The sequence below is a fragment of the Phocoena phocoena genome, chromosome 1, assembly GCF_963924675.1.
Source record: "Phocoena phocoena chromosome 1, mPhoPho1.1, whole genome shotgun sequence".
NCBI lineage: Eukaryota > Metazoa > Chordata > Mammalia > Artiodactyla > Phocoenidae > Phocoena > Phocoena phocoena.
The window spans coordinates 60,974,425-61,046,513 of record NC_089219.1 but is presented as its reverse complement, the minus strand read 5'-3'; the positions used below and the strand labels follow the sequence as shown (position 1 = coordinate 61,046,513).

At 37.8% G+C, this 72,089-nt stretch overlaps 1 protein-coding gene across 1 annotated transcript; it reads right to left on the bottom strand.

Annotated features, from left to right (window-relative positions):
* Positions 1-48,506: 48,506 nt before the first annotated feature.
* Positions 48,507-71,634, bottom strand: CTH (cystathionine gamma-lyase). Its single transcript, XM_065877987.1, has 12 exons — positions 71,298-71,634; positions 67,777-67,858; positions 66,096-66,191; positions 63,486-63,595; positions 61,281-61,412; positions 58,083-58,140; positions 57,564-57,641; positions 55,842-55,994; positions 54,421-54,542; positions 52,553-52,605; positions 49,400-49,538; positions 48,507-49,080 (listed from the first exon to the last, which is right to left on the bottom strand). The coding sequence occupies exons 1-12, from the start codon at positions 71,463-71,465 to the stop codon at positions 49,054-49,056; spliced, it is 1,218 nt and encodes a 405-aa protein (XP_065734059.1). The 5' UTR covers positions 71,466-71,634; the 3' UTR covers positions 48,507-49,053.
* Positions 71,635-72,089: the final 455 nt, after the last annotated feature.

Sequence of the window (72,089 nt, the reverse complement as noted above, 5' to 3'; positions counted from 1 at the left end):
CTTTGTCTCTGCTAATACTCAAAAGCAAAACTAAATCTAGACAGTCCTTTTATAAATTATGATATATTTCTGGAAACATGGGAAAATCTTCAGTTATACTGCAATTGGTGTCCAACTATATAGAGTGAGAAAATTACTGTATTTTTGTTAACTTTCTGGTAACTGCAAGAATTAAGTCAAGTCTTTATGGAAATTGTCCCGCCAAAAAAATGTAATTATAAAATTACTAATTGTAAATTCTAATTTTTTCTAGTATTCTATGAATTAAAAAAAATTTAATGCTATGTTGCTGGGCATCAAAAGAGGCATTTTGTAGTGCTTGATTAACTACCTGATACACAGTAGACATTCAATAAATGTATTTTTTTTAATGAAAGTTAAAGAAGATACTCCTGACTTTTCTTTATTATCTACCTCCATGTAAAACAAAGTTGTGTTTTCCCCTGTTACCATAATATAATACCTGAATTTTAAAATATTCTATCTGATTTTAACCATTAACCTCACCTTAAAATAATCTGAATCTTTAAATTTAAATCAGTACAATTTAAATGACTACAATTTACCCAGATCCACTATATTTTTATTGAACACCGAACATGCAGAAAATACCGCAGGTCTGTAACAGTCAGCCACTGGCCTCGGAGAGCTTATAAAGTAAAAGGGACAGCACGTACATTAATAGTTATAAGACAAGGGAAAACATAAGCATCATAAGCATCGGAAGACAGGAGAATATACAATTGTGAACCAGGGTGTCAAGGAAGAGGTAACGTTTGAGATAAACTGTGGAAAAAAAGTAACAAGTCTTTGACAGATGACATTAGAGAAATAGGGTATCCCAAGCAAAGTAAACACGGTGTACTTTTTTAGGTCTTTCAGGGAGCTACCACTAATCCAGTTTTACTGGAGCAACGGGTCAATGTAAAAATAAAGTATAAGAGCAGCCTGAAAGTTTATGCTCAGCGTAGAGTGGAGGCGCTATACTTATTTTAATAGGTAATGGAAAGGCATTTAATGTTTGTACCTGTCAGTATCTGAAGCAAACAGCACATTCAAATAGGATCAGTGGGTGGATAAAGACACGATTTACAAAAGGTGTGAGCTGTGTAAGGGACACCAATAAGAGATGGTGGACCACATCCAGCCAGCAACAGTGGGAAGGGTTGCCACTACCAGTCCTAAAAGTGGAAGTAGAAGGAGATTTTATTGGAACCTGCAGAGAGAAGCAACAAATTGTAAGAGTGCATCTCTTGACACGAGGCAAGACCTTTTGAGGAGGAGGACAGGCAACCTACAGCTGAGCAAGGAGAACCAGGGGAATAAGTACCCAAACTAACTCTCTGCTTGCTCCTCCCAGCCTCCTGCAAGCTCCCCCTGTTGGCTAAACTCAGTGGGAAGCCGGAAGGCAAGGGAGACCATTGATACAGTCCATATAGACCTTCTTCCCAGGGCACAGAACAGGACAGAGAAAGGAATGGAATAGATTTGGAGGGGCAAAAGGAAAATATAAAACACAAGGCTTTTGAGCAAAAGAGAGATACCCCCTAGAAAAGTTGATCCAACAGGTATAGAGAGAATCAAAAGACGTATAGATGAAGAAACTAAGAATACAGTAGAGAAGACTGTAAAGGTCAGAAATAGGGCCGTGGCAGTGGAAAAAGAAGTAAAAATTTGCCGTGAGAGCTTTTGAGGGTACAAGTCGGCTCTTGGAATAGTGCCAGGCATGAATGCAATGTGGCTTTTGATGGCTTCTGGTGGACAGTTGTGTAACAAAGGGATGAGAACTGCTGCTGGGGTCCTAAAGCACAAACTTAACACTGTATCCATGGGCAAGCAGGCGCTAAGAAGAATTAGCTGGAAGTTGAAGAGATCCCAGGTATACGTTTTTATCCATGGATGGCTTGCTTGAGGTACAAATTCTGGAGACTTTTTAAATAAAGTTGTGAAGAGAGGTGTTGGCTACAAGGCAATGAACAAGGAGTTTTAAGCAAAGATTTCAAGGGCATTTATGACAGCAGTCATGCATCTTAACAGTTGACAGACAGCTGGATGGATCCTCATGGGATAGAAGACCAAACAACTTTCAATTTTATTAAATATTTATAAACCAAAAAAAATTTTTTTTGCCTGTGAGAAACATGACAGTGATAAATCGTGGGGCTTCTAACAGATTAGAAGGAGGGGAAAAGGAAAATTAGAAGTCCAAATTTTGAACCTTGGTTCCTGGGAGAACAAGGCCATTATTAGAAACATAAAAATCAAGCGCTGGATTTTACAGTAAAATGCATAAAGTTCCTAATTGCTGCTCACAGGAATGGGGAGGCCTGGAGAATGTGAGCTATGAGGGGTGTCCTAGAGGTCAGCACAATCCAGAACAGGGTTCTACCCTAGGTCACAGCAAGAAGCACAGCAAGAGAAAGAGTCCAGATCAATTTGGGGTCCCAAACTGATCTGGACTTTATTTAATGCACCCTATACCCTTCCTGAAAAATCTGCTTTAAAAAATAATACTGCTGAACCATCTCCCCACAAAGTATCATCCAAAATAACATGCAAATGGGTAAGTCATAGGGGAGGACAGATGGGAAGTGTTGAGCATAGACTGCAAACCGAACAACTGTAGTAACTGTGGTTCCAAAACAGACTGCAGAGTCGTAATTCTTGAAAGAAAGGCTGCATGAAGTAAAAATAGTCATTTGGCAATAAAACATATAAAAATCCAACCAAAGCATGGGGTAGGAGAAGGAAGTGGGAAGAAGTGTCAGTGTCAGCAATTGAAACAGTGTGGTAGCGTGGTAGGACTAAAGGACAGATGAAGAGAAAAGAATGATGCACCTGGACCAGATACAGGTACATATAGGAATTAATACGCGATACACATGTATTTAAAACTAGAGGAGAAGTAAAATTAGGAATTAGCATGTGATACACACATATTTAAAATTAAAGGGAGATAAATATGTATTTTAAATTCCCAATTTAATTTGCTTGGGGACAATTAATCGTTTGGAAAATATTAACATGATTTGGTATCATTTAGGAATGACTTCATCTGCAAATAGCAGAAGCCCCAACTTACAGCTGCTTAAATAAATTCTGGCTTGCCAAAAAGAACTCTGGGGATAGAAGTTCAGGACTGGCGACAGCTCAGTGGTGTCATTAAAGACCCAGGTTGTTTCTCTTTTCATGCCACCATCATTACTCAGCAGTCTATTGTCCTCATCTTTATCACCTCAGGATAAAGATGCCTGGGCACCCCATGACCTCGGGCCTGTGTTCTAGGCATGAAGAAAGGAAAAAGGCAGAGGGCATAATGGGCAAACCAGTCACACATTCACCAAACTATAACAGTGGTGGCATCTGTAACCAGATTATTTTTGTCTCTAGCTTTTTGTGTGATCTGAATTTTTCCAAAGATTGTATATTGAATTTTGTCAGAAATAATATTATGAACCTATTTCCATTTTGCAGGAAGACTAGTCAAGGAAATCATAAGTCTCTTTCAAAATCAGTAAGCTTCCATTTCTCTGTGATTCTCAGTATCATCTTAAGTTTTATTTTTAGCACAGACCACTTACTAGATTTCTTCTTCTGGAAAATGAGCTGTTCAGAAAACTAACATTTATGTTCCAAACCCCTGGGAACACAAAAATTATGGGCTATCTTAGTAATAATGCTGAGTCTCTAAGAACTTTATTTAATGCATTTAGGTAAGCTGTGTATTTTCAAGCATCTAATTACAACTACTAAAGATAATTCCCAGCATGATCTTCACAGAAGGAGAATACGGGGGGGACAGAAGAGAAAAATCAACCTACAATAAAAAAAAAATCAACCTACTATTTTCAGATTTTGCTTAAATATTCTGTTCTACCCTAGAATATTTTCATTTTTTACCATACAGATGAATATAATTTTTAAGAATTCAGTACAATTATAGAGTACCAAAAAGGTTACAGGATTCTGGGAAAAAAGAAATGTCTGTGCTTGAGTTAGAAATAAATCTTCACTCTCCCCTAAACTTTAAACTAGTTCTTATGATTAAATTATACGATATACTGAAGATATTAAGCAAGTTAATTATTTCATAATGTGTAGGCTAGACATACTAACGTTGCTGGTAGAAAAGCACTTAAAGTGCAAAACAAGAAAATGTTATTTAATTTTGGGTGACAGATTTTTTTTTTATTCCTGGTTTTCAAAGAACCCAGAAAAGCAATTTTCCAAAGAGGTAATACATAGTCCTTTAATAACCATTCTGGACATCCTCTCAGTTCCTAGGAATGATGAAGAGAACAGGCATCCAACCAGGACAACCTCCAGCCCCTAGTGTGCAACTCAAAATCATTCCTTGTAATAGAAAGGGATTGAAAACTGCCATTTTGTTTTCCCTTCATTCTTTTCTCCACTGTGGGATTGTGTCTGATTCATGAAAAAGTGCAGTTTGCTACATTAACCAAAGCCAGTTCTGTTATCACTCTAATAATAGTTTGAATCCTAGCCCTCTACTCAAGAGGTCTGTGATATTTAACAAATTATTTAGCATCCTTGGCCCTCAGTTTCCTCACCAGTAAAATAGGTGCTGTTGTGAAAATTAAGAAAAATCATGTTTCATTAGCTCTCTGCACATAATAACCAGTTAATATATTATAGCTGTAATGTATATTATATAATATGTTATATAATTAAAATCCTATCCATTTTTCAAGATTCCTACATTCTTGTTCAGCTTTCACAATGAAATCCTCACCCCCATAATGTAGTCTAAGCAATCTGTCCTTGCTATAAGACATTACCTGTATTATTTGAGAATTTAATTTGAGAATTTAATTAGATCCTGTTTTACAAGTCACTCCCTAGGTTTCCCATGTTCTCTTAGGAGGAGACCTTGTCCTACAGGGTCTGATGGCTTGCCCTGATCCTGACCAAAGTAGAATAAGTAAATGCTGCAATCCAACACCCCCTGTGGTCTGGAGTCATTCTGTGCTCTATACTTTGTATAAATGGATGAGCTGCATCCACACAGCTTGCTTCTCCACTAAGCAGGTTTCCTTCTGGTTTAGGCCTCAGTTTCTTTGCATGTAAACCCAAGTGTCCAGATATCAGCATCTTTCCCTGAACCCAGCCTCCTTGGTTTGCATCTCTCATGATCTCCTGCCAGTACTGTCCACCAAAAGGGATGAAGTTATTCCTGCTTCCTATCACCACCCCTCTGTCAGAGGTAAGGATTATGTCAAAAATGTACTGATCGGGCTTCCCTGGTGGTGCAGTGGTTGAGAGTCCGCCTGCCGATGCAGGGGACACGGGTTCGTGCCCCGGTCCGGGAAGATCCCACATGCTGCGGAGCGGCTAGGCCCGTGAGCTATGGCCATTGAACCTGTGCGTCCGGAGCCTGTGCTCCGCAACGGGAGAGGCCACAACAGTGAGAGGTCCGCGTACTGCAAAAAAAAAAAAATGTACTGATCACTTACGATCGCAATATATATCCAGCAATACCTATTCAAACTTTCCTTGGTTTCTAAATTCTCTTTGTCATATTCCATCCACCAAATTGGACCTCCCTTGCTATAGATGCCCTGCGATTTCATCATCATAAGCTTTGGGTACTACCTATTTAACTTGCCCGCAAGCACACATGAGGCCAAGCCCCCAGCCTGACAAGAGATTGTGACCAAAAGTTTTGAGGTTATACAGACCCTTAAGGTAGAAGTAACACAGTTTATACTTTATCATAATAAGAAGGCTTTGAGAGTTTTAAAAAGGGAAGTAATGTGATAAGATTTACCTTTTAGGAAGATCGCTCTGAGTGCAGTGTGAAGACATCTGGATGATATCTTTTTATTATAAACATCAAACCAGTTATGAAAGGAAGGAAAAACCTTAAGGGCAGGAAATGTTAGAGGTAGAATCAACAGAATTTGATTATTGGAATATGTTATAGGGTAAGAAAAACAGAAAAAGTTAAATAAGTTGCTAAGGTCAAACATCACAGGCATGTTTCTTGCCTCATCAACTTGATTGTATATTTTTTGATGGAAGGAACTAGTTCAAATGTTTTTATGCACATTTTGGTGCCTAGTAAATATGTGTTCAATTAACCAGCAAAGGATCAATAAATCTGAATGTTATCTGTCATAAGCCTTGTCTATAAGGAATTCTCTTATCAAAATCTAGAACCTAGGGGCTTCGCTTGTGGTGTAGTGGTTAAGAATCCGCCTGCCAACGCAGGGGACGCGGGTTCAAGCCCTGGTCTCGGAAGATCACACATGCCGCAGAGCAACTAATCCCATGAACCACAACTACTGAGCCTGCTCTCTAGAGCCCGTGAGCCACAACTACTGAGCCCGTGTGCTACAGCTACTGAAACCCGCGTGCCTACAGCCCGTGCTCCACAACAAGAGAAGCCACCGCAATGAGAAGCCTGCGCACCACAATGAAAGAGTAGCCCCGCTCGCCACAACTAGAACACAGCAACAAAGACTCAAAGCAGCCAAAAATAAATAAATAAATTTATTTAAAAAAATCTAGAACCTAAGCTATTTTAGCCAGTTTTTCCAAGTTTACATGTAAAGAAACACTGACAAGAATTGCACAGATGCCTAGAAACTAGAATACCAATTCACTCATAGTTTGGAAGGTAAGATGCTGACTTGATCCTTCTCTATGTTATTAATAATCATTGGAGTTAGTTTGGATAGGTACTAATTAAGCTTACCTAATTTAAAGCAAACAAATTATCTAAGACATCGCAGTCCTCAAAATTTAGTGAGTATCCAAATCACCTGGAAGATTTTTTTAAAATAAGATTGCTAGGCTCAGAGTTTCTGATTCAGTTGGTTAGAGTGGAATCCAAGAAATCACTTTGAGAAACACTGCCTTACAATATTTCCAAAACTTTGATTATAAAAATCACCTACAGTACTTACTAAAAATAAAGATTCCCAAGCCCCACCTCCAATCACCTCTGAATCAGAGGGTTCAGGGAAGGTGTGCAGGGATCTATATTTTTTTTTAAAGTGCTTCATGTGATTCTTATAATCAGCCAAGTTTGGGAAACGCTGCCTGAGAGCATCCTATGAGGTAGGTACTATTATTATTCTTATTTTACAGAGGGAACAACAGGATTAGCAAGATTTAGTACTAATAAATGGCAAAGCTATTAACCCTTTCACTAGAATACTTAAACCATCGTTCATGCTGAAATATAAAACATTGCTTAAATGGGGGTACTATGAGTATCTTGGTGACAGGGACTTTAATCTTATTTATCTCAGTATCTAAAACCTGGCAAGAAGCACACTGAATGGATGGTGAGAAACAAACCCTGTAAAAGAATTCTATGCCTACATAAAATTTAAAAAACAGAGCAGCTAACAACAAACAGGCAAAAACCCAATCAGTCAAATAACCAATGAAATGAAGGAAGGAAGAATCATATGACCATTTAAATGAATTGACTGGTTGGACGGAGAAAGACAAATACCATATGATAACACTTATATGTGGAATCTAAAATATGATACAAATGAACTTATTTACAAAACAGAAACAGACTCACAGACACAGAAAACAAACTTATGTTTACCAAAGAGAGAAGGGGTAGAGCAGGGATAAATTAGGAGTTTGGGATTAGCAGATACAAATTATATAAAATAGATAAACAACAAGGTCCTACTGTATAGCACAGGGAACTATATTCAATATCCTATAATAAACCATACTGGAAAAGAATATTAAAAAGAATATATATATATTCATATATATTCATATGTATATTCATATATATATTCACATATATTCATATATATATATATATCACTGAACCACTTTGCTGGTCACCAGAAACTAACACAACATTGTAAATCAACTATACTTCAATTTTAAAAATTGTAAAAATAAAATAAATAAACCAACTAGAAGATTAAATCAAAGTTCTCAACCCAGTAACTCTTGGTAGCAGGAAAAAGAAAAAAAGATATTGACTTTGATGCCAGAAAAGATATTTTACTAAATATTCTATAACTCGTTTGATATTTACAATAAAAAATATTATCCCAATGTTAAAAGCTTAAAAGTGTCTTATAAATTGTTTTACTAGATTATTCCAGGATTTTCAGAAAATGAAATATCATTGTTTGCAGAAGAGTTATTACACATGCAAACTGTTCTTAAAAATGTTTTCTCCGAAATGTTCCACAATTAGATTGAATGACTTTTTAAGTATACAGTATTTAAAATTATTTGATTGTAAACATATGTATATAATAATAGCTAACACTTACAAGTGCTCTGTACCTTTTAACACATTTGATCCTCACAACAAACGTTTGAGTTAGGTACTATTATTTTCATCATTTACAGATAAGGAATTTAGGCCCAGCGTTCACTTAGCCAGCAGGTGGAGGAGCTAGGCAATCAACCCAGGTGAATAAAAAAGAGACATCCTCATTTCACTTACTTATTTGAATCAGCATCTGCAGTTGTTATTATTTGCAATAACAGAAACAAATTCTAGATGGAATGGGGACAATAAGGAAGAAATAATAAATTGAAGAATGATCTCCCAAAGGAAGAGGTGCTTAATTGGGGCCATGCCTAAGCAGACAAAGAAGGTATAGGTAGTCATTACAGTTACAGGGGAGAGAAAAACGGCTGCTCATTACTTTTCAAAGAGCAATTCTACAGGAACAAACAAATTCTGCCAAACCATTTTGAAAATTTTCTTAATACAAAGCTTGCTACACTGCTTTCCTTGAGGATCTACTCCGAGGATCATATTACAGGTAGCCCGATGGATTCTGTTTTGTGGTATTCTGTCCCACATTCACCCTTTGGGTTACAGAATTGCAATGTATCAATAAGTTGAAATCACTGCCTCTCAGAATTGGAGTGGAAATTCGAATGATTCAGATGAATCTGAGAAACTTAAATCTCCAAAACCACTATGCTTCTCTTGCCCGTGAAAGCAGACCTTCCTCCCACCTCCCTTCTCCTGCTTGAAGATCCTGAAATGACCCCATTCAGAGGATGTCAGTTCTCCTCAGTTTCTGATTTCCTGACTGAAAACACATGACATAGGTAGAATAACACTTTAATAATTACAACAGTAGTAATAAATTCTGTTAGTTTTACAAGGCTAGGTACACAACACACTCATAATCAATATTTGTTGGATGAAGAATTAGAAGAAGTCTTAGATGAGCCCACTTTGTATCAATCTCCAGATTCTGGTGATGCTTATCATAGCGAGAATCTAATAGGCTCCAAGATTAACTTCCTAAACTTATTTTTCCAAGTCTAATCTGATTAAAGAGAAGACAGTTAAACTAAATTTGTAAATGTAAAATGTCCTTCTTTCTAAACAAAAGTATTCTCCACTTCCTATTAATAAAAATAAGAAAGAAAGACAGATTTTCCTAACACAAGAAAAGCCCTAAAGTAAAATTTATTAATTCTACCCCCAAGAGCTTTTTATTTTTTCAAAATTTTTTTAATTTTTGTCTAAGTAATACATAAATATAATTCAAAAATAAAATGGGATGAAAAGACTCATAAAGAAAAGCAATAATCTTCTGTCTTATCTCTCCTCACATATCCATCTCATTCTCTAAGGGGAAACACTTGCCAAGTCCTTGCACTATTTGTTTTGGTGGTTCACATCAAATCTGGAAATAATATCTGCAGGCTGCTATTATTTAATTAGCTATTTTTAATTTTATTTATTCACTACTATAATGTATGGGTATTTAACTCTCTTGCCATCTCTTCTTCATCTTTCCATCTTTTCTTCACCTTTCTTCCAACACAGTTGTATAAAGTCTCATTTAAATCGTTAACATCTGTTTACACGTTTAGGAATTTGCGAAGCCAAGAAGTTTACAGTGATTATATTTCCCTTCCTGTACAGATTTCCTGAGTTTTTCTTTCCTTCATAAAATTTATTTTTAATAATAATTTTCCTTTTTGTAAGATTCAATAGAGCAGATCCTCTATGAAATTTTTCCAGAGACCTCCTATTGGAGTCTTCTATTTTCCTAGTGCAAACCAGGCTGTTTCTCAGACTTATTTCATGATTATCATCCTAAGGATTTTCTCAGACTGCACTTCTGGATCCCATTCTTCCTCCTATTAGTTTATTTCTTCATTTTACTAGAGTATATCAAATTTCATTGAGAAATAAACATTTTGTGGGCAAATAACACTTTTGCATACATAAAAGTGCTTTTGATCCACACCTCCGCTCTCCGCTTGAATTACAGGATGACTGACCATAGAATGCTTAGTTGAAAGTCATCTTTTTCTCAAACCTCTGAAGATTATATCACTGCTATGTCCCTAGCATCTCTTAGAACAATTCCTGGCATCTACTTGGCATTCAATAGATATTTGTTGAAAACACGAATGGATGAATGTAATACTTTTTCAAAACTTTTTAATTCTCTTCTGTTTCCCGCCATATTTCTGTCTTTACTTTTCTCTTTCATTGCTGAAGTCCCCCCACCCCAAATATATAACAATCCTCTTTTGCTTATTCACATGTAAGAAAGAGGCTCTGAAAAGCTGATTGAGGTACTATCCACATGAGTAGTTCTCAAAATATGGTTCTCAGCATCATCTGGGAACCTGTTAAAAAGGCAAGTTACCTGGCTTCATCCCAAACTTAGTGAATCAGAAATTCAAAACATGAGACCTCTGTGTTTTAAGAAAACCTCCAAGTGATCCTACAAGTTTGAGAATCACATAGGTAGGGCCAAGGCTGGCAGCCACTGCTTTTGAGTTACTTGGAGGGGAGCGAGCATTTACGTAGGGAGATCATTTCTATGGGACTGTTTAATTTCTTCAGGGAAGAAATCTTGGGTCTCCTGCCCAGAGGATAAATATCTAACAGCTAGTGTTCTGCTGGATAGTTGAGAGTGGGACAAAATGACCAAAACTTCTCATATGATAAGATGAATAAAGTGATTCTTAGATCACTAGAACTGCTGTAATTTTTGAACAAAGAGCCCTGGTTCCAATTCTCAAAGAGATCTGGCTGTTTTGACCACTAATTAAGTTTTCTGTATCTCCTTTCTTAGACATGTGTACTTACCATAAACTCTCATCACCTGAGGTCACCTGAGTGTGTCTCTGCTCTAGCCAATCTGCAAGAAGCGGACAAACACAGTTTGAAATTACCAGTACTTTGCATGATAGGCACTCTTTGAATTACTTGCAACTCAAAAAACCAAGCAAGTGTGGTGCAAAAGCTTGGAAAACAGCAAAATTATTCCAGCTCTTCACTTTATAAAGTACATTTCCTATATTTCCCTCCAAGACCACTAGGTGGCACTTTCTGCTCTGTTTATAATAACTATTGACGCCTTTCCTTTGGGACACCATTAATGGAGTTCCTTTTGGCATCTCCTCAAGATCTTGCCAGAGAAAGGTTGAACTTTGGTGATTCAGTTAGCCTTTGGGGCACTTAGTTTTGCTGTATTAGTAAAGAGTTGAATAACGCCTTGTAATTGTCCACCACTCAAGTTGCATTTATTTTGACTTTGCCCAGAGGGAAATCTGAATACTAAATTCCAAATTCAACAAAATACAACACAATTTTCTAATCTAGAGTTACAGTAAAATATTACTAACCCGATCACTCTGAGGATATTTTCCCCCTTGCAGTAGGGTCCAATAAAATGAAGTTTAAAAGTTACAGATGGTTCGTGCAAATAAATACTTCAAGACCCCTACAGAGAGCAGTAACAATGATCCTCTGGGTTTTATAGAAATTTTATTCTTACAAGTTTAAATAATATGCACATCAATACCTCATTGATCATCAGACGATTTCTTATTTGAGAGGATCTCCTAAAGATTTGTCTTCAAAATTTTCCTATGTGTCAAAATTTTACTCATTCTTTAAGAACATCTCCTGGTTCATTGCCTCTGATAAACCTTTACCACAACCTCTCTCTATCCTAAGCTGAATCAGGAGCCCCTCCTCAGTGCTCTGCATTCCACTCACATGGCACTTACCACACTGTCTTAGAATTATCTTTTTGTGAGTTATATCCTCCTTAAAGAGTGAAGCTGTGTCATAATCATTTCTATATCCTATTTTTATGGAGCACATTTCCATAGTGCACAATGGAGGTCTAGTTAGATTTTCATTTGGAAAACAAAACGGGTTCTTAATTATTTAATCAGAATCTTTTAACGTTCATTCTTTTTCTTAAGAAGTCAGCAATCCAATTAATTTATGAAGTATATTACAAAGTAACACTAGCTAATATAGGGTGGGACTGGGCAAGAAAAGACAAACTTCCTGGAATGGTGGCGATGGCCAGAAACTGACTTGGATTTGCATAAGTGGTGTTTATTTGGTTGCTTCCTGTTCTCTAAGATGTCATGGGGTCTCTTAAAATATATGAGTTTGGTCACTTGGGCTTTTTCCTTAAAACCTCACCTTATGTCACTAATTCGTATTTCACTTAAGTGACATGTATTTTCATAAGATGAAGCAGGGCAAAACTGTCATGCAGTTGCTACAGTTTTCCAAAAAATTCAACAACAGTTGAAATGTCAGGTGTACAAATTATAGTCACCGGCATACAAATTATCACACAATGGCAGCTTCACAAAGTAAATATTAATGTGCTTCCTTTGAATTTCAGCAGGTTGTCTATGATTGGATTTGAGTATTTTCGGTATTTTTATGGAAATGTATAGAGACATTCTAAGCAGAGGTAATAAAACCTGATCTCAATAGAAAAGAGGAATTTTACAATGAATGATTTTTTTAACATCTCAGAGAATGAACTGTAAACAAAACTGACCAGGTGGTCAAATATGAAGAGAAAATATGATTAATGACCCTATCTATGTCTTGTCAGATGAAAAATGCTGGGCCTTTCTGAAGAGATACTAAAGGAACACAAGATAGTAAACAGCGTTCTTGCTCGGCCAGAAAAATCCCAGCTTTCAGTGTATAAAAATGTGTGAAAGTGACCCAGAAAAGATTCTCTCGCTGGAAAGTAGCCCAGCTTTCTGCTTCTTGCGCCAGCTTCCAGGCGGTCTGACAGCAAGACTAGACAAGAACCAGAACCGAATTGGGGAGAAAAGAGAATGAAGAATGTGAGTGATCAGGACTTTACTTCTGTTTATATGAAACTCCCCTTCATCAAGTGCTTCTCAATAGTTTGTCTAGTATGAACCCAGAAAAAGTAAAACTGCATAAAATAAACTCCTTATTTGGTTTCAATCATATCTTCACTAAGAGGCATAAACAGGCAGATTTAAATGTCATTTTATTTCATTTCCCTGCCTTGTGTTGTTTGGAGGGGATGCAATGGACAATATAATCCACATTCTGAGATGGATCTCGGTCTCCTAAATGACAGAGACCTCTGTGTCTTTCCATTGTAAGAGTCAGAAAGCCCATAAGCCATGGGTTCAAGTTCAGGTGCTGACATGATTTTGAGACTTGGGCAAGTCATTCTATGAGCTTTGATATCTCCTAAAATAGTAATAATGGGGAAAACTATTCACAGGACTGCCGCATGAGTCAGAAAAAGTAATACTAATAACAGCCAAAATTTGTAATCCCAGAATAAATATCCAAAGAGTCATTGTTCACTGAGAGTTGGAATTACAGGCTGCACCAACTGCCTTAGTCAAAGAAACTCTTTGACAACAACTTTTCAGAGAACTGGAAAAAATAGGAGGAAAGAAATAAGTTTAATTGGATTCAGTTCTAAGTCTAATTAATGTGCCCAAGAAAAGATAGGCATATTCTGGCAACAAAAGTCACAAAGATCCAGGGTTTTGTTCGGGGGGGAATAAGATAAACTGAAGATCTGGACTTTATATTCAAATTGTATGCCATCAGGTGTGCATTCCTAAAACCTGGCTCATAAATTTTCTTCAAAATGCCTTAAGCCTCTCCCTCTAGTCACATCCATCTCTCAGGGTGAAAAAAAATTTGTCTTTTGCTTTGGATGTGTCAAAAATAGAACATGTATACCTATTCCTTCAAATGGCAGTGCACTAATACATGTATTGTAATCATGTGGAAAGGCATTTAAAATGTTTTGCTGTTTGTAACATTTTATTTAGGAAACGTATGTATGTAGACTTTCTCACATATACCGTTTTGACAATGACAGGAAACATCCCTGCCAGGTCCTCTGTTTTGGAACTAAGGAAACATCCCTGCCAGGTCCTCTGTTTTGGAACTAAGCCAATGAAGCAGACAGGAGTAAATCTATCTTCTCCCTCAATATCATCTCACATTTTAATATAAACAAGTCTGACACTTCAACAGCCAATACAATAAATTCAGACAGTGTGTGTTATTGGTGTGAAAATTCGAGAACTAAAGGGTTAAGCTCTGAAAACTGTCTCTTACCTATTCAGTTTATTTAACCTCTTGCAATGTGCAGAAATAATTCAGTTATTCCTAGTGTCATCTGTCTAAGGATTAATTCAGAGTAGAGCTAAGGACCTTTGCGACTTGAGCAATTTCTCTCCTCAGTATGTCCTGAAGATACCTCTTTTCCACCATAAGAAATTGCAATGCAAGCCACATGAAATATACTAATAACTCCCATCATTTTCAAATGTCCCAAATTTATACCAGCATTCAAAGAGCAATTTTATTTTATTTTATTTATTTTAAAAAATATATTTATTTATTTATTTATTTATTTAGGCTGCGCCAGGTCTTAGTTGCAACATGCAGACTCTTAGTTGTGGCATGTATGTGGGATCTAGTTCCCTGACCAGGGATTGAACCAGGGCCCCCTGCATTGAGAGCACAGAGTCTTACCCACTGGACCACCAGGGACGTCCTGAAAGAGCAATTTTAAATAACAGTTATCCCTTTGCAAAAGGCTATCCTCAAGCACTAGTTCAATTTACTATTGATAGATTTTGTGGAAATAGAAATGGCACAAGAAACCTCCTTTCTAACATTAATTTTCATTATTGATGAAAAGTGAGGCATCAAGTACACAATGTTCATTAAAAAGAAGCTTGAGTCACACAGAACAGTGCATCACATATTCAGTAAAAATATATTCTTTAATAGATTCCATTAGATGCAATGATCCGAGTTACGTACTGCAATTCTGATAAAGTTATTTGACATTTCAGAATAGAGAATTTCTACAGTAGCATGGTACTATATAAATATATAGAAATATATTTGGTCTTTGTCCCTGGTTCTTGTCACACAGCCCCTAAAACCCTTGGAACTTTCTAAGTGAAAAGAGTGATAGGTATGGCTCTTGTTCTAATGAAGTGACTCTTGGCCCCTAAATAGCTGATTGCCAGAAAGACCAAGCCTTGATTAGAAGCTGAGAACTTTCAGCCTTACCTCCCAACTTCCTGGAAAAGGGGAGGGACTGGAAATTGAGTTATCAATCTCCAGTGATTTAATCGTGCCTGTGTAATGAAGTCTCCACAAAAATCCCGGGACAACAGGGTTCAGAGAGCATCCAGGTTGATGAACACATGGAGGTGCTGAGAGAGTGGCCTGTCCAGAGCGGGCAGCCATCCGCCCTCTCCACACCCTGCCCTGTGCATCTCTTCCATTTGACTGTTCTGTGTTGTATCCTTTTATAATAAACTCGTAATAGTATGTGCCTTCCTGAGTTCTATGAGCAGTTCTAGAAAATTATCAAATCTGAGGAGAGGGTCATGGGAACCCACAATTGAGAGCTGGTAAAGTCAGAAGTACAGGTAGCTCAGGACTTGTAAATGGTGTCTAAAGTGGGAACAGTCTTGTGAGATTGAGCCCTTACCTTGTGGGATCTGATATTAACTCCAGTTAGATAGTGTCAGAATTGAATTGTTGGACACCCAGCTGGTGTCCAGAGACTTGGAGAATGGATTGATGTGAGAAGAAATACCCCCACACATTTGGTGTCAGAAATGTTATGAGTAAAAATAACAAGTGGTTAAAAAAAAAAAGTTTAAGGGAAAATAAATTTTTAATATTTTATAACTTAAAAATAAAGTTAGAAATGAAAATTTATGTTCACATGAAACCTATACCCAAATGTTCATAAGAACTTTATTTGTAGTAACAAAATACTAGAAACCCCAATATCCTTCAAAGGATAAATGGTTGAGTAGACTTTGGTACATCCATACCATGGAATACTACTCAACAATAAAAAAGAATGAACTACATACAGATACATGTGACAACCTAGAAAGTCCTCAAGGGTACTGTGCTGGAAAAAAAAAATATTCAACTTCAAAAGTTGTATTCTGGGACTTCCATGGTGGTCCAGTGGCTAAGACTCCATGCACCCAATGCCAGGGGCCCGGGTTGGATCCCTGGTCAGGGAACTAGATCCCACACGCTGTGTGGCATGGCCAAAAAAAAAAAGAGGTTGTATTCTGTATGACATCATTTATCTACATTCTCAAAATAACAAAACTACAGCAATGGAGAGCAGATTAGCAGTTTCTCCGGGGCAGGCATGTGGATAGGGGTTGCAAATCCAAAGAGGTAGCATGATTGAGTTCTTCTGTGGTGATGGAACAGTTCTGTATCTTAACTGTGGGGTGGTTTCATGAATCTATACTTGGGATTAAGTTGCACAGAACTGCACACACAAACAAGAATGCAGGTTAAAAATTGGTGATAGCTAAATAAAGTCTGTACTCTGGTTAACAGAAATGTACCAGTGTCCTGTTTTTGATATTGTACCATAGCAATATATGATGACATCACTGGGGCAAGCTAAGGGGAGGGTACATGAGACTCTGTACCATTTTGTAACGTCCCATGAGTCTACAATCATATCAAAATACAAAGTTGAAAAAAGTTTTTAAAATAGTTAAAGTATTAATATTATTCACATCAACAGAGATTTAAATTTTTATCTTCAGTTTCTTGATAACATTCTCTTTTAATTTTATTATTATTATTTTTTTTTTTTTTTTTTTTTTTTTTGCGGGCCTCTCACTATTGTGGCCTCTCCTGTTGTGGAGCACAGGCTCCAGACACGCAGGCTCAGTGGCCATGGCTCACGGGCCCAGTCGCTCCGCGGCATGTGGGATCCTCCCGGACCGGGGCACGAACCCGTGTCCCCTGCATCAGCAGGCAGACTCTCAACCACTGCGCCACCAGGGAAGCCCCTAATTTTATTATTTTTTAAGAAAAGAGGGTATTTTTTCCCATGTTACCCCAAGATAGCATAGGTAGTTATCTTTCCATGAACTATCTCCAATTTCACTTCATTCTGACATGAAAATAGGATTCAGCATTTCAATGACTCCCCCATTTTAAAAATATAGTCCGTTTCACAAGGCATTGGTGAGCCATACAGATTTTACTAAAATTTTCATATGTGAAACATTGCATAATACACAGCAGTTTTACTAATACACATACACATACACACACATCTCCTCTCAAATCAGTGTTCTCTGCTGTCCTTACTTGCTTACAGCCTCTTTTGTACCATGTGTCTCTTACCACTCTTGCACCCATGGCTGTGGCCTAGGCTTGGTTCAGTATTAAGTCAATACATACAGATAATTTTTTGGGTTTTTTTTCCACAAGAAGTCCAACCATGTGAAATTTATAATTTTGCTAATGCTTAAAAGTTTGTTCAATTTTATTAAAAATTGAACTGCTGGAAGGATAATTTTACATGTTACACAATTTTTAGCCAAATCACTAGTTCTGCTACTTACATTTTTCTGCCTTCCAAAAGCCAGGATTCCCAACACGTGCCCTTGCTTGTAATTTGTGATAACCTGAGAAATGTAAGCCAATCATCTCTCTTGACCAAGTTCTACTTACTTCTCTTTTGCGGAACAGCTCTGCCATATTATGTGCTACCTCAGCCACTTCTGGAATTAAGGTAACCACATTTCCTCTGTCTTATTTCACACATAAAGCAGTTATAACTTGTTGATTTATCCATTTACTTTGACAGGAAATATCAAAGTCATAATCATCACACTTAGCATTATATATCTTGCTGAATGTGTGTGTTCAGAAAGCTAAAATGATAGAATGCTATTTGTTATGTTACTACCTTAACTTTAAAAGGTGAGTAAAAAGAAATCATGTATTGGAGAAAATAACAACAGTATTTGCTGTACAACGTGGGCTGTGTTAGACACATTGATTTGTTTGTCAAAAATCTCCTACTTTCTTGAGAAATGTTCTCTCACTTAGGCGGTTACTATAGGAACAGTCATTTTCGAGCTACTTGATGTTATCTTGTGAGAGCTGATTGTTAGCATCTCTTCCAAATGCACATTCTGTGCTATCACATTGGGAAAATGGCCATGGTGAGAGTATTTATACCTCAGAGATGGCAATCACTACAGATTGGTCCCTCCAGCCCCCCAAAATCCTCCTTTCGCACCCCTCTGCCCACCTCCCTCGCCCCTGCCCTGCTCCAAATCAACACACCACTACATTTGGTACACTGTGGCTCTGGTTTGGGCTTTAGTTTGTACAGAGGCGGATACCTGATTCCAGCTGAAATCAATCAGTTCTTTTCCTATAACTTGTGAAACTGGAATTGAAAATAAAAGCCAATTTCTTTTCAGTGGCTGAAATAGTAATAAGCAAATCAGGAGATATTGGAGAGAAAGGAAGAATGCTTATTACTATTTAGATCAGAAAACCAAAGACAAAGGGCCTACAAAGAGAGAGAGAATTATAAAATAGATGTACAGAGGTGAGCAGAAATGAGAGATGGTGAGATGATTTAGGGATATATAAGCCCTTCTTCTACTTATTCCTTGAAAACATCTGCATTTCTATCCATGGGTTCCATTAAATACTTCATTTTCATTATAACAAATTATTCTTTGTGCTAATTTAATTTAGATAAGATTTCTGACCTTGGCAATCTAGAAGAGTCCTAATATGTGGAAACTCAAATATTTGCTGATTTAATCTGAAGACTTCTCAAATCCTCTCATTATTATGTATATATTTCAAAAGCATAATTTTCACAATAAGAGTTAAACCTCAAAGTACCTTTTGAAATTAACTTAAAACATACACACACACATAACTTGAGAGGAAGAGAACAAATGAATTAAATGCTCAGCAGAATTAAATTTGTGTGCCTGCCTTATACCAGGTGATCAATAAATATGAGAAATTCTTCAATTAAGTCCACGTGTAGTGTTAAATGGTGTCATATGGACCAAGCTCTTCACTTAAAAACCAAGGAACAGGGCTTCCCTGGTGCCGCAGTGGTTGAGGGTCCGCCTGCCGATGCAGGGAACACTAGTTCGTGCCCCGGTCTGGGAAGATCCCACATGCCGCGGAGCGGCTAGGCCCGTGAGCCATGGCCACTGAGCCTGCGCGTCCGGAGCCTGTGCTCCGCAACGGGAGAGGTCACAGCAGTGAGAGGCCCGCGTACCACAAAAAAACAAAACAAAACAAAACAAAAAACCAAGGAACAAAAATGTTAGAAAACAAAATAAGAATTTGGGTAGCTGGCTTGGTCATTACAACTTGCACAAATATTCTACTAGCCCATTGAAAATGAATCTGATTAAAGAAACTCAGTAAACAAAAGTTCATGTTTTGTCCCAGGATCGCCATTCTTGTTTGGATCCTGAAGAGCAAGGGGATGAGCCAGGAGCTCTGAGAGCTGAGTTCTGGTCCCAGCCCTCCCATTTGTCAATTGTATAATCATGAAAAATTGCCTCACCTTTCTAAGCTTCCACTTCCTCATCTGTAAAATGAAGATAATAACAGCATTTATCCACTGGGCTATAAGGAAACGTCAGACAGTTCATGGAAAGCTCTTGGCACAGAGTGTAAACAGGCAATAACTGCAATCTATCATAATAATGATATCATTACATTATTGTTTCTATTATTATTATTATCATAATGGAGGTTATTATTATTATAATAATAAGGTTTCTTGTAAGAACCTTTAACTAGTCTCCTTGAATGCAGCCTCACCCACTTCAACTACCCAAACCCTCTTAAACACCATTTCCAAGTTAATATTCTCACAATTTTCCTTCAGCCTTTCCTTCACTGTCCAATACTGAAATCTGTAATGAGTCAAAATTATTCATTGAATAAACTATAATCCCCTAGCCTGGCATCCAACGTCTTCAACGTGTAGCCTTTAACTGCCATTCGGAATTGTTACTATCAGTCTGTGTACCTTATGTATAGTCCTTCTCCATTTGCCCTTATTGTCTGTCTGCCTCCATATTTTGCTCATTCTCACCTTTTCATCAGACATGCAACCATCCTCACAACCCCGATTTACCTGTTGAAATGTTGCCTGTATTAGTTTTCTATTGCTGCCGAAACAAACTATCACAAATGTCGTGGCTTAAACACAAATTTATTATCTTATAGTTCTGTAGGTTAGAAGTCTGATACAGTCTCAACTGGGCTAAAATCACAGTGTCAACACAACTGTGTTCTCTTTTGGAGGCTCTAAAAGAAAATCCATTTTCTTACCTATCCCATTGTCTAGAAACCTGCATTCCTTGGCTTGTGGTCCACTTTTTCTGTCTTCAAAGGCAGCAATGTTGTATCTCTCTGACTACTTCTATCTCCCATTGTCACATCACTTTCTGACTACACACAGCCTCTTCCCATCTCAAGGTCCCTTAACATTAATCACAACGTCAAATTCCCTTTTGCCAGGTAAGGTAACATATTCACAAGTTCAGGGCATTAAGAAATGGACATCTTTTAGGTGTGTGAAAGTGGGCGCAGCTGGGTGGAGGGGAGAAGAATTATTCTGCCTACCATACTTCCCATTCATTTTTAACCTTGGCATTCTAACATACAGGTAGTGGAATGGTAATTGGCAATTAGGTTTAGAGGGTAATTTCAAACATATTAAATTTATGCATTTTCTTTGATTCCATGTAACTCCACATCTATGAAATCTATGCCACAGAAATACTTACACATTTATTGATTCAAAAATCCTTATCAGAAGTATATGATACCCCAGGTATTTTTCTAGTTTCTAGGAATAAAGAGAAAGCACTTGGTCTCAAGCCACTAGTGGAAGAAAGCAAAAAAATAAATAAATATGCATTATGCTAAATGGTGACAGATGCTGGTTTTGGTTGATCAGACCAAAATCTTTAGAGTTTTTCTTAATTCCTCTCTTTTCCATACATACATATCTAATTCATCAGCAAATCTTACTGACTCTATCTTCAAACTATGTAAGAATTCAACCACTTTATTGTGCACAAATATGCATCTACAAAAATGTTTCCCAAGGTAAATCAGGACATTATTACTAGATGAAGAGAGATCAAGTAATGAGTAGGAAACAACAAATATCTACTCTGATATCTTATATATCTAACATGTATATAACACAAACTCTAGCCAAGTAATCAGCAGTTATAACAACACACTGACATATCATGAAGTCTTCACAGCTATCTACCAAATTTTTATTATTGCATAAATATTTTTAAACCCTACCTGAAGATACATTCTACTATGGTGATATCTATTGGATAGAACATTAAGTGGGTAATAAAAAGCAGTATATGGCCATGTACAAACCAATATAAGCAAAAGCTAGAATGATAATGTAGCATTAAGATGGCACCAAAGTAAAATCTCAGATTTCCTGGAACATAGTTGGTGGGCCAGGGGCTATTGTATGCAGATCCATGTCATAACCTCTTCTGTTCAAACAACATAATATTGAAAGTCATAAGAGTGCATAGTCCAGTAAATATGAATTAAATGCAAGTTAATCATATCAAGTGTGCCGTTAAACATTTCTGTGTTTGGACTTCCTTGGTGGCGCAGTGGTTAAGAATCCGCCTGCCAATGCAGGGGACACGGGTTCGAGCCCTGGTCTAGGAAGATCCCACATGCTGCGGAGCAACTAAGCCCGTGTGCCACAACTACTGAGCCTGTGCTCTAGAGCCCGAGAGCCACAACTACTCCAGCCCGCGTGCCTAGAGCCCGTGCTCCGCAACAACAGAAGCCACCGCAATGAGAAGCCCGTGCACTGCAACGAAGAGTAGCCCCAGCTCGCCACAACTAGAGAAAGCACAGCAACGAAGACCCAACACAGCCAAAAATAAATAAATAAATTTATTTTTAAAAAATCATTTCTGTGTTTAAAATTGTGCTGTGAATACAGGTCAGAACCACAAGCCACCATTTAGCCTCTGCTAATATGATTTTCTGCCTAAGTCCTTGCTGCTATGATACAAAACAGTATGTGTCATGAGGTAAAAGCAGGCTCTAATCTTTGGTCTATATTCCAAACAAAAGTGTGTTGACTTTCCTCAGAAGAACATCTTACTTGAAGACTAATGAGAAGAGTAAAAAAAAAAGAAGCTCTAAAAAAAATTTTAAAAGTCCTTGAATTTGTTTAATGACTAAACTATTATTATTCGGTCTTATTTGACTGTTTTCCTTTGCTTCTGCACTTTCTCACTTCTCTGATTAAACTTATTCTTTGGCTAAAGTTTCTCTACAGACAAAAGTGGGGGAAGGACCATAGGGTCCTGCTGTGTTTCAGTAGGGTACTTTATTTTAGTATAAGAGCCAGGTAATTAATATCCTTAGTTGACAATTCAAATGGGCTTGAGAGTACAAAATGTCTGGAATCTGTATTCTTGATCTTCCTTAATACCCGGATATAATAAGGATTAAGTAGTGGCTGCAAAGCACACCCGGGGCTTATAACAATTACTTGGATAGAAGATGAACTTCCGCTTGACTCAGTAGCTGAGAGTTGTTTACTATAATTTACTTATTTTATTCAAACCCTGTTTTGGCTGCCAATTGTTTGGTGTAAAATTATTTTTCTTTAATGACAATATTGCCAAGTGGATGGATTCAGAAATTTTATTGACCAACACAATTTTAGCTTAAGAGCCAGTTTAAAAAATTGCACAAAGCTAAAGTACAGAATTTAAATGATTAAAGTAGTTGGATGAGGACCAAAATTTCCAAAGGGATTCCATATTGATTTAACTTTACTTAAAGCACATTTCAGAGCAAACAGGCATTGAAAGCAAATATATCTGCTGGATGGTAATTGCAGTTTTCTGCAGAGGTCATTACTAGGCCCTCAGAGTCAACTGTTTATTTTGTCCTAGAATGAAATAAGTTAGAGTCCAAGGGCACAGGGAGCACCACCTTTGAAAGAGGGCTCTCTTTTGTTACCCTCCTTCAAGCATCTTCTGTCTTCTCCTCAGAAACTCCCATGCCCCTTCCTGAGGCTTTTCTTCCTCATGGGCGTCTGGAGCATTGATATTGCCCAGAACCCTTACTCCTTGCTTAACAGAATAAAGCGTCTGATAAACTATTTCCAACAAAATACTAGTGACAACTATATTAGCTTCATCCTCCTTTTTGACACAGCCAGTTCCAATTTTAACCCACATGTCAGCATACCCAACCTCCAAAGTAATCCTGGATCCCTCCTCCTAAAATCTGTGCATTCCTACGGTTAACCCTGTCATGTCTCTAATGGGTCTTGAATTTTTGTTCCCAAGAGTTCTTCAATATCACCTCCCATGACTGAGGTGTTCCTCATGTAGGACTTAAGTTTATTTCCTTGTGTTCTGCAAAAAGAAAAATAGTAAAAGAAAAAAACAGACAAATAATTTGTGTCATAGCTTTTTGTGAAGACCTGGAGACAATGTTGTATAGCAGCAACACACACAACCAATTCAATATTATGTCCCCCAGGAATTCCCTGGTGGTCCAATGGTTAGGACTCCGCACTTTCACTGCCGAGGATGCTGGTTCCATCCCTGGTCCTGGAACTAAGATCCCCGCAAGCAGCTCAGGGGGCCAAAAAAACAAAAAATTAGTCCACCAACTTTAAGAGAAGCATCCTCTACTGTTGCTCAGCTCCCTCTTTCCCTCTATTCAAACACCAGCATTTCAAAAATACCACCTCTGGCTTCCTTTTTTATATTCAAAGACTCATCCATATGCTATGATTAAACGTAGGTCATTTTGTCTGAATCTAATTTTTCTCCCCATCTCTCCAGTCTCTAAAGGCAAGGGAGTCGAATGGAGATTTATTTAGCCAATGAAAAGAACTGTGTCACACCCTCTACGTTGTAGAATGGGCTAGGGTTCATTTTTATTTTAAATAACTATTATTTCATTCTGTAACATTATACAGCCTTTCTTACTGGGTTAAGTGTTTCTCCACGTAATGCATTAAAACAATCTCTTTGGCTCTCTCTTTCCAAGAGACTGTGAGCTTTTCAAAGTCAGGAATCAAGTCTAATTGTTTCGTTTTTACTGTTTATTATGAAAAATATTCTCATGAACTCCTGGTACTCATTACCCAGCTTCATCAATTATCAATTTATGGCCAGTCTGGCCGTTTATACCTTGCCTCCTTGCTGTCTCCAACATATAATTTTGAAGAAAATCCCAAATACCATAAAATTTTATCTGTAAAAATTTTTGTATGGATCCCTTAAAGATAAAGACTCTTTTAAAAGCACATAACCATAATAGCACTATCACAAAAAAATATTAAAAGCAATTGTTTTATTTTACCACGATTTGTTTTCTAAGCCTCCCTTCTATTACACAACACCTGGCACACGGAATTGCCCAACCACTGTCTCCTGAACTACTAAACTTTCAGGAATCTTCATTTTGAAAAGGCAGTATTCAGTCTCTCCTCTCCTCGCAACAAATTCTTCAAACTGCTCAAAACTCAGTTCAATATTACCTTATTTTTTTCAAAAATTATTTAACCTTTTAAGTAGATAATACATTTATATGATTCAAAATTAAATAAATAAATAAATTATATATATATATATATATATATATATATATAATTACCTTCTCTGTGAAAACTTCCCTAATTCTCCCAAACACAGTTAATCACTTCCTCTTGAAGGTTTTCATAATACACCATCCATCCCTTTAATATGAATCTAAATATTATTTATTATAAATATTCATTTAGTTGTCTGTCTTCCCAAATTTAGTCATCCCTTTAAGGCAGTAATTGAACCTTGCTTATATCACAGTAACCTCAACGTCCAGAGTACCTGGTCATAAGAGGAATTTTATAAGCATTTGATGAAAAGAAGGAGGAAGAGAGGGAGTACACAAGAAGCTGGGGCTCAGTTATGCTCCCTGTAGTAGGAAGTCTACTGGAGCAATCCCATAGCCCCACATGAGACCCACTCCACTCTGAAGTAAACGTATATGGACAGAGATGCTTGTCTCTTTTAGATACTTTCTATCTCTAACATCTAGAATAGTGCCTAATAAAAGTTTAATACATATTTATTGAAATGAATGAAGAAAAGGCCTTTGCTCTACACAAAAGACTGATGAGTCGATATGCATTCTTTTTTTTTTTTTTTTTTTTTTTTTTTTGCGGTACGCAGGCCTCTCACTGCTGTGTCCTCTCCCGTTGCGGAGCACAGGCTCAGCGGCCATGGCTCACAGGCCCAGCCACTCCGCGGCATGTGGGATCTTCCCAGACCGGGGCACGAACCCGTGTCCCCTGCATCGGCAGGTGGACTCTCAACCACTGCGCCACCAGGGAAGCCCTGTTGTGCATTCTTAAGTTAAAATGCTTACTACATTAACATTTCTTAATGACTACCTGCTGTCACAAACGTTTTTGATAAATTAAGCATTTCTACAAGCACGTGTCACTTGTTTTCAAACCAGATATCTTCCTCTCAGAAGAAGTATATACTATTTATTGCCTTAAAGGAATGCCTAACTAATAACCAGTGGCCTCCTAGGAATTTTATTTCAGTGTAAAAACCACCAATGTAATCAGTGCCTTCAGGTGCCAAATCCAAAGGCATAGATATTTCTGATCTTTATGCAAACGGCAACTCAGCAAACAGATTTTTTTTTTTTTTTGGTAGCACCGGGGCTCAGGAGTTGTGTCTCGTGGGCTCCAGAGCACAGGCTCAGCAGTTGTAGTGCATAGGTTTAGCTGCTCCGTGGCATGTGGAATCTTCCTGGACCAGGGCTCGAACACGTGTCCCCTGCATTGGCAGGCAGATTTTCAACAAGTGCGCCACCAGGGAAGTCCCAACAAACAGCATTTTTATTCCATCCTTCAGGGGAACTGGATCCATTACCCATATCTGGCAGGGAGGGCAAGCAGGTGGTAGCCAGATTTGGATAATTTAATTTACTGAGAAGGCAATTATATTCTCCTTATCCTTGGTTCAGGAGCTCAGTTTGATTTACTCTGACCTGGAGATATGATTTGTATACTTGTTTGGTTGGCAATGAGCTTCGGACAATTGAGTCAGAAACCTCTAATAAATGCTATGGGTTTCCTTCATCCTGGAATCAGCTTGAACAGACAGTCAAAGACAAATCACCCCTTTACCTTTTATATATATATATATATATATATATATATATATACATTTATTTATTTTATTTTGGCTGCGTTGGGTCTTTGTTGCTGCGCGGAGGCTTTCTCTAGTTGCGGCGAGCGGGAGCTACCCTTCATTGGGGTGCGCGGGCTTCTCATTGTGGTGGCTTCTCTTGTTGTGGAGCACGGGCTCTAGGCACGTGAGCTTCAGTAGCTGTGGCCCGTTGGCTCAGTAGTTGTGGCTCACGGGCTCTAGAGAACAGGCTCAGTAGTTGTGGCACACGGGCTTAGTTGCTCCGTGGCATGTGGGATCTTCCCAGGCCAGGGCTCAAACCTATGTCCCCTGCATTGGCAGGCGGATTCTTCACCACTGTGCCACCAGGGAAGTCCCGAAAGCATTAATTAAAGTTTTATTTATAATAGCCCCAAACTGTAAACGACCCAACAAAGAAATAGATAAATAAATTGATGTATTTCTTTACAATTGAATGCTCCTCAGCAATAAAAAAGAATAACCATTGATACACACTAAAATGTGAGTTAGTCTCAAAATAATTATGCCAAGCAAAAGAAGCCAAACAAAAAGTACACCTGTCCACTTATATAAAAGTCTAAAAAATGCAAAGTAAACTGTAGTGACAGAGAACAGACCAGCAGTTATTTGGGGAAGGGGAAAAGAAAAGAGGAAAGGGGAGGAATTACAAAGGAACACAGGAAATTTGAGGGAGTGATAGGTACATTCATTATGTTAATTGCAGTGACAGTTTTATAGGTGTCAAAACAGGTCAAATTGTACACTCTAGATATACATGGTTTATTGTTAAGTTCAATTATACCGCAATAGAGCCATTAAAACAATATATCTCTTTAGGGATAGGGGCCAAATATTAATCATATTTGTATCCCTGAGTTCTGGATGCTGTTCTAGTACATCATAAGTACACAACAGCACAAGAAGAAGTAGCAGTTAGTAAATGAGATAAGAAGAAGATGGTGTCCAATGACTGCGGTCATGTAGGTTGACTTTGGACAAGTAAATTCATTATATCTTAGTTTCTGCAAGTGATTGCATAATATTTATGCTGAAGCCTGAATCATGGGAATATTTTTGGTTTTTAATAAATGTTTATAAAGGACTTAACATCATAAGTATAAATGTAATTCTTTGGGTGAAACTTTAATACATTATTTTCTGTAGTTAGCTTCAAATATCCACTGCCTTTTGACATACTCTTTATTTATAGCAAAAGGAAAAAAAAAATAGCCTGTCATTTGCAAAGTAAGAAAAGAAAGAAGAAAAGTAAAATTATTTTATCTTCAATTAAGCACAATAGAAAGTAAAGTGTTTAAGCCCCATTAAAAATATTTGGCAATAGATAGAATACTGAACAATTCTGTCACTTTACAGCATAAAAAGAAATAACTATGAAATATAATATATCCATTTAATCTGGGTTAAAAATTTATAATAAAAATATAGATTATCAATATGCTGAAATTCACTCTTTGGCACCTCCATCTTAAAAAATCATCTCACTCTATAAGTCTATCTATATCTACTGTTATTGTTGAATCTGAATATAGAATAATAATACTGCCAGTAGTTGGACAGAAAATCTCTGCCAAGGCATTCATCACCCAATAGGAAAATGAAAAAGAGAGAAAGTTGGTAAAAAAAGAAATACAAATGACTCTTAAATATATGAAAGATGTTCACTATGTGTAAGTTAAAACTATAATGAGATATCATTTTTCATCTATCAGATCGGCAAAGATCAAATATTGATAAATTCCTGTGTTGGCAAGTGTTAGGGAAGGAAGCACTTTTATTCTTTGCTGGTGGGAATGCAAATTGACACACAACATCCATGGAAGACAATTGGGCAATATCTCTCAAAATTAAAAAGTAAATATCATTTAGCCCAGCTAACATATAGCCTGCTGAGTGTAGTACTTCAAACTGGTGTTCACTGGGAATAAATGCCAGTCATGCAAATGTCCTTTTTCTTAATATAATATTTTCTATTAACATAATTATATGAATATAAGAGAGATCATCTAATATAAAATTTGAACTATGGTATAGATTGCTGAGATTAAAGTTTCCACATCATATTTTTTCTCAGTCTATAAATTTTCATCAAATGTGTCCAATACTTTTTTCTTAAATGACCTAGCAGTCCTATCTGAAAAACAGAGACAATACATAGCCATGACTACACGATATTGGACCCAAAATGTCTTATTTATGTTTATTCATTATCTTATTTATGCACAGGCACAACACATCTGAGGATTTCATTACAGATGTGTTAAATTAATATGGAGGCTAAGAAACAGTAAAGAACTGATACTAATGGCAAGGAAATTTTAATCGCATGACATCAGTGATTTTACATAGAGGTTAGAGGGGTCTCCTTTTGATTCAGAGTCCAAGCAGTATTTACCAAAGCAAACTTAAAATAAGCCCCCCCAAAACACAGCAAATGGAGCAGAAAACTGTAACATCAGGAAGTCATTTTTTATATATAATGCAAATAAATAGTCAGCCAGTGGTTTGCTGAACATCTTAGAAGTAAACATATCCTTTTATAAAATGCTATTAATAAAGGCTTGATACTTAGACTGCACTTTGAGTAGTGCATAATCAAAGAACGGCTTTGTAATGAGAGCCCTAAAAGAGGAAACTGACATATATTATGTGGGACAAGACCCACATGAGACATACAGAACAAAATCAAGATAGGACTAGAATGGAAACTATTTCTCTGCTACAATAGATATGATGTCACTAGATTCTTAGCAAAGGAAATTGGGGATTATTTCTGAAACCATTGGGAATCCTTTAAAATCTGTTATATGTGAGGTAAAACATTTCTTATGACAAAGTTTGGGTTTATTTATTCCCAACAACTCATTTTATTATCCTTATCATGTACCCAGCTGGAGATATCAAAGTAGTGCAAGACTTCTGTCTATGGAGTTGCAGTCTGGGAATAGCCTGCCTTGCAGAATTCTCTTGTAATGAAGCCTATTTCAATCTTGAAAGGCAACACGTTATACTAATTTAGATTTTTCCAAAGTGTATTCTTTGAAAAATTAAACATAACAGATGCTCCTTAGTTTGCGGGGTAAAGGATGAAGGGTGAAAGGAGAAGATGTAGTGTGATTTCCATGGTTCGAAATGCTTACTATTAGACCTCTCTTGGAAATCAATAAAACACATTTACTTATTAAAGATGAAAAATTGTTGCAGTAAAGAACTCTCTTTAGGACTTCCCTGCTGGTGCAGTGGTTAAGAATCCGCCTGCCAATGCAGGGGACACGGGTTCAATCTCTGGTCCAGGAAGATCCCACATGCCTCGGAGCAGCTAAGCCCGTGTGCCACAACTACTGAGTCTGCACTCTAGAGCCCGCGAGCCACAACTACTGAAGCCTGCGCGCCTAGAGCCCGTGCTCCTCAACAAGAGAAGCCACCGCAATGAGAAGCCTGCGCACCGCAACGAAGAGTAGCCCCTGCTCTCCGCAACTAGAGAAAGCCCATGCGCAGCAATGAAGACCCAATGCAGCCAAAAATAAATAAATAAGTAATAATTTTTTTTAAAAAAAAGAAACCTCTTTAACTTTATTTCTCAAATTAACTTGATCAAGGAAAGCTTTTCTCACATAATATTAAATAACACACTGAAGATGTAATATTTCACAGAACAAGCTTTGGAAGAATACACTACTTGGTGATAGAGATAAGGAGCAAGGTGCCTAGATTGTAACCAGACCCATATGCAGAAACTATTTTCTCCCACCCCATATTATAAACCTATTAAAGACATAGACTGATGGTTTAATAACTAAAATCCAAGAACAGGAGTATAATTTGAAACATCTTGGCTAGAATGACTTCTTGGGGAGTCTATCTTCAAAAGTTTAGTCAGGGAGCAACACTGCTGAATTATATTGCTAAACAAATGGAAGGAATATGGAAGAATGTAATGGCTCATAAAAAGGGAACGAGTCATGAAACATCTATGTGGTTTAAGAAAACACAATCTCAATAAAAAGGCTTTAGAGGGAAAGAAGTTGTTCAAAACCCCAACAGGAAGTTTCCTGAGATAAGAAAAGGTATAAAAGTCAAGAATTATGGGTAGGGGATCACTGGAGAAATTAATTCCATCTTACCAATATAGATTGAGAAACTGATCTTATGTCCAAATTTACACCTGTTATCTCAGCATAACAGCTAATAGTATCCACTTTTACTCTTAAAAAGTGTTTCAATTTGGATAATAAATTATATGGGACCTCCTATCTATTGAACACATACCATGTGCCGTGTGTACTAAGCAGTAACCAAAATTTCTTTTGATACGGTATGTGCCTTGCCATCAAAAAGTGAACAATCTCATTATAGAGGCAAGAATAGTATGTCTGAAACAATCTGAAAACAATGAAAGGTTTTCTAGTTTAAGGTTAATATCTAGTATATCAAATAAATTGCAGAAGAAAACAGCCAGGGGAGAGGGTAGAATGCAGCAGAAGTGCTGGGGAAGATAGATGGATAAGCTTATACCTAGAACCCAAACTTGAATCACTGTGTCCTTGAGTGGAACAAGGGTGCAGACAGACATGACTGACTGACTCTAGCCGGGGACTTTCAGGCTGCCTCTCCTGCTGCAAGGGAACTAAGACTACGTTCCTCGAAGAAGTCTCCATTTTTAAAACCACTTTCTTCAGATTAGAATGTCAGATAGTGCTTCCATATCAAATGTACTACCCCAAGTACAAATCAGGACTCTGTTCCCCATCTTTTTCAGACTGCAAATATACCAAATTTTGAATTGTATTACTTTCCAGAAAAGGGCAGGTTTTTGACATCCAGAAACCAAATTATAGGACTGTTTTGCCCCCAGAACCCTTTCCATGACTAGGGGAGCCTCTGGATCTTGGCCTCTGCTTCATTTTTCACCATTTTAGCAGTCACTTGCTGAATATCCGCTCCTATGTTCAATTTGCTCCCAATGTTCTCTGGGGTTAAACTATGCTAGTTTTCTAAAAACTAATTCACTTTACCAAGTCTTTCTTCTGAGCGGAGTCAGTTTTGTGCTCATAAAAGCAATATTTACTTAACATTCTGTGAAATTTGGTGGCCTAGGAAGATGACACATGCCAAGTATGGCACAGAACCCAACAGTCTGTTTTTACAGGGAAAGAAGATGAATGATGCGATGCAATCATCCCTCTGCGAGCAGCAGACCTAATAAGAAAATAAGCCTTTCATGTGGAGGCTTCATAATGCTTTTCACTGAGTTCACACAGCAACTTCAAAGCCTTTCTCTGTCAAGAGTAATTATCTCCAATTTGCAAAGCAGCACACAGTCTTTTCACAGATCACACAGTCCCCTTCAGATCTGAAGCTGTCTGGATGTGGACTCTGGATAGCACGTCATTTCTTGTACAGGAAGCAAGATCCTCCTGATTCAGCCAAGAGGCTGAGAGAAGAAGGGGAACACCTCTAATTAAAGACTTCCCAAAGAGCTATGTCCTTTGTGCTGGCAGGCTGCTCACAGGGGTCCAAGAGCCCAAGTCAGCACAACCGGAAATTAAAAGACAGCCCTAATACTCGGATCACTCAAATAGGATCCTAGTGTATGGGGCACGTCTCAGGAGCAAGTCAATCCCAGTGTTATACAAGACAGAGTAAACTAATAAAATGGACAAAACAGTGACTTGTGCAACCTTCGCTTAGTCCCTACAGCACTACTGTGAAACAAACCACATGGCTCTTCACACAATCAACTTCTGGCTGTAAAACAATAAAATTCACAACATTTTATTCAGAGCAGTTGACATTTCTTCAACATAAGATATTTTTTTAAAGAATGAATGATAAAATATAAAAGGATTTCTAGGATCCTGTCTCATTCTAATATGCAATCTTTTACATAAGAATTTTTATCTTTTTGTGCATCTTACTAAAAGGTATGAGAAGTGCGTGGTGGCTCTTAACAATTGTAAATCAACTTTCCTAGGATTTCTAGCTTTCATTTTTAATTAACTAATGTAACTTTACAGCTAAATTCTAGGAATAATTGCTAAATTTCTACCACCATTTCTTTTAGATGGGACTGATTTGAAACCAGCAAGAATTGACTTTACACAGACCCTTTCCCCCAATAGATTGTTTTAATTAATTTTAATTTTTAATCAAAGTATTACATTTACAATTGTTTGGGGGATGTATACAAGACTAAAAGATTTGTAACAACAAAAGACTCATAATAACAGCAACGAAAAAAATAAATAAATAACAGTTCCACGTTCTCCTTGCCTGCCACTTTTCTTGTCCTGTTTACAGTTTTAACAGTTTCTTTAATATTTATTTTCAAGACCCTAAAAAGTGGGTATGTACAAATGTCTCTCAACTCATCATAATTTATTTACTAACTTTTCTAATACCATAAGTTATTTCACTCACCCTCTTCTCCTCCTTCTATTTCTGCCAATATAATTATAATATTTTTTCTGTCTCCACCATATAAACCCAAATGCACAGTTTTTATTATTATAATTATTTAAATATTCATCACTGCTGTGTTTCCAGGAATTGATGGTAGCCTCATTTTTAAAATTTCTTTTATGTCTAACACACTCCAGCAGCTCTACAAAATACCTTACAATACAGTTTTCAGTTCAATCAAATCTGCCAGATAAGTCCTCGATAAACTCACTCCAGCTGTCCCCTGACCTCCTGCTCCAATCTGGACTGACGTCTAAAGCCATGCATTATCCTGGAAATTCCCTTTGCTGGCATCTTGAAAATTTTCTTTGCCTCTCTTGTTTTGGACATGACGTTTCCTAAATCCAAAATATTTTTTTCTTAGTTTACTCACTTATTTTGTTGAAGATATACTTTTCAGTATCTTTCTGAGGAGAAAAAGGTTTGGGAGTTTATATGTCTGACAATATCACTGCTCCACTATAATACCTGATCAATATACTGTTATATATAAAATATGCCTTTCAGCTTTTAAATTCCCATTGAGATGTCTGATGTTATTCTATTTTCTGTTGCTCTTTTTTGTAACTAAACGTTTTCTCTCTAGAAAATTTTGGAAGGTTTTTTTTTTTTTTTTTCTGTTATTTTAATGCGTTGGAAAGAGTTTGTCATTTTTTGTGCTGGAAATTTAGTTGGCTTTTTCAATGTAGAATCACAAGTGTTTCAACTCTGGGTGATTTTCCAGTAATATTGAATTGATAATTTTTTCCTTTCTGTTTATTCTCTCCCTGCTGGAATTTATGCTAGTAGGATGTTGGACTTTCAGAAATAAGGTTATCTTTATTTTCTTATCTTTCTCTTCTATTATCTATTTCTTTGTCTTTTCATTTTTCTAGGGCTTTTCTTAAGTTTATCTGTTGACCCTTCTTTTGAATTTGTTTTTATTTGGTTATCATAGTTTTAATTTTGTGAAGTTCTTTCATAATGTGATTATTCCTTTTAATTGTATCCTGTTCTTGACTGATGGATGTCATACTTTTATTATCTCTGGAAAAATAATGACTTTAATTTCTTTTTTTTCTTCTGCTCTCTGAATCATCTCCCCTTCCCCTTCTTTTCTCTGTTTGTTTGTTTGTTTGTTTTGATGACTCATGCTAAAGGCTTTATTCACATATCTAGTGCTCCTTAGCTATCATTTTAGGATCAGCAAACTATGACCCTAGGGCTAAATCCACTCACTACCTGTTTTTGTGAAACCTTGGTTTCACTTCCTCCAGAGATTAATCTCCAGGCTCCAGTAGGAGTGAAGAGGGGTAGTAACCTAAATAGCCAGAATGGGGGTGGAGACAAGGTAAACTAATGGCTTCTTTTACAGACTGTTAAATAATCCCCCAATTTGGGGTCCCTTTACATACCATTTTATGCCTTCATTATGGATCACCTGATATCTCCAATTTCTGATATTTTCCAAGGTTCTATCAATACAAGACAAATTAACTTGCTTGTCCAAAAGGAAATTTCTGTCCACTCTGGAAGTGAGACATTCACCCAATACAGAAACTCTTGGTTTTTGGGGCGCCTGAGGAAATGTCACCTATACAACCAAAAGCTGGCTTATGTGCTAAGATCACTATCTTGAGAAACCCAACTCAGGATCAATACATTCCATGATGCAAAGATTTCCTAGAGGCATAATTGTATGCCGCAGAAGAGCCCTGTAAAGAAGAGTTAAGGACAGAGAAATAAAAATTGAAAGGTAGGGTTTCCCTGGTGGTGCAGTGGTTGAGAGTCTGCCTGCCGATGCAGGGGACACGTGTTCGTGCCCCGGTCTGGGAAGATCCCACATGCCGTGGAGCGGCTGGGCCCGTGAGCCATGGCCGCTGAGCCTGCGCGTCCGGAGCCTGTGCTCCGCAACGGGAGAGGCCACAGCAGTGAGACGCCCGCATATGGCAAAAAAAAAAAAAATTGAAAGGTAACCAGAATGAAGCCATCTGGTAGTGATGTTGTCAAATATAATCTAGAGTCTAATCGGATATCTGCTTAATGACCTTTGAGATTTCAAGGGAACATTTTTCTGCCACTGACGCAAGGATGTCATTAACCACATTGCAAGTAGCCCAGAGTATGACCAGAGGAATGATTTTCTAGTTAAGCAGAGACCTCTTGAGATTTCACACTAAATTAGACTGATACTAGAGAGGCTATGGTAATGGAAATCTTTGAAAATAGAACATCTAATCCAATTCTTCAAAGACTGACTTACACTTAAATCTCATGTTCTAATCTGAAAACTACTCTGAGCTCTGAAATGTTGGCTTCACAGCATATAAAGTATTTTGCCGTAATTTTAGTTCCAGCTAGTCCTCAGATAGAGGATAAAGAGAAACAGAGACAGAGAATAATATAACTTAATAAAAGATGCTTCATGAAATGGAGCAATCATAGACCTCCATTCAAAGACGATTTATTTTTTTTAATTTCTAAGTACATAATAAAAGAAAGAGACAAGGCCCTTGTTCACATGCAGCCTACAGCCTGGTATAAAGATATACGATCCTGGGGCTTCCCTGGTGGCACAGTGGTTGAGAGTCCGCTTGCCGATGCAGGGGACACGGGTTCGCGCCCCGGTCCGGGAAGGTCCCATGTGCCGCGGAGCGGCTGGGCCCGTGAGTCATGGCCACTGGGCCTGCGCGTCCAGAGCCTGTGCTCCGCAGCAGGAAAGGCCGCAATGGTGAGAGGCCCGTGTACCGCAAAAAAAAAAAAAAAAGCTATACGATGCCTAGGTAAAAAATATGGGCTCACAGAGGAAAGAAATTATTCCCAGCTAAAAAGAACAGGGATGGCTTTATGGGGAGATGATTTGAGCTGGCTTGTAAAGGATGGGTTAGATTTTGACAGATGGTAGTAAAAACAAGGGACAGAAATTCTGATTCAAAGAAAAGCAATGCTTCTCGCAGTTCAGGAGACATTTCAATTTTAAGGCTGTCAATGCACTAAAAAGTAAAGAAATGAAAAAATATAAGGTTATAAAAACATGGCATATTTTAAACATTCAATCCCGTGTATGTGTTTCTGTTTCATTTTGAGGTAATATTAAAAAGTCTTAAAAAAAAAAAAAAAAAAAAAAAAGTCTTAATTTAAGACCATTTTTTTAATGAAATCCGCAGGACAAATGGTCTTTTGGGGCTTCCCACCATCAATTACCCCAGATAAACTCTGGGATACAAAAGCAAAGGGAGGGAATTCCTTGGCGGTCCAGTGGTTGGGACTCCACGCTTTCACTGACAAAGGCTTGGTTTCCATACCTGGTTGGGGAGCTAGGATTCCTGCAAGCCACGTGGCGCGGCAAAAAAAAAAAAAACAACAAAAAACAAAAAAACCCCACAAAACTCAAAGGGAGACAAAGCTACAAAGTATATTCTGAAGAAATAAATGTGATCCTGATTACATAAATATACAAGACAGGTTAGGTGGGTTTTTCCTCCTACATCTTTAAGAAATGTTTAATGACATTTTTTCAGGATAAAGAAAGCACAAGAAATATGATTTCTTTTAATGGCTTAAAAGCATTTATCTATCTCCTTCAAGTATCACTCCCCTTGTCAGCTGCAGTAAAAATGTACCTTTTTTTTTTTTTGCGGTACGCGGGCCTCTCACCACTGCGGCCTCTCCCGTTGCGGAGCACAGGCTCCGGATGCACAGGCCCAGCGGCCATGGCTCATGGGCTTAGCCGCTCCGCGGCATGTGGGATCTTCCCGGACCAGGGCACGAACCCGTGTCCCCTGCATCAGCAGGCGGACCCTCAATCACTGCGCCACCAGGGAAGCCCCAATAATGTACCTTTTTAGTGAACTGTCTTATAGATTTTCTTCCACATCGGTTTTGATTCTCCAGCAAAAGGAAATATCATCAAAGTATAACGTGACTTTTGTTGAAGTGGCAGCCAACTTTCATGGCATAAACACCAGATGATCTCTTCACCAAGGGTCAGATCAACAAGTGAAGAAATCGTCCTCTGAGGAAAAGAAGCTCATCTTCAACAACAAAAACATCCAATAAAAATCAGCGTCAATGCCAAAATTCACAAGCTCATAAAATCACTATTTCATGTTTTATAAATGCCTTTGTTTTATCCGCTACCTTTCACACAAAGCTCACTCAGTTCCCCCAGCTTTTTTCCTATAAGTATTTTCTCAGGATTAATCATAACATTGTAGATAGAGTTGTTGAACAAATCAAAGTTTATCAGGCAGAGAAATTAGCAAATCTGTAATTATTTCTCTAGACCTTAGAAGAGAATGGGTTGAAAACACCAGGCAAGAAACTGTCAGAGGAACTGGAAGTGGGAAAGGGCCTGCAAAGTCACAACAAATAAGCTCTGAAATATATCAGATGAAGATTTTCCAGGAGAAAAACAAATAAAAATTGAGAGCCATGAGGCCTACCTGAATGTAACCAGGGCATCATTTGAAAGTAGAGGTGAAGAAATTACAAATAGTCTTTATTTTTTTTAGCTTAAATATTTATTTAAGTATTATCTTTTTAAGTAGTGCAAAATGAATTTGTTATTTATTAGGTTTATAGACAATGCACACTTAGTGGTTGCTTTTTCACAATATTTTTCTCCATTGATGGAGTGAATGTAGAAAGATGGTACTAGAGTCATTGTTGATGATCCCTAATCCAAGTAAGTGTTTTTTTGGGAGCTTACCTGTTAGGCCTGTCTCTGTCGGAAAGAAACATTTATTCACTGTACCTCTTCAGTGTATCTAAGAAGCCCTACCATGGCCAGAGATGGCATCTGATAGATTCCAGAGGAAGATATATATGACTCAGAGGATGCTCTAGACAACTCCCTTCATGATTGTGATATATTAATTGCAAAAAGGTCTCCAATGATTTACCTCTTTCTAGTATCCATACTCTTTGCAATGTGACTTTTAACTCCTCCCATAAAGAGGTGGGGTCTATTTCCCCACTCCTTGAATCTGGGCTAGCCTTGTGACTTGCTTTGGCCAATAGAATGCAGTGGAAGCAATGCCATGAAAGTTCAAGGCCAAGATCTCAAGAGACATTGCACGTTTCCATTCTCATCTAGAATTCTGCCACTGCCATGTTAGCAAGCCTGAGCTAGCCTTTTGAAGGATAAGAGTCATTTGGGGAAGGTAGAACTAATGCTGGATAGAAAATAAAACAGAAATATCCACAATATTGATAAAATTTGGGTTTGAGGAAACAAAATCAAGAATTAAAGAAAAGTAAAGAGAGTATAATATATATATCTTTTCTTGCAGTTACAGATCATCCTCTTTGACATTTTTACTTTGAGAGAATTTTTACAAAGGAGATTAATATTTGCAAAAATTATTTTTTTAATCAATTTAGTAGACTTTGTAAATATTATACTTTATGGATTGTTTTTCCCCTTTTATATATCAAATATTATTCCCTAAAGTCAATTGTCTGGGAGAACAATTAAAAGAAGGAAGAAGGCAGAAAGAAAAAAAAAGTTTCCTAAAATAATCTCTCCTGGCAACTGAGGATATGCTTATCTAGAAACAAATTTACTGACCATAAAATCTTGTTGTATGTATTTGCTGAGAACTTTAGTGAAACACATCTCATCAGTGGATTGCTCTGTCTGAAGTTGGGGGCTTTTTGGTTGGTGAGTGCCCTCAACCTTCTAGAAGCCAACTGTAGTTTGCTATTTCTAGTACTACTAAGACTACCTACACCAGACCAGATGTTCTTGAAGATTTACCAAAGATTATTGATATAAGTTTTTTGGAAAACAAAGAATGAGGAAAACACATTATCACAATTTCTGGCAACTCTAAAACATTACCAGTTTGAAAAAGTGAAAAATCAGAAGAGAGAAGGATTTTGAAGTGTCTTTTGCAATAGCAAAGCAAAAATGCAGCCAAATTTGGTTATAACTGATTTGGGGCATGGAGAGACAAGATAAATAATTCTCTCCTATAGATTTTCTCTGAGACTGGGAGTAAAAAAATCACCTGACATCACTGCATACATGGGCTATGTGGAGGTTCAGAAACAAGAGTGTGGATTAGGCTGGAGCCAGGAAATGTGTTCTGGGCTTGGATCCACTGTAATTGGCTGTGTGACCTCTTTCAAGTTCCTTCTCAATACAACAGAGACAATAAAAGTGTTCTTTCAATAATGAGTTCTTTTTTCCATTTTTTAAAACAACAGTATAAGTCCAGTAATGACTGTTACTATTTAGGGAGTGCTTAATATGTGTCACATGGTGCTAAGCGCTTTACAAGTACCCTACCTGTTACTGTTCAAAATAATCCAGAGAAGTAGGTGCCATTATTATCCCTGTTTTAGAGATGAGAAAACAAAGAGGAGATTAAGTAATTTGTCTAAAGTCACAGGAGAAGTAAAACCAGGATTCAAATTCAGGCCTTGTGGCTCCAGAGTCCATACTTGTAAACTATTCTATATTTGAAAAAAAGTATGATGTATTCTAGAGATAGTATGTGACTTCTAATATGAATTATATTTCACAGTATTACAAAACATGTGGTCTTGCAAGTTAAAATAATTGTAGTTCATAATAATTGTATTGGAATTGTGCTAATTGGAATAAGCACAATTCTCCTGTTTTATATTTCAGATAATGCATTTTCCAGCAGATTGGTGAATGTGACAGTGGAGAGATGTCTGGATCTCAAGGTTCTAATTTTTCCTCTCCATATGTGCCTGTTTCTTCCATGAATTTAGGAAATCTGGTCTCTGGCATCCAGGTTAGAGATTTAAGCTTATTGTTTCAGACTAGTTATCTCCCACCAAAATGGGGATGCTTGTCTAAACCGCACTGTTCCTTCCTGTCACCAGGTTAGATCCAGCTCAGTACAGGTCCTGGTTATTGTAGGTTTGAGGTATACGGAGGAATCCACCAAGGTCTGAGGAAGATCTAAAGACCCAGTCAACCTAGGCCATGACCTGGGAGTGGGAAGGAAGCAGTGTTATAGATTATTACCCCAACTTGAGTGAGGGATAACCAATCTGAAAGATAATGCACTTAATTCAGCAACCTGAAGACCAGAAGCCAAACTAGCGAGTACATAAACAGGCCATAAATCTTTCCAGGAAAACCTGAAGATACAACACTGATCTCACCCATTAGTCAGAACCTTCAACCCTCTCCCAGCTGTTTCTTGACTTCTAGAATATTCCTATAAAGAGGAGGACCTTCCAAGTGTGTAGAAGTATGTAGGGCTACTCTAGATGATGACCTCTCCCTCCTGCTCAGGGAAGAACTTTTACCTACAGGTGTAGGCTATTTTAAAAATTAGAAACCAAGGTGCTACATCTACAAAATTTCTCTGTCTTATTTTTATTATTAATTCTCACAAAATAAGAAAATATTAAAATTGGAAGGTTGTGGTAAGTAGAATAATGGTCCCCCAAAGATGTCCCTGTCCTAATCCTCAGAACCCATGAATATGTGACCTTACATGGCAAACAGAACTTTGCAGACATGATTAAGGTCAAGGCTTGAGACAGGCGATTATCTTGTATTATCCAAGTGAGCTCAGTCTAATCATATGAGTTCTTAAAAGTAGAGAATCTCCACCAACTGGGTCAGAGAGATGAGATGGAAAAGGAAGGAGAGATCTAAAGCATGAGGGAAACTCAACCCACTGTCTCTGACTTTGCAGATGGAAAAAAGGGGCCATGAGCCAAGGAATTTGAAGAAGCTAATAGCCCTCAGAGGACAGCCAGCAAAGAAATGGGGATCTGTGTTATAACTGCAAGGAACTGAATTCTTCAATTGAGGAAGAAAATGAATTCTCCTCTAGATCCTCCAGAGAGGAACACAGTCTGGCTGATACTACTTTAATTTTAGTCCAGTGAGACCCATATCAGACTTCCAACCCTCAGAACTGTAAAATAATGAATTTGTATGGTGCAAGCTGCTAAATTTGTGGAAATTTGTTATGATAGCAATAGAAAACTAATACAAAAGGGATCTTATAGATGTTTTGAGCTCTATCCCTAATTTTGACCAGTGATAAAACTGAATTCTAGCTATGCTGTAGAATGTTCTTCCAACCCTATCCATCTGGCTAACACCTACTTTGCCCTCTGGATTTAACTTAGATGATTTGACTTCCAGGAAGTTTTCCCTGGCCCTCCAGGACTGGATTAGGTGTCCTTGCCCTATGGATTCATAGCACCCCATGCATAATTTAGCACACTGTCTACCTCTCTGAACTCTCACTAAATTTTTGAGGTCCAGGACTTTGTTTTACTCAACATGCCGCTAGAGTATTCTGCTGAAAATGACCAAAGGGCAGCAAACAAATTGGTAACCTTGAAAGGCAGTATGGCTTGGCTATTAAGAGCATGGGCTTTAGAATCATACAAGCTAGGTTCATGTCCTGGCTCTAACATCTATTAGCTGTATGGCCTTAGACAGTTTCTTTAAAGTTTAATTTCCTTTACTGTTATTTCCTCATAAAAAGAAAGACAGTAATAGCACCTGCTCAAACAATTGTATGAGAATTCATTTAAATGATGCTTGTAAAAAGCTTGGCCATGTTCCTACTACATAAGAATAGCTAAAAAATTATTTCTCATTATTATTAGGTATCTGTGATTGTTAATGTTGTGTTAATTTGGCTGGGCCATGATGTCCAGATATTTGATCAAACATTATTCTGAATGTTTCTTTGAGGGTGTTTTGGATGAGATTAACATTTAAAGTGGTGTACTTTGTAAAGCAGATTGCTTTTTAGGATGTGGGTGGGGTAGGCCTCATCCAATCAGTTGAAGGCCTGACTAGAACAAAAGACTGACCTCCTCCGAAAAAGAAGGAATTATCCAGATAATTTTGAAGGCAGATGGCCTTCAGAGTTGAACAGCAACATCAGCTTTCCCTGGGTCACATACACACACGTACCCTATTGGTTTCTTTGGAGAACACTGAATAATACAATATCAAACCTGTAACCTGTAAATATGGTAATATTACATACAACATGTAAAAACAAAAATGTGAAGATGGGTACAATTCCCATTACCCATTTTAAGTAAATTTTCCTCCATTTCAATATCATATGGGACTCTTTCAGTTAAGAGGAGTACCAGCAAGAAGACAACAAAAGAAAAGCTGGCTTAAAGAAAAAAAGAAAAAGAAAGAAAGGAAGGTAAAGAAGAAGGAGGAGGGGAGGGGGAGAAGGAGGGAGCGGAGGAAAAGAAATGTCTTAGCTCCTGTGACTGATATGTACAAGCATAGGTCTAGCCTCTGGGATAACTGGATCCACGTTTCAAGAATATCACTGAGGCCCGGTTTCTGTCCATCTCTCAGAGATGCCTTCTCCATGGGGTTTCATTCTCAGATAGGTGTTCTCCTTGGAGTGGTGAAATGGCTATAGCAGCTTTACATGACACACTTTCAGGCTCAAGTCACAAGGGAATGAGAATGTATCTTTTCTGGTAATTCCCATAAAGATTCTGAGATTCATTCTAAGTGGTGTAGCTTAGACTGGGTGTTCATCTGGAACCATCAGTGTGGTCAAGAGACCAGATATGTGCATTGGTTTAGGTTAATTAATCTGTGCTCACTGCTAGAGCTCCTCACTAAACCACTAATCAATCATAGGAACAGGGAAACTTTCTACAGGGTATATAGCGCCTGAAGAAGGTTAGATGGATGCCAGGTAGTCAACAACAAGCTGCTCCAATTGCTTAACAAAATCGCTCTTTACAATTTTGGTTATTTTGCCTTTTACAAATACTATTTGATTTCTGAGAATCAAAAACACAAGAGGATGCCTGGCATTAAATATGTTTTAAACATCCATGTTATAAATTCATCCAACATGGAAAATGTATAACAGTGAATTTCCTTTCTTGGCTCCTTTTTTTTTTTTTTTTTTGCAGTATTCGGGCCTCTCACTGCTGTGGCTTCTCCCGTTGCGGAGCACAGGCTCCGGACGCGCAGGCTCAATGGCCATGGCTCACGGGCCCAGCTGCTCCGTGTCATGTGAGATCCTCCCGGACCGGGTCACAAACCCGTGTCCTCTGCATCAGCAGGCGGACTCTCAACCACTGCGCCACCAAGGAAGCCCTCTTGGCTCCTTTAAAACAAGAACAATTTCAAACCTTTCCACCACATTACAATTATCATTGTTGCCTCTTGGTGGTGATTACTTCTAAGCTTGCTTTATATTTTCATAATATTCTGTTACCATTATTATTAGCTATCATATATGGGCCAGCCAGATTCTCTGGCATTTCTTTCTGCAATATTCAATTTAAAAAACAAAGAGAAAAACAACAAAATCCTCACACCGGTTGGATGAAGCAGATTGTCGCTGGATTAAAATGAAAACTCTCCTCCCTCCGACCTCCATAACCAGTCTGTTACTTGGGAACAACAGCAGTTTCTAAATCTAAACCACAACAGGAGTTGGATGGACAGTTTTTATCTGCCATGATTCCAATATGCAAAACACCATCTGTATAACTTAGAGAAAGAACCCAAAGGCATACACACAGAAATTTTACAATGGTTATTATTGAGCCAAAGGGACAGCTAACGATGACTGAGCACCTACTGCATGCGTGCTTCACAAACATTATGTAACTTAATTCTCATAAGAACTCCATGAAGCAAACATTACTACTATCTCCATTTTACTGATGAGGACAGATATTGAATCTTAGAGTATTTAAATAAGTTGCTCAAAACAAAGTCAAATAGCTGGTAAGAACCTGACCTGGGTTTTGAACTCAGAAAGTCTAATTTTTACTTTTCTGTAATGGAAGCCTGTTTTTAAAAATGTCCTTTTCCAATTCCCTAAATTTGCTAGAAAAAAATCATTTTTCCAAAAAAGAAAAAATAGTATAGAAGGAAGGAGGAAGAAAGGAAGGAAAGAAGTTAAGCAACAATTTTGTCATAGTGTAATAATCACATTATAGCCACAATAAATTTTTTAGACTAACTTGGAGGTTGTTAGATATTAATGGAAGAAATTTTCACATGTTGAGGTGTGGGGAAGTCATTCTGGCTTATATATGATTTACCTTGAATTTTATGCTAACTAAAACAGCCTGCTTGTGGCCTATCAAACATACATTTTACATCTGCTTTAATCATTAAAGAAAAGGGTGCATTGACCACAAATAAAGAATGTCCCTGTTAAAAATAAAGATTAAATGCCTCCAGTCCTGGGACACAAATGCCAGTAGTCCTTCGATAATAAGACCGCTTTCCCAGGTGTCAAGGCCATACTGACTGTTTGTTTGTTTTTGGAAACCTGACTCTTTGGTGTTCTTTGTTGTGACAAGGTATAAAGCTGTGTGAAAACCATGCTTCTGTGGGGCAGTCCCTCAGACTTATCTAAGTGGCTGTCTCCCAGGCTATAGTCCTCAATTTGGTTCAAATAAAACTCTTTCTTATCCCTGTTATAGTTTGGTTATTGATTATCTGCATCAACAATGTAAAAGGACGAGGCATGAAATTACTTTGCAGTGGATGCTGTAATACCCATTGGACCCCCATTGCCAGGCCAGGGCTCCTATCCACCCTTCTCTAGAGAACTGCCTCAGCTGGGTGGAGCCACTTCACCAGGGAGGTTACCCACACACCCCCATCCCCACCACCTTCGCTGCCCCTCCCCCTCCCCACTCCACAACTAATGATTGACTAATACAGGACTATAAAAGTCCAGCCCGCTTGACCCACATCTACAGGGCATTTATTTCAGAGACCATCCCTTGAAAAGCAGGCCAAAGCTAGACTTTGCCAAACTTTTATTCAAAATAAAATGAGTTATGTGAATAAAATACATGTCCATCCTAGAGAGTCACATCCTATTCCCTTTCCCAACTAAACACTAATAACTAATAACAACCCTTGCAATATGAAGAGAGTAGTTTGCTAATCTGCTTATGAATTCTCTATGCTGGACTAAGAATGGTGCACTGGAACAATGAAATGAAAGGTCAGAAGACCAGAGTTCTAGCCCTGGTTCTGCCAATTATTTTTATTAGCCATGTGATATGGAGTAGTCACTTAACCACTCTGAATCTTCCTTTCCTCTCTATAGAAGATGGACTTATACTTGTGCCTTCTAATTCAACAGGTAGGTGTGAGAACAGCTGAGCTAATAAATGAAAGAAAAAAACAAAAACAAACAAACAAACAAAAATAGGTCTGGACTTTTTTCTATTTGAAGAAACTGAGATATAAAGTATTGTAAAATTAGTAATGAACTCAGAAATCTTTAATTCCCCAGGGCTATGCTATATGTGTTCTGTTAGAGGCACACTACTCAGAAGATCAGGAATATTTGCAGTATCTGACCATTCTCACTGGAACAAATTTAAATTGATTTTGTGAGCAATAAGTCAATATTTAATCAAATGTGGTTATTAAGAAAAAGAAATACAGCAATCCTTTCTTCAATGAACCTTCAATTTCTATTCCAAGTCAATTACATTGCATAATTTTTTTTCTAAGTTTGGGACTTCCTCGGTGGTACAGTGGTTAAGAATCTGCCTGCCAGTGCAGGGGACACAGGTTCAAGCCCTGGTCCAGGAAGATCCCACATGCTGCGGAGCAACTAAGCCTGTGCACTACAACTACTGAGCCTGCTCTCCAGAGCCCACGAGCCACAACTACTGAACCTGTGAGCCACAGGTACTGAGCCCGTGTGCCACAACTACCGAAGCCCATGCGCCTAGAGCCTGTGCTCCGCAACAAGAGAAGCCACTGTGATGAGAAGCCCGCACACCGCAATGAAGAGTAGCCCGCACTCGCCACAACTAGAGAAAGCCTGCATGCAGCAACGAAGACCCAATGCAGCCAAAATTAGATAAATAAATTATTTAAAAAATATTTTTTTCTAAGTTTGTAGTTCTGTTACGAAGCAAATGGAATCAGGGTTTCTTTTGCTGTGGAGATGAAAATTCTTTTTTTAATACTTACTTGTCTTTGGATAATTACTCAGAGAAGTTTTCTTATTTTTACTAATAAGACTTTTGTTATCCCTTGACAACTTTGGTTTAATCGTGTTTGCCATATTTCTTACTTCTTTTGATATTGGTCTCCTAAGAGAGGTTTCTTATGAAGCACTTGTGTTCCCTTTTGTGTTTTTCTAAAGTGCATTACAAGCTTTATTTCCTTTTTCCTGAAACTTTCTTTAGGTCTACTTAAGTAATTAAGTGATCATATTATATTTACAAAAATACAGTGTGTTAGATTTCTGTTTTGTGTAAAATCAGTTTGTAGTTCCCAACTGTTTCCTGGCTCCTCTGTGGAATTCAGGTCATTTAAGGCTATGCTGTTGTTAAAAAGGATGTCAATTTTTTTTTTTTTTAATTACAGATTTCATTGTTACTTTCTTATTTACCCCTCACATCTCAGAGCTAGTAGTCTTTGGCACAATATTCCAAAATAAAGGACCACTTTATGCACCTTACCTATAATAGAACTCACTAAAAACTAAAAGAAAATGTACAAGGTAGGACTGAATTTTGACTAATGTGCCTTATAAAGCAACTCAGTGAAAAATAGTGTGCTGGAAGTCTGACCTCATCTAACTTGATCTGTATGTGGCTGTCGGGTTATGTTACCCTCTACAAAGCTAGATGTACTCTGAAGTGGGAAGGGGTGCGGTGCAGTGTTTAAACACTGAATCATCATCTCGGTGTGAACTATGTTAATGGAGACATACTTGCAGATAACCAAAAGTGTAGATAAGCTTCTTAAACCCTAATAAACAAAACGGTGCCTTCTCAGGCAATAAGGGAAATTGCCTAGAACATGGTTGTGACAGTTCATTTTACCCACAAACTTGGCTGAGCTATAACGCCAACTGTTTGGTCAAATAAATACTCGTCAAGATGTTGCTGTGAAGGTATTTTTTAGATGTGATTAACATTTAAGTCAGTAGCCTTTGAGTAAAGGAGACTAGTCCCTATAAGGTCTCACTCAATCAAAAACAGCAACACAGAAAATTTGTCTGAGATTCCAGTTTGCTGGTCTGCCCTGCAGATTTTGGTCTCAAGACTGCAGTAACTCTTAGGCGAATCTCCAGCCTGCCCCACACATTTCAGACTTACCAGCCCCCCACCATCACACAATCCAATTCCTTGAAATAAATTTCTTTCTCTCAGTCTCTTTCTTCACACACACACACACACACACACACACACACACACACACACCCTATTGGTTCTGTTTCTCTGGAGAATTCTGACTAATAAAATGGTAGTTACTTGCTGCTCACCAGAAGCTCAGGCAATGGATAGACCATATATAAAAATAGACCTTTGACCTACCATCTGCAGCAAGCTACCCAGAAAACCAACTCCTTATCTACAATAAATAACCCAGGAAGCCAGCAGATGTGTAGGAAATGTGATTGCTGCCTCTAGTGACAATCCAGGAAGCTGAACAGTAACTTCTGTAATAATCAGCCCCAAATGGTTAGGACTTGATTAAGAACTGACAGCTTCCTTAATTTTTGTCCCTGCTTTTGACTGAGGACCAAACCTAGAAAACCAAATATGCTCCCCTACCCAATCACACAGGATCCCCACTTCAAGTCAACCTGCCCACCGCTTCCCTAGGCCAACAGCCTCTAATCGGGGCATACTTGAAGACTTCTCTTTTTACACTACAAAGCTTTTTCATTCTTCTGTCTGCCTTTGTTTTTCTTAGCTTTTTTTTTTTTTTTTTTTAACATTTATGACAGTGATTTAATGTTATTCATTTAAAAGTCATCTAACAGTTTTAAATTCGGAAATTTTTGTTTCTCATCCACATTAACAGGCATTAAAATTTCTGCAATTCCTATGCTCTGCCTTCCTTTGAGTCTGCCAAAAAACAAGTGACAGTAGCTGACTCCCTTGTAAGCTTAGAATAAATAGCCTTTTCTTTTCTTATTCAAATGGTCATTTGTTTATCCTTACAGCCTTAAGGTACAGAAATGGCAAGAAATCAAGTCTTCCAGAAACCACAGTGGGGTATAACCAGCCTCAAAATGCTGCTACCTACAGAGACAGAATTTCCAGGGTCCACACACATAATTCAGAAATGCACAATACATAAGAATATGTATTTGTATGTATTCTCCTCCTACCCAGCACTATTATTAATCGAGTTCAATGATAGGCTCCCCCCCCCGCCCCAGCCATGCCCTTGGGCATGCAGGATCTTAGTTCCCCAAACAGGGATCAAACCATGCCCCCTGAAATGGAAGCATGGAGTCTTAACCACTGGACCACCAGGGAAGTCCCAATGATAGGATATTTTTACACTGAAACAAATGGTGATAGCAAATGTGACTGAAAGCCTTTAGTACAAACAATTTAAAAAATCCAATTATTTTGACTTACGATGTAGTGACAATAACTTGCTGATTATGCTTCTAGCTATGGAAGTATTTCTTCCTTTAGCCTCAACAAATTTATTGTTTCAGATAAAAATATAAGAAGTAATATTTCTCTATAAAAGTGGCTTTTGACCTGCCCCGTACAGATTTTATAACTAATGTGCAAACACTAAGATTTGAGCATGAAAATTACACAATTGAATTTATAAAAATTAAGTGGCTGAGACCTCTAAGAGTTGGGAATTAAAAGGGCCCAGGAATACAATTTAATGCCACATAGTACAGAAATATCACAATGGGATACATTTGATAATAAGATTTATTTTTTAAAAAAATAGTAAGTACAACCTTAAATCAGTAAAATTTCACAGACTTTTCAGATATTTGATTTTTGGCTTATGGTAATTAAGTGTAAACCATTGCTTTGAGTGCTGTTTTCAACAATATACAAAATCACCCTTGATTTAAGAACATTCATTTAATAATTTAAATTCCTCAGAAAACATGAAAAATGAAATGCCATTAGATTGTAAACATGATCAATATAAATCTTCAGCTTGAAAAAAAGAACACAATCCCCAATAGCAGCACAAATCTCACCTCCTTCAGAGGCAAATGTATATCCAAATTAACAAAAAGATCTTAACAGAATTGACTTGTCAATTACAATAAGGGAAAGAGGAAACTTTTTAACAGGAATGATACCAGGAAGATTACAGTTGTGAAAGGTAATAAAGTCCCTTAAAATTTTCACTTGAAAACTCTGCAAAGGCTCATTAATGGTCCATTCAACTATTCAGAAGTTTTGATCTTTTTGCAGGAAGCAACCTCTAATAGCAGTTCTGGAATGCTAGTTGTGACTTGCATTTGGAGAGTGCTGTGTTAACAGTGCACAAGAAAAATATGTTATTAAACCTTCAGGCAAAGACTTCACCTCCTCCAAGAATTCTTTTCTGAAGACTACATTCTTTTAAATCTGCATTTCGACTGATTTCCCTATACATTTATACACCCTGTATATTGTAATAAGAAAAGAGAAAACGTTTACAGTCCACTCTATAAACATAGTGAGGCCACTCTATAAACATAGTGACCCGCCGCTCCCAAGATTAAGCGTGCGCGCATGCGCGCGCGCGCACACACACACACACACACACACACACACACACACACACACACACACAAATAAAACTTACTGCTGCCTTCAAAGCTTGATCTAGATCATCCAGTAGGTCTTGTTTATCCTCTAAGCCCACAGAGAGTCGAATCAGTGTGTCACTAATTCCAAGGACTTCTCTGTCGCTCTTAGGCACTGAAGCATGGGTCATGATTGCCCTGAAAGGAAGAATGAGCAAAATTTTGATCACTATATTGTAGCAGGGGGATGCATGTTTCTATCTCATAAATTGCAACTATTTTCAAAATTTTTCTACTCTCAATATCAAATGCTTCATACACCTACAATGTTTTGCAGGCAAAAAATTAAGGAATTGTGCAAATTATCATTTCTAGTCATGATTTTAAATGAACACAAAGATCTTTTATTGTTTTCATACCATCAGTAAGGTATACTCAATCGGACACTGAAGGTGCCAGTCAAACACCCCCATGCAGGAGGGGAAGACATAGCCTCCAGTGTGTGGATTTTAACACCAACCTGAATGAGGCCTTGGCCAGAAGTCATACACCCCATGACCAACCAGCTGCACTTATAAGAGGCCTCTTGGATCAAGAGCTGGTCAGAATTAATTCCATCTGGATCAAAGGATCAATCCAGAACTGGACCTTCTGAGGCAGATCAGGGAAAGACAACCTACGATCACTGGTAGCAATCACTAAGCATTAGGAATTAATTCCAACACATAACTCATGACACAGAGTCCTCAGAGGATGTTCAAGATCACGTAGCAACTCATCGTCATTGTCAGCATGGGTAAGGGTAGACCACCTACTATGGTTCAGGCTCTATAGTAAGAATTGGGAAACCAAGAAGAATGAGATATTTTCTTTAGGTAACAAAGCAGGAGCTAAAGACTATGACAATTCACAAAACAGAACAGTCTACATCAAATACCAAACAAGTATGGACAATAAAGAACTGCCGGAGTTCAGAGGAGGGAGAATCTCTGTGGGCTGAGGCATCACGGAGGGGAGGCTTATATAGTCTTAGGGAGCACTTAGATGTACACTGCCCGCAACATTCCACCATCCCCTTCCACCACCAGCAGAAGGAATCACTTTCTCCTATCCACTTCAGGCCCATGGAAAGAAAATCTGAGTTGTATCCAGAGTAAATGAATATCTTCTTTGATCACTCTAATGAAGTTTTACATGCAAACATCCTCCTTAAAATGTTCTGCCTTTTTAGGCTCTTAATTCCTTAAAAGAGAGTGAATGTGTAGAAATAAGAACTTAGGCTTCTGGGACCAATAGACTTGGGTATGATTCTCAGCCCCTCCACATACTGGCTGTGTTGGGCTTGTAAAAGTTACCTGTCCTCAGTCAATTTCCTTATCTCAGTACACTGTTATCCACATTTTACAATCGAGAAAACTGAAATTGAGAGTGGATAAGTAAGTTTTCTAAGGTCACCAAGTTAACACACGTTGTTAGGCTGGGAGACCAACCCAGTACATGTCGGCTCAGCTTCCTCCCCGCTGACTGCAATGCTGCACTGGTTGCAGCGTTGTTGGGAGACACAGAATGAGGGTGATAAAACAGACAAGCTCTGACCTAAATTTATTCTTCCACTGGCACTGGGGTTAGCGCCTAGCTGGAGCTCCTAAGGGCCAAGCAACTTTAAACCACATCCCTAAATAAATCAAGCGAGGTCTACTTTTAAGAGAGCCTTAAAGTAATATACATTGCATTACTACAAAAAATAAACCAATTTCATATGCTGAGTGTGCCCTCTTGTGCATCCAGACTTATTAGCAAGCATTTTCCTGAAAGACTAACAAAAACCTCTATGGCTTATCTTAATTATTTGAATCATTATTTGGGCTTCATTTTTTTTTTTTTTTTAAGATTATGAAATTGCCTGACTCTCCGCATGAACTATAAACTACTAAACCAGGGCAGGAAATGTGCCTAAATGTTAGTAATCCCTGACATTCCTCTGCACATAGTTATTTCAGAAATGTTCATGAAGGGCTTCCCTGGTGGCGCAGTGGTTGAGAGTCCGCCTGCCGATGCAGGGGACGCGGGTTCGTGCCCCGGTCGGGGAAGATCCCACATGCCACGGAGCAGCCTGCGCGCCTGGAGCCTGTGCTCCGCAGCGGGAGAGGCCACAGCGGTGGGAGGCCCGCGTACCGCAAAAAAAAAAAAAAAGAAATGTTCATGAAAATTAAAACAGAGAAACATACCATGCATTTAATACAGTTGAAAATTAATAGGTAATGATATTGATTTATCCCTGTAATAATTATAATATATGGTCATAGAAACGTAAAAAGAAAAACAGGATGTAGCTCAGGAATGCTTGCTGGGACAGATAATCATTAAATAATAATCATTATTTTAATTATTAATACTATTTTATGGATGAAAAGATTGAAGCACAAAGGTTAAGTGATTGATGTTCTTAAATCCAGATCGAGGCTGCTTTAAACACTCGGCTCACAGTTTCTGATGCAAAGCCTCAAGAGTGAAGTTGCTAACATATTCCTGTGTGACATTTGATTCATCAGCAAAACTTTCTGAACCGTTGTTTCCTTGTCTGTAATATAAGCTGTTGGACTCCCTGATCTTAGGCTGTTTTGTGTTCTATTATCCTCTGGTGCTTTGATAAAATTAGATGAATTGGTTGGGTCAGTTAATGAAGGGTCAGGAATACAGTTGAATTTTGGGTTTATGTCACAGATGACACAGAGCCATTTACCCTACAGAAAACAGAAAACAAACAGACTTGATGGTAACTAGCAGGGCTCTCCTCTGATAAATAAGAGTATGGAGGGTTTTTTTTTTTAATCAGAAACACATTCTCAATTTCCCCTGGAGTCTTAAAATCAGCCCTTCTGGTACAAAGTCTCCAACCTCCCTTCCAGAGCAGAGTAGAGTAGAACAAGTGGCCCTGGTTCGGAGGTCAGAGAATTACTGCTGGAATCTCCTTCAGGCAAATAGGAAAAAAACAAAATTGGGGAGGACGCAGCTTACTGTTTAGTAGCCCCCATTAGATTTTTATCAGGGTCTCCATTCTATGGAGTTAGAGTCCATTCCAACTAGATAGTGTCATGCTGCTCTTATTGCTAAATATCTTGAATGATCCCTGATTTTATCCTACTCCTTTTCCAAACAATCATTACAGCTGAAATCGAAGTTAAAATACTGAGAAAAACAGAAATACTTACGGATGCTCAGCAAGACTTTCATATCCTCCTAAGCTCTCAGCCAGCGTAAATAGCTGTGGCAAAGAAAATATTAATATAGATCTTCTACTAAAATAAAAATACTAAAATCTAAAAATAAATGTTGTTGATAAAATGGCCTCGGGACGGGGGATGGAAAATGGTGCAATTATGAATAAACTACAAATTGGATAAAAACTTGGAGAAAAAATCAGAATAAAATCTATAACAATGATTTCACCAGACTTTTTTTTTAATTAATTAATTTATTTATTTTACTTATTTTGGCTGCATTGGGTCTTTGTTGCTGTGCGTGGGCTTTCTCTAGCTGCGGCGAGAGGGGGCTACTCTTCATTGCAGTGCACAGGCTTCTCATTGTGGTGGCTTCTCTTGCTGTGGAGCACGGGCTCTAGACACATGGGCTTCAGTAGTTGTGGCTCATGGGCTCTAGAGCACAGGCTTAGTAGTTGTGGCACACGGCCTTAGTTGCTCCACGGCATGTGGTATCTTCCCAGCCTAGGGCTCGAACCTGTGTCCCCTGCATTGGCAGGCAGATTCTTAACCACTGCACCACCAGGGAAGCCCCAATTAGACATATTATGGGCTAACTTTTAAAACATTAAAAATTGATCAGTACTTCCCTGGTGGCACAGTGGTTAAGACTCCACGCTCCCAATGCAGGGGGCCCACGTTCGATCCCTGGCCAGGGAACTAGATCCCACATGCACGCCACAGCTAAGAGTTCATGTGCCACAACTAAGGAGACAGTGAGCCGCAACTAAGGAGCCCACATGCTGCAACTAAGGAGCAGATGAAGATCAACTAAGGAGCCCTTGAGCCACAAGGAAGGAGCCCGCCTGCCACAACTAATAAAAGGAGCCCACGTGCCACAACTAAGGAGCCAATGAGGCACAACTAAGGAGTCCTTGAGCTGCAACTAAGACCCAGCACAATAACATGAGCTCTAAAACCTCAGAATTATTACACTTGAGACCTAGCTCTGCGGTTACCCTTTAAATAAAAATCTCTAAATGTCTATCAAGTTATACAAATTTACTCATTAATATGTATCACTCACTAAATTAATACATCTATTTAACCCCTTCCTAGGGAAGAAGGGAAAAAAACTTGGTTGTTGTATTTAGTGTTATAGTGTCATAGAATTTCACAACATATTAAAAATTCTTCTCACAACTGTGTTAAATCAAATGTGCACAACTATATTTCTGATTTTAGAAGTGGACAAATTTTAGAACCAATAGAACTTTGACTAATCCAGAAGCATCCTTTTCTTTAGATCTGTAGTATTTAAAACTCAGTCTTAAATACATTACTGCATGAGCTCAAAGTAAGCCCAAAGTATGGAGTTACACAGGTCTCTCTCCCAGGGCCCCTGAGAGCCTCCTGCCTCTGTGAACATTAGGCAAAGGCCTCCCTTCCGTCACTCCAGGCAGATGCAACCTGGGTGGTGCAGGGATTAGAAAGCCATTCCTAGGCTGGATTTCAGAACAGTCTTTGGGCATTGCAGTGACCACACACTACTGTGGTTTCACATAATACTTCATTTGAAAAGACGGTTCACTTTAAATTTAAAAACCAATGGATTAGAACATTCTGTCTCTCTCAAATGGACGGCAGTGTCTGCAGAGTTAAATAAGTTAAGTAAGCAGATTCATATATCTGCTACTGCATCACTCTTGTTTCAAGTGATTTTCCAACCCAAAGCATTTCATGACAAAGAGGCTTGTGGGTGTGAACTCCAGGTACAACAACATTAATATGAGTCAGGTGGAAGTGAGAAATAATGACTATAATAATGTTATAAGAAGGTCTTAACGTCTACAGTTTAAAAAACTAGTTTGAAAGTTTACCTTTAGGTTCTTGAGGAAAGTCTCAGCATGTTGAAGGGAGCCCTTGATATAAAAGGTGATCATCCCTGGGCAACCTGTGCACTGACGCTTTGCCAGCTCATGCTGAGGATGAGAGGGCAGTCCTGTAGTCATAAGGTATAATGAATGTCTTATTTTAGAGTCAAACATGTAATTTCAGAAGAACAACAAAATCACCATTTGCTTAAGTCAACTGCAAATAAGCCTAATAATGAGCTTTATGCCATGTTGACATCTGACCTCTTGTTCTGGTCCCTGTCCATCTCTCTAGCTTCATTTTGACCTATCTTTTCTGGTCTCTCCTTGCTCTAGCCATGCCAGCTTTCTTTACACCAGTGGCACCACACTCTTTTTCATCTTGGGACTTTTGCACATGCTGTCCCTTTAACCTGGAACATTCTCTCCACTGACTGCCCCCTTCCCTCTGTTAATTATATCCTCTGTAATTTTTTTGCTTAATGTCTGTCTTATCCACCAGACTAACTCCATGAGGAGAAAGCTATTTCTTTTATTAATAATTGGATCCTAGTTCTGAGTACAAGGCCTGGCCCATGGTTGGCTTTAATAAACACTTATGGAAAAAATCTGAAATGTCTTGTCCATGACCTTTTAACAAATGCTACCCATTCCTCAGGGCACAGCCCAAAACTTTTCTCCCTTCCTCCATTCAAAATGCACACCAGTCAACAGCTCTATACCTAGTGTACATATTAGGGCATTTAATCTCATATGTATTTCTGCCTTGCCTTATCTAAATTCCTTAAGGGCAGGGATCAAGCCTAATTCTCCTTTACACCCAAGACTACATGGATGCACACCTCAAAAGGGTTTAAAAGAACTATTTACTTAAGACGACCAGACCACAATTAAAAAGTCTGGTAAAATAAATTCAAAGAGTAACATGTAAGTCTGCTAACTCACATGAGCATTTCTAGATGTTGTAAAGGTGAAGAAATTCCAAAAAAAAGTAATAGAATTTTGGGGGAGTTTTGGTACCAAGTATCAAGTCTCAATCTATATCAGATAAAAGTTAGAGCTAATGCAGAATATCAGACTGATAAGATTACCAGCAAATTACTGGAAAGTACAAGGTTGCAATCCTGGAACAGGTATACACAAACCTTCAAGCTAAAGACAGGAACATCAAATATGTAAGATTAATTTTTTAACATCCAAGCAACCACTAGACTATAGACAACTCTAGGCCAGAGATCATGTCCATCTTCTTTACCATCAGACCCACCAAAAAGCCTGACACACAGACACACAAAAAGCTCAATAAGTGAACATAAAAATACATGAAAGCACCTAACTTACAAACAAATGTTACATAAACAGGATGCATAGGATAACACTTAAAATCCTAGTGTAAGCATATGTGCTTAGAAAGCAGATTAACATACCGGGATAAATAACCTTTTCTACCCAAGGATTCGACTCCAAAAACTGAGCAACTTCCATTCCATTTTCGAAATGCTTCTCCATGCGGATTTGTAGAGTCTTCAGACCTCGATTGCAGAGGTAACAGTCAATAGGAGATGGAACTGCTCCAAGAGCTGCAAAATGAACATGTCCTGGATTAGTCTGAAGGTGATGAGGCACCCAGAAAATCCTCCCACTGCTCTTTTTCATTATAGTGACTCTGAGAAGTTAGCTATAAAGCCCAATGTTTGAGTTTTAGTGGGAAAAATTAATATATCAAATTAGAAACATGAGAATGAAGCATAAAACATGCTTAGTGAAATGGGCTTTAAAACGAGAGGGGAAGGCTTCCCTGGTGGCACAGTGGTTAAGAATCCACCTGCCAATGCAGAGGACACGGGTTCGAGCCCTGGTCTGGGAAGATCCCACATGTCGTGGAGCAACTAAGCCCGTGAGCCACAACTACTGAGCCAGAGTGCCACAACTACTGAAGCCCACGTGCCTAGAACCCGTGCTCTGCAACAAGAGAAGCCACTGCAATTAGAAGTCCACGCACCGCTACAAAGAGTAGCCCCTGCTCACCGCAATAGAGAAAGCCCACGCGAAGCAACTAAGACTCAATGCAGCCAAAAATAAATAAATAAATTTATTTTTTAAAAAATGAGAGGGAAAATGAATTATCCTGAAAATTAAGTACAAATACAATGATATGAACTTTTCAAATATGAGCATCAATAATCTTTTCTATGATTTTAATGAAAGGATATAGTTTAATCTTGTATTTCTTTGACAGAGTATTATAATACACAGAGAAAATAGCAGTTCAGCTCCTATTATTTCTGAGTGTTCTACCAATATTCTATTTAGCTTTTGTCTAAAGCAGCCTGTGATTTCCCATGCTTCCAGGATACGTGCCTCAGTCCTTTTTTTTTTTGTAAATGAATTTATCAAGAAATAAATTTTGGTTTCCTTCCTCAGTGCCCCCTTTTGCTACCCAACATGTATTCCCTGGAAGGGGATTTTTATTCCTAATTATGTTTGTATCTTATCTTTCTGTCAAATCACAGTGGTTAAATCAAGTCTCTTTCAATAAACCCTTCTCCATACCTGAGATAAAAAAAAATCTAAACAGAAAACAGACGTTTAGACACCTGTTGAAAAATATAAGTTTATATGTTAAGTGCCATTTAAAAGTTATCATCATTTCAGATATAAAAGGTATAGTATAAGAAAGCCATCATTCCAAATGTTTAAAAAAAAAGACAAAAGAATCCATTAAGTCATAAAACTAAAAATTCACTTGAGGGACTTCCTTGGTGGTCCAGTGGTTAAGACTCCATGCTTCCAATGCAAGGGGTGCAGGTTTGATCCCTGGTCAGGGACTAAGATCCTACGTGATGCTCGGTGGGACAGAAAAAAACAAAAATTTACTTGAGCTTTACCAAATTATGATCAAAATTAACATGGCTTTGAAAAATAACAAAACATATCTCTTGGTCATGTTGTAAAGCCCTATTATGTTATAACTGTATTTTTATAACCCAATTTTTCTTTCCTCTAAAAAATCAGAATTTTTCCCACTATTTCTCATTTCTTCCTAAATTAGTGGAATGCTATCACTTCACAGCACTTAGTGGAAATACAAATATCAAATGTAATCACTTTGACAGCATAAGGGGAAATTTGGGTTTTTAAATACTTACAATTTTGCAAGAATCGGAGCCTATTATGAAGCCTCTCAGAATTAAGTGACACTAAGCCCATCACAACATCACTGTGGCCTAAAAAAAAAAAACAAAAACAAAAAACTTTAAGTTAAAAACAACATATGTTTATTCCTCAGCTTATAATTTCTAAAATGTGACTTTCACTTGAAAATACTCTGGGAAAAATCCCTATAGAATCAGTTTAAATAAACTTCAGCAAAAGCTATACCTTAAACAATAAAATTAAAATCATGTAAAAATTAAATGTTTCTTTTTAAGCTATCAGCAGGATAAAAATATAACATTTATAGTAAATTTTAATCCTCTGCTGTTAAATCATGAGCATAGTTTTGTCTGCTATAAATGAAGTCCTATATTTAATCAAAGTATTTTCTTACTTTCTACCTGAGTCACAGAGAAAACCTGAATAATAGAAGTAAAGGGATAAAAGGATAAAGTCTTATGCTACTTTCATCTATTGATGGAAAAGAACATTCTAAGTGAAGACTGTCTTACCATTCATATATTTTGTTGCTGAATACATACAAATATCAGCTCCCAGAGCCAAAGGCCGCTGAAAAGAATAAAAGGTTTTTATTCCAAATGGGAAATCACTTGAAAATATGCTTCATTGCCTGCCTATTTATTATTGTAAATTCCATTCCTATTCTAACTTTTAAAAATACGCACATCTTAAAATTTCCAGGAACTCTGGTATTATCTTTCCCTTTCCTCCCTCACACCAAATAAAAATACAAAGTATTAGAACCAGTATTAAATCCAAAGGCACAAATTTTCTGGAAATAGCAGATAAACTCAGGTCAACAGGTCTTCTGAACTTGTTTCTTTAGAACAGTTGCTGACTAGCCCCTAAATTTATTACCTTTAGCAGAGATGTTGGCATTTTATGACTCAGTAAACACAGAATAGTTGACACAAAGATTTAGCAATTGTTCTGTCAAGTAAGTATAAAAGTGATTTGCTTAGGTTTTTAATCATTAAAACCTTACAATGTATGCTGTGGTTATTTATCGATTTGCCATGATCTTGACTCTTAATTACTCTTTTATTATACTAGTTTTGTCAAGTATAAAATCACTTATAAGGAAATTTGTTTAGATTGTTTTCCCTCACTGAACTTTCCTGCAAAGTAATTCTTTAGTCTTAGATGTCTTTGTTTACGGTGAAAATTAAACTAATAATCAACTTATTCACTAAATAATGTAATATCAACATCTTTCCATTTAAATTTCCTTTAAAATAAAGTGTGTGTGTGCGTGCACACACGCATGTGTGTGTGTGTGTGTGTGTGTGTGTGTGTGTGTGTTTAACCTCCCTAGCTGGGGGCTATGGGACTTTTCATTTAGGGTTTCAAAAATAGGACATTTTAAGTGTGGTATTCCTCAAAGCACTCTCTACATATGTGTTTGCTCATCTCTAAAGTGATGAGTCAAACTAGATGTGTGAGGTCTCTTCCAGTGCTAACATTCTGTAAACTCTATGGTCAAAAGGAAAAATAAAAACCAATAACTAACAACTGTTGATGCCATTATGCTCCAAGAATCATGAGTTACTTTACATAACCCAGTGAAGCATTGTTCAAAATACTTTACCTAACTCAATAAAATCAGTATGTTTATGACTAATTGTACAGATGGGGAAAAGGGACTAAGAAAAATAAAATAGATCACTCAGATTTTAAAAATTGGTAGGACAGGACTCAGACTACCGGAATTCAGAGGTTCTACGTGGAAACTTTATGCTTGTATGTCCATTTTGCCTTTTGTGAGACTTATAAAAGATCAAGAAGACAAAAGACAGGAAAGACAGAACATACCCACTTTTCATGAGTGTAAAATAATGAGAGGATCTTTTCAGAAGATTTGCTTTGTGGAACCAAATGTGGTTCCACATTTGGTTTGTGGTTGCCTAGGGACACTGTGATTCTGATTAATTCAACTGGAATGAATCCAGACTGAAATGAAGCAAATTGCAGTCCCTGGCATGAGGAATGTGATGTGGGCTTCAGAAAGGTGGAAAAACTGGACCTATTTTAGTGACAACAATAGGAGAAAAAGGGCCAGGCCTGATGAGTAACCTGGGCAGGCCCAGCTAAAATGATTCATGCGATCTCTTTGGGAATATACAGGACTCATGATGACTCAGCTAGAGCAATCCTATGCTATAATAACTGCCCTACTGTAAGTGGTAGATGGGGTAAGGAGTTGGGATAAAGACTCCAAGAGTGAAAATCACCTGGGACAAATAGATGATTCCAGGAGATTTTCACTTGGAAACAGACTGCCTTACTTGATATAAGAATCAGCTGGAGCTTCCCTGGTGGCGCAGTGGTTGAGAGTGTGCCTGCCGATGCAGGGGACACCAGTTCGTGCCCCGGTCCGGGAAGATCCCACATGCCATGGAGCGGCTGGGCCCGTGAGCCACGGCTGCTGAGCCTGCGCGTCCGGAGCCTGTGCTCCGCGACGGGAGAGGCCACAACAGTGAGAGGCCCGCGTACCAAAAAAAAAAAAAAAAAGAATCAGCTGAAGCTATATCATGAGCCAAAGGTAGATGACACATGAAGCCATCTGAACACATTGTAGCCGGGAAATGTGTTTCAGGAAAGGAAGGTAAACATGGTAGTGCCTTCCGAATAAAATGGAGTAAGGTGAAGAACAGCTTTGTGCAGACTCCTAGGGAGTCAGCCAACTTCAGGGACCCAGAACAGAAGCAGGGAATATAAACAATTGAGCTTGTAACATCTGCCTAATTGAAGAGTTGGAGAAAATGAGCTCGGGTTTCAGGAGCTCTGCAGAATAAAGGTGAACTACAGGAGGTGTAATAAGAATGACCACAGGATACAGACAAAAAGGAAATAGCAGGGAGATGGTAACTCCTAATAAAGAAAGGAAACAGAGTTAGGTTACTCAGAGGAAAGAAAAGGAGAACGTGTGGGGAAAAGGCAGACAACCAGTCAATTATAGAGAGATCCCAAGATGATCTACCAAAAGGAGCAAAGCAGAAAAGGAGAATCTGGGAAAATGTACAAGAAAAGAAAGAAAGGAATTGCGGATGAATGGGAGGGTTTGAGTGGGGAAGAGATGTATGTAGAGGACAGGCAGGAAAAGAGATAGTCTAAAAGGAGCACTGTAAAGGAGCTGTACTCACAGATACAAGGTGAAACATGGAGTAGAAATTCATGATACAAATAAGGTAAAGATATAGAGGGCAGGGCATGGTCTTTGAAGCACTGAGGGAAGACAAACTAGAAAGAGGGAAGACAAATGGAGAAATAATGTGTGATGTACACTGAGATGTCATTGAGTATAGCTTTTCTCTTCCTTTTATTCGAAAAGTTAGCCAGGTTTAAATATATATAAAATAATATAACTGACCTGGAACCAAAACATAAACATTGAAACCCCTACTATGTGTAAGGCACTGACATATACAATCATATAATACGGCCAGGTCTTCAGAGAGTTTGCACAGTTAATTAAGACAACATTTAAAACACACAAAGTCCCACACAACATATTAACGTAGTGTTGAAAAGATATTAACTAATGGTAGGAAAGATCCAATTTTAATTCTTTGTCTAATCAATAGTTATAAGCAGATTTCATGTAATTTAATGTAAACAAGTCCTTCCTCTCCTAATTACAGGTACCTGTGTAGTCTACTAATCATGCCAAAAATATTATTTTCATTTACCTGGAAATATGCCGACATAAAAGTGTTATCCACGACCAAAATAATGTCTCCATGTTTATGGACAGTATGTGCACAGGCTTCAATGTCAATCATCTTCAAGATAGGGTTTGTGGGAGTTTCAATCCAAACAAGCTAAAACAATTCAGTAAATGACAATAGTTTGTAAAAACACACTGCCAAACATCTATCTCATATACTGTAACCATCTGGGAGGCTACATTGGAAGACCATAGATGATGAAGTTTAAAGGTTTGAATCTGAATCCCAGCCCCGTGAATTTCTAAGAAGTCATCATAGGTAAGTAACTAACCCTGTACGTTCTTCCAATTTTTTATCTATACAATAGGATTGATAATATTTACCTTATACAGTTGTTGTAAGGATCAAATGAGATAGTGTACATATAAGCAGAAAAGCATTCAAGTTAATTATTGTAATTATTTTCCATTAAAAAGAGGATGAATTCCAAAGAGATAGTTCAATGTCTGGGAATTTTGTTCTCAAAGATAAATAACATAGGTCGTCTAAGTTTACATTCTGGAATTTTCAGTAAAGAGAACTATCTCTATGACGCCAAAAATATCCTGAATAGTAACTTAACGCCAGATGCACTAGAACCTACAAAATAAGTCCCCAGAACTTGAAGAAGAGAATGGGTTTTAGAGTGAGGAAGAAAAGTGACACACACAACAGAAAACCTGGCCACAGCTCACTTAAGAGACAGTATCATATTTATCTGTCTATTCAAAAACCAAGCACAATCCAGGCACATCATGGATGTTTGATAGTTATAGAAAAGACCAAAGAAAAGAATTCTGTTTGTTAAACAAGCTGCCACTGTATTGATTGACATTATCTACAGCTTTCTTTTTAAAAGGATTAATGGTTCTTTTTTCTATGTAAATGGACAAGTGGTCTGGTTTAACTCTCTTCCTACTCTAGAGTTTTAGTGTAGAAAAGACATGGTAGTTAAAATAATGCATATTCTACAAGAACAGAATTATTTAAGAACATATAAAACTTTATTTCTGGGTAATAATTTATTATTCTCATTCATAATAAAAATTAATTAAAATAAAAATAAGTAAATAAATACAAAGTAGATTTTACATAGACTTAAAAAATCTACTTCAAATGATGAGGCAGACATTTCAGGGGGAAAAATGTATTAATTCAAGTTGGTAAAGAGGCACTATATAAAGTTCTATTGACAAGAATTAATATACACACAATATGCTTTCCTCCCTTAGAAAGACTCAGACCAGCTATTTTAATAAGAATCTTTTCTCCCAAGCAAGAAAACAAACAAAAAACAACAACAACAAAAAAAAACAAGTTCCTTTAAAAACAAGCCTTAATCACTCAAAGCTCACCCTGGTGTTAATCTTCAAAGTAACTTGTGTGAGAAAAGTTTTTCATTTTTTAGCATTCACTGCAACATAATCTTGAGTACAATTCAAACCTTTTAATCATTAGCAAAAAGTTGGAAAAGGCTGATACTTATAAAAGGCACTGGTCCTTCTTTTCCCCATGCAGAATTTCAATGAAGTCCGAAGAAAGAATATCACATATGCCATTCATTCCAGCACAAAACACCTTCCGGTGGCATACAATCTTCCCAGGATGGAAGCTAAAGACTGCTTGTGGCTCATTCTCTGTTTCTATCATTTTGCTGAAGTATCCCTTAGAACCCTTAAAACTATGCTTAGGGTTTGGGGGCTTCCTTACAAGCTTCCTTTTCTGTAACCCAAACTCTGTGATGACTTTTGTTACCAATACTAGCTTGGTAATGCAGTTAAGAATTGTCTGCTTTTGCTAACAAATTTTTTAACAGTCATCATGTATTGGGTACTGTAATAAGCATTTCATACGCCTTATCTCATTTAGTTCACACAATCACCTTTCAATAAGGCAGGTACAATTGTCCCCATTTTGCAAATGAAAAAAAATGAGACTTTGGTTAAATAATTTGCCCATGATAATACACCAACCATGATACAGAATTAGAATTTGAATCCCACTACAGAATGCGTGCACCTAACCATTATGCTATACTACACAGAAGTCAGACGTATCCTAATCTTGATGGTTTCCAATGGCTTCCAGTAAAATTTGTTATTCAGATTTAAATTATTTCCTCAAGCAAACAGAAATGATGAAAACAAAACATCACAAGGAAAACAAACAAACTGAAAACTGAGTTACCTTGGTTTCTGGAGTAATAGCTTCCTCTAACAATTTGGTTTTTGAACAATCAACAAAAGAAATCTTTAATCCAAATTCAGTTGCCACCTGCCTGAAGTACCTGTTTGTACCTGAGGCAGAAGAGAATCAGATAAAATGAAAAGAAAACTGTATTAGGAAATATTAATTCCTTAAAAGTATAAACACTTAAAAAATATAAGGAAGTGTCAATCACCAATAAAGAAACAACTAAAAGCAATTCTACTTTGTTTGAATAGTTTGACCTTCTCGTATACTAAAGAATATAAGGCTTAAATTTTAAACTAAAAATCAAAGTCAAATAAAATACACTTGATACCCACACCAAGTTGTGTGAAGCAAAAAATGTTTCTTAAAATACACAATCTCTACTCTTCAAACATGAAGTGGCATGCTTCCTGAAATATCAATATCTTTTTAAAACAATTCCTTCCTACTACTCAAATCTAAAATAAATGAACTGGGACTTCCCTGGTGGTCCAGTGGTTAAGACCCCAGGCTCCCAATACAGGGGGCCCAGGTTCGATCACTGGTCAAAGAACTAGATCCCACATGCCACAACTAAGACCCAGCGCCACTAAATAAATAAATAAATAAATAAAATTTAAAAAAATAAAATAAATGAATCAATGCCAATGAAATAGTCAAAATAAAATTTCAAACTGATTATACTTTGGTAAGAGAAAAGAATTGGTTTTTATCCTTTGTTCTTTCTCAATCTTTTTGTTATGCAGTTCTGAAATCTTTAGTAGACAAATGAGACAATGTAAATCAAACTACTAGAGTTTTACAGTGAAAGAAGATAAATCATTCAACTTAGAATGGCTTCTTTTAAAAAAACGGTTCTGGATTTGATGTATATATATGCAAATTTAAAGAAAAATTTGCTGTTATTGATAGTGAACCAAAAAAGAAAAAGAAAATTATCATCAAAGATATACTGGAGGGACTTCCCTGGTGGTGCAGTGGTTGAGAGTCCACCTGCTGATGCAGGGGACACGGGTTCATGCCCCAGTCTGGGAGGATACCACATGTCGCAGAGCGGCTGGGTCCGTGAGCCATGGCTGCTGGGCCTGCGTGTCCGGAGCCTGTGCTCCACAACAGAAGAGGCCACAACAGTGAGAGGCCTGCATACCGCAAAAAAAAAAAAAAAAAAAAAAAAAAGATATACTGGAGGGACTTCCCTGGTGGCGCAGTGGTTAAGAATCTGCCTGCCAATGCAGGGAACAAGGGTTTGATTCCTGGTCCGGGAAGATCCCACATGCTGTGGAGAAACTAAGCCCATGCACCGCAACTACTGAGCCTGTGCTCTAGAGCCTGCGTGCTTCAACTACTGAAGCCTGTGCACCTAGAGCCCATGCTCCGCAACAAGAAGCCACGGCAGTGAGAAGCCCGTGCACAGCAACAGAGAATAGCCCCTGCTCTCCTCAACTAGAGAAAGCCCACAGGCAGCAAGGAAGACCCAATGCAGCCAATAAATAAATAAATACATTTATTTTTTAAAAAAAGATATACTGGACTTTTGGTAGACTGATCCTAGGTAATATAAGATAGAAAAAGAATGTAAAGAATTGTTAAAAAATCAACAGCAATTTTCAAGATTTTGTACCTATATTTACCAAAAGGTTTTTATAATACATTATAATAGTAACGAAAAATTTGATTTTTCTATAATTTCAATTCATCAGACTATCATAGGGTACGATGATAAAATATAAAGCATTTTGCAAATTTCTGAGAGGGATAAAATGATTACTAAGAGTAAGTCTCTTTCTTCAAAGAACTTACAGATTTAACTTTTTGTTCAAATAGGAGATAGATAAAATGATAATAATATTCCATAAATCACATTTTAATTATTTGGAAGCATTTGGTATATATGTATAATATACTTACAAAATTTTTTGCTGTTGTTTTGAACACAAAAATCAGTCTTACTTAAAGGTAAGGGCAACTTGTCTTCCTTACCTTCCCACTTACCACTTTATATAACTAGCATTTAAACAATTTGGAATGAAAGTTCTTAAATTTGTATCCATGGATAGGTTTCAAGGGGTAAGGGTTCTTGGACAGGAGCCTTATCATTTTAAAATTAAAATGATAAACGTTGGGTATAGTCTTAAGTACATTTTTTGGAAAGAGGTCTATAGCTTTCAACAGCTTTTCAGAAGCTTCCCTAAAAAAGAAACGCAGGGGGTGGGGTGGTTAAGGGTTGGGTAGAGTTAAGCCCTTTGAGAATGACTTGGGTTATAGACCATCTTCACTGGAGGTAAAAATTTTTAATGACACTAGAACACTCTCTCTTTAAACACTATCTTCTCTAGAGTAGAATATATCTGGGATAAGCTCATTCCAGCTGCTTAAATAAAATTATTATTAAACAATCTCTCTTATAAGCAAGTTCTGGAGCATAGACCCTAAGTGTTTATGCTCCTCCTTTATCAAGTGTGAACCAGCATAGAGTTGTTCACCATATTTTGAAAAGATAATCAATAGTCAATAATCCTGGTAGCACTGTTAATATAATTCAGGACCCATTTTATTGTCTTTCAAATATCAGCTGAAACAACATGAATGAGAGAGGTCACCTACCTCCATACACATCATCCATACAAATAATTTGGTCTCCTGCTTTTAAGAGATGGGTAACAGTCACAGTGGCTGCTAAACCTGAAGCAAAGGCCAAACCTAAGGTAAAAACCAAGTTAGAGTAAACCAAAATGTCAGAACTATAGGTTAAAAACACCTACAGTATTTAGTTGCATTACTTTATATCCCTCTCTCTGCTGACTGAAAGACAACCGTCACTACTGAGTCACCAGAAATCCCCTGATTAATACCATTACAAAATCCCCCTTTCTATTTCAAAAATAAAATATCTTTAAAATAAAAATACTTAATTCTGCTTTGGTTATAACATTTCTCTGAAAAGCTTCAAAGAAATAATTCTTTACAAAATTCGGAGACAAAAGACCAATTGCCAATTAAATTACACTTTAAAAGTATCAAACTCTAAAGAAATTTCAAACTTGAGGAATAGAGCTAAGATATGATTCATCCATTAACTATATGGATATGCAGTTGAGAAAATATTTTAACAAAACTCACAATCAGACCTGATAAATTTAATAAATTTTATTTTTTTTAATTTTTTTAATGTGGATTCTCTTTAAACACATGTGATCCTGAATCTCATATTGAACAAAAATAGTGAAACTGAATAATAAAAAAATAACTGGCATTGTACACATTAAACACTGTAAAGAAAAATATCCTGATAAAATATCAGTGTATCACCTTGATGATAAAAATCACTTGTGACCAGTAGATGGGATATCCAATTAACTTGGAAAATGTAATTTTTGCAAAGTTTTTTCAGAAAAGTTGAGGTTGACATTGCAGTTCTCTACTAAGCAGATCTGTGGTCCAACAATGAATTCATACAGAAAGCTAAACTATAAATCCCATTCAAAACAACCGTGTTTTCTGGAGCCCACCTGAAAAAAGTGTCTGGCATATGAACTCTCAGCCTTTATAATTTCTGTGGGAAATAATATTCCCCACACATTACTAAATTTAAGAAATTTAGTGTTTAAAAAACTCCCCCTCTCATCCGAAACAAAAGAAACTCCCCCAATCCCAAACAAACACCAAAGCTCATATTAACATTTCTGATTCCTACACTCTTGCTGTGAGAAAACTCCTAAGACTCTCCTTTTTTAAATTCACGATTCTGCCCTCATTTAGTATCATTTGTATAAAAAGTACAAAGATGATTTAACAGCCATCCACTCCCTTCACAGAAGAAATTCAAGTTTTGAGGAGTTAATCCCTAATCTCCCAAAGCACAGTATCAAGGGTACCTGGCTATTGCAAATGTTCCTTGGTGCTACTCTCAGGCACAAAATAGCAGGTGAATGAACCAGAGTATAAGAAAGCTTATATTCTCATAGGTGGTATTATAAAACTTAGTTAATTTGTATCTATTTATACTGACAGCTTCAGACGAAGAGTACGTTTACATGAATTCTAAGTGGCAAATTCTGCCATTTTGCCTCTCTTCATATTTATTTTCACCTTATAATTACACATATACATATGAAGTCAGCTGTGGGACCTCAAGCAGATAATTCAATGTCATAAAAAAAATACGAGTTTTGAACTAGTTAATCCTTATTTCTTTCCAATTCTACATTCTGTGCCTCTATAATTTTTTCTATACAAATAAGAATGGATTCTAGATTTTACAAACTTTGAAATGAAAATCACTTACTGTACTTAGCCCCATCCAGTGCTGCCACTGCTTTTTCCAAGCAATTCCTGGTGGGATTTCCAGAACGGCTGTACTCAAAACCCTGAAGGAAAGAAGTTAGAATTCATCCTAAGAGATTTAAATTTATTATCAGAGTCTTAACATAGACATTTCCTCAACTACAGGTCCATCCTGCCATGCCTTTCTGTTATTTATCTATTACATGTCTTGCCATTAGACAGAAGCATCACTGTTGTGGCCGTAGTGGTATGGAGAGGCCCTGAAGTCAGCCAAACTGGGTTAGAATTCTGTGTCTGCCACTTATGAGCTACATGCCAGTAGGTTAGTTACTTAATATTTACCAGAGTCAATCTCCATACCTTTAAAATGGGAATAAAATACAGATATCTACTTCATAAAATTGATGTGAAGATAAAATGAGATAAGTTCTCTGCATGATGCCTGGCATGTGCTAACCACTAGATAAATGGTGGTTTTTATGTCAGAGTCACCTCTACCCATTAATCTAGGGATATTAGGAAACAGGAACCACCTGAACCAACAGAGTAAACCTATTTCTAACCTGCACTTCATTTCCTAAAAAAATAAGTGTTGTGAGCTCTGTTTAGCATCCAACAGGAAGCTATGAACAGATCTTACAAATGTTCGAAGTTCAGATCTTAGCTCTACAAAAGCAACTCAAAAAAGAGAGTAATTCTCGGCAAAACAGCTCTATACAACCCCTTGTTAAATTTTGCATTATATTCCTTTTACATGTATGACACTATACTAGCTGAATTCATCCAGTCATTTTATTTGATTTATTTAGTTTTATTGAGGTATAGTTGATGTACAATATTACATAAGTTTCATGCGTACAGCATAGTGATTCACAATTTTTAGAGGTTATATTCCATTTGTAGTCATTATAAAATATTGGCTATATTCCCTGTGCCGTACTATATATTCTTGTAGCTTATTTATTTCATATAGTAGTTTGTACCTCTTAATCCCCTACCTTAACCTCCCTCCCCCCTTCCCTCTCCCTACTAGTAACCACTAGTTTGTTCTCTGTGAGTCTGTTTTTTTTTTGTTGTTGTTATATTCACTAGTTACTTTTATTTCTTAGATTCCACATATAAGTGATATCATACAGTATTTGTCAGTCTCTGTCTGTATCTAGTCATTTTATTTAATCCTCACAATCTGCTCTAAAGAAAGTAAAGCCAAATGTTACAGGGAATGTCAGTGCCAGAATTCAAAGCCAGGACTGAAACACTCACTAAAAATCCTATACATAGTTTTCTCCTCCTGCCCCACACAGCACATAACAAAACACAACCACTCTTTACACCTGTTTCTGATTCAGGAGCTCCCAGTATTAGAGACAGATATAGATATGGCTATAGATATAGATATTTAAGTTTTGTTGCATTTTTTGTCTCCTTGTTTTTGACAAACCGGGTAGACATTTTATAGGGCTCCAGGATATCCTCATTACTGGCCACCATCACCTCCTTGATGTGACCTGCAGCTGTACTCCAGACAGAAAAAAAAGTTTAGATTCATGTGGCTATTGCCATGGAAAGGTAGTCCATGTCTCCCTAAATATTCACTGCAGAGATTTAACTTTGTGGTTGGGGAGGGGTGTGGGGGGAGAAGCATATTTCAGTGCCAATTCTCACTCTCATTCATTCAATGACTTTCCAAATGGAAGTGGAGAATTAGATGCTTCTCATGCAGCTCCTCAAATTCTCTTCAGTGCTCTTAACTGACATGTTAAAGATATTAAGAGGAGTTTGTGGATTTTACCATCCCTGCTGGCTCTCTGAAAACATTTAATTGTTAATATCACAGCTAAATTATTAACTTTTGCACTAAATGCTAAAGCTTGGGCAGCTACACATTCACAAAGCCCTACACGAGGAAAAAACTTGGAAGACAGGTTGTGTACACATTTTGATTACAAAATATAGTAGCTAGAAGTATCCTAAGCCAGTTGTAGAAATGCCCTTAGAACTCTACTTCACAAAACAAAGGGCCACGTCTAAAAGAATTTTCCTCAACTTATATAACATAACACACTAAAGAGGTGTTTGAAGTATAATCAAGGTTTTGGATCTACAAAGTGTATTCAATTACAGTTGACACTTGAACAACTCCTGGGTTAGGGCACCGACCCCCTGCTCAGTGGAAAATCCATGTACAACTTATAGTCAGCCCTCCATATCCGAGGTTCCTCCATATCTGTGGTTTATGTCCCCAGATTCAACCAACTGCAGATTATTCAGCACTGTAGTATTTACTATTGAAAAAGATCAACATATAAGTGGACCTGCACAGTTCAAACCCCTGTTGTTCAAGGGTCAACTGTAATTTCTTCTGGACCTCAGCAACTTTTAAATACTCCAAGATCCATCAAGTATGCTACCAAAAAAGGAAAAGCTATGTAATTAACACAGAGGCCTATCTCATCTATGACTCTGGGTAGGTTCCTTTTCTATAAAAAGTACATAATACCTGTCTTGCTCTCTAACCTGGTTGTTGTCCAGATCAAACAGAAAAAGTGCAAATATGAACACCATGAAATAGCAAACTACTGAGCAGTTATAATGTACAATGCAGCTTAACATACATATCAACAACTTATGTGGTAGGTACTATTATTAACCCATTTACACAGGATCAACCTGAGGCTCAAGATAAGTCAAGTAACTTGCTCAAGACCACCTGGCTAAAAAGAGGTGGTATCAGAATTCAAACCTAGGTCCTATGACTACATGATTTAAGCTCTTAGTTACTAAACCACAATGATGCAATGGGTTAGATTATTGCTAGCATTACTGTAGTATAGCACAGGATAGACTAATGCCCAAGAGTGGGTGGGGTTCCAGAGCAGTACTGCACTGGAATCCCAGCTCTACTACTTACTAGCCATGTGGCCTTTGCATTGATACTTATCCCCAAACCTCAGGTTTTTCATGAGAGAAATAAGAACCTAGTTCATACTAGAATTGCTGTAAGGATCATCTGAGGCAATATATGTAATACACATGATAGAATGTAACTATGAATCTGGCTCAATGGCTATTAATAACTACTGGAATAATATTGGGAGTTAATAGCTACTGGGAATAATCTTGATTCCAGGTGAGTTACGAGACTCTTAATTTTTTTCTTAGTTGACTCCTTACTATATCTTTACAATTTTTGTTGCTAAAGGTAACTTAAGGAAGTTATGACACTCAGTTTTGAACTGCAAATTTGCCAAAATCACATGAATATCAGTCCAAATCTATAGGGCATGTTGGACAAAGTGTTCCTTCCAGTCCTGCTTATCAAAAGAAATGCTTATCAAAAGAAATATGATCATTGAACCATTCAATACAAACCTTTATTACAAGGAGGTTTACAGCTGTAGTAAACATCATTCCTGATATACACAAATTAAACCTCACAAATTACTTGCGTGCCTTCTTAATTTATAAGCCATCTCTCTTTTACCGCCCAACACTGGACCGCCCCAGACAGACCCAGCTCACCAAGTGCCGGCCAGGAGCCCCTTGCTTGAACGTAGTGGACAGTGAGATGGGAGGCACTACAGCCTGGGAAGTCCATTGCTCTGGTTCCTGGCCCACATGGATGGCCTGCGTAGCGAAATGTTGGAACCTAGGCAGGAAACCGTGTGGGGAAGCGTCTTTTTCCTGCATGCTGATCTGCGAAGGAAGGTGAGAGTTAAAGGGCAAGGAAGATAAAACTATGAAACTGGTGAGTCGGGGCTTGAAAAAGACACCGAAGAATTAGGCGAAAGAGGTAAAGGTATGCCCAGCAGGGTGACCAGCGGCGAGCGCACAAAAGCCGGACTGTAGCTGAGACTCTATTAGCGGGCCGGGAGCTTTGCTTCACCTCGGGGCGGAACCACCGCGACCCAATGAACGCAGGCCCCTACGCGGTCCCTGCTCCTCATTGGCCGGCAGCGGAGGCGTCGCCCGGAGCGTCGCCGCCAACCCTCTGGCACAGGACTTGGAGTGAAGCCGGAGTCCCTGGGCCCCTTGGTTGGTCCCTGCTGGTGAAATTCCTGAGTCCCGGCCCAAGGGAAGCTTCACTGCTGGCTCCTGTGAGCCACCCAGGCGTCTGTGTGACCTCAGACCGGAGGTTCGCCAGAGATGTGCAAATAAACTGCCTTGACTCTGAAACCGAGTAACCTGTAAACAGGCCACGCAAATATCCTCCTCTAACCGTAGCCCTTGCCCCAACCCCTCCCACCTCCACCAACCACCCTTTGTCCTGAGGGCGGTTCTGACGGACGAAGCGACAAAGTGGAGATCGGTGAC

Excerpts from the sequence above, each read along its gene's own strand:
- CTH (XM_065877987.1), bottom strand. The coding sequence starts at position 71,465 with ATGCAGGAAAAAGACGCTTCCCCACACGGTTTCCTGCCTAGGTTCCAA. Across the intron at positions 66,192-67,776 it reads ACTGGATGGGGCTAAGTACA|GTTTGGCCTTTGCTTCAGGT; the intron begins GTAAGTGATTTT and ends TTTTTACCTTAG. Across the intron at positions 49,081-49,399 it reads ATCAAGCTTTGAAGGCAGCA|CACTCTCCAAATGCAAGTCA; the intron begins GTAAGTTTTATT and ends CTGTTAACACAG.